A 72,089-nucleotide genomic window follows, 5' to 3' on the forward strand; every position below is an offset into this window, starting at 1 on the left:
TTGTGTATGTTGCATTTCACTCTACAGGTTGCATTAGTTTCAGATAGTTATAGAGATTATAGTTAAGATTGATATTTTACTCTCTGAGTCGAACGCTCACTCCTGTTCAAAAATTTTTACAGGCCACAGGAGGATATTTTTTTGAGGTTAACTCGCTTTTTACCTCGCAGTTGTTTATCAATATTGTGTAATTTTAATTACTCCTAGAATTTAACCATGTGTTAGAACAATTTATTTGATTTTGGTCTGTAATATTATATTCATATTGGACTGTAAACTTAATATTTTAAGTCTGCTTTGATGGATTGGATGAGGAGCCGAGCTCCCATTTATTATTATGTTGATGAGTATGTGGAGGGTGAGCCGAGCTCCCAATGGATTGTTTATTGTGTTTACAGTCGGGTGAGTCGAAACTCCCGTTGGAAAGTCCATTTTATGGCCGGACTCTGTCCGTTTGTTTTCTTGATATTGGGCCCAAATGGGCCTTAGAGTTGGGTTAATGAATAGTTAAGGCTTACTACGGGCCTCGGGGGCTTTAGGCTGGCCCAGGTCCTAGTGCCGGTCCGGCCCATAGGTTGGGTCGTGACAAATGTGGTATCAGAGCTTAGGATCCATATTCCTAGGAATATGTTGTATAAATTTTTGGGAAAAGTCTATTCGGATTGACATGCGGAAAAATAGGGTCCATATTCGTCTTGCATTGTCGTCTTTACTTCTAGTTTCTGCTTAATATTTTTTGTGTATATATGAGTATATAGAGATGTGCAATGTGCAATTTTGAATTTTGTGGGCTAATGCTTCTGAATTTCAGGAAAATTCGTAGAAGGGGAGAGCCGCCATCGCACGAGCCGGATGTGCTGACGAGGTGTCAAGACAGATGAGGCGCTGCCAGGAGGCGGGGTAGGAGGCCTAGAGTCGCTCAAGTAGAAGAGCGACTACCCACGCTTCAAGAATAGTCTTTCATGGCACAGGTCCCATGGACCCCATGGCACTACTCTAGCCGGTCTGCAGAGAACCATCGACATGGTGGCGCAAAGATATGGTCCACCCTCCACAAAGCAGATCCACCGCACCAAGAGGGGAACCTTACAAGCAGATCATAAATTTTAAGAAGTTGGTGCACGGTACCTATGATGTGTCGACGATGCATATCGGTTTTGGATTCTATGACGGCAGAAATGTAATTCTGATTGGTGATAGAAGATTGATAGAATGTATGCAGCACGTCATGGGGCCCATGCCTAGGCAATGGATGAATGACTACGTGTTACCCCGGATGGAGGGTTTGACATGGGCTCAGTTTGTGGAACTTTTTATCAATCGGTTTGTGCCAGAAAGCTTCAGAGATCAGAAGCAGTGGGCCTTTGAGGCCTTAAGACAGAATGGCAGGTCTGTAGATGAATATGCTACAGAAATTCTGGAATTGATCAGATATGCCTCTACAACAGTATCTACAGAGACTATGAAGGTGAAAAGATTCCTAAAGGGGCTTGACAGGAGGTATGCGAACCTGGCCATGATGTCGGATCAGTCTTTTGATGTGGTGGTTGATCGAGCCAGACAGATTGAGATTAGCTATGCTGTGGATGACAGCGGAAGAGCAAAGAAAAACAGAGCAGAGGGTTCCTCAGGTGTCCCTTCCATGGGTACTCCGGACAGTGGTGGCCAGGGTAATTACAGAGGAAAGGGTAGGAGCAAGAGAAGTGGTTTTGCACCACCACGAGGATTCGCACTGTGCACGGATCCAAGGTGGTAACAGTTCGGGTACATGAGTTCTGGTGCAGTTCAGATCCTCCTTGGCACCTGGTGCACAGTTTGGAAGAGGACATTCACGACCTTGTTTGATGGGATCAGGAGTATGCTTCAGGTGTGGCCAACCGGGTCACTTTGCTAGAGAATGCCACATGTTCAGAGAGCCACAGATGGGGTCACAGTGGTTACTGCGAATGTTCCTCACGCTTGTATCCGGTGCTTCCAACATGGCGATGGGCCAGTCGATTCAGTGGCCGAGGACAAGGGGGACGTGGATTTGGAGGCAGATCAGGAGGTAGAAGTCAGTATCAGGGTTCTGCCACTCAGGGTAGGGGTCAAGCTCGAGTTTTCACCCTGACCCACCAGGATGCTCAAGCTTCAAATGCAGTTGTGGCAGGTATTCTTCTGGTCTGTTCTTATGAGGCTCGTGTTTTGATAGATCCGGGTGCTACGCACTCATTTGTCTCCCCTGTGTTTGCCATGAGGTTGGGTAGAAACCCTACAACCTTAGAATGCCCTTTGTCGGTAGCTACCCCACTTAGTGACAACATAGATGTAGATATGGTTTTTCCGGGTAGCCCAGTAGTAGTGGATGGAAAGATCCTCCTAGCAGACTTGGTTCCTCTACCAGTAATGGATTTCGATGTAATCTTGGGGATGGATTGGTTGGCAACTCATTATGCCACCTTAGACTGCAGGAACAAAAAGGTGTATTTCCACATACCTGGTGTGGAAGAGTTTAGCCTTGATGGTGACAGGAGCGTGGCTCCGTATAATTTGGTGTCAGCAATTAGTGCTAGAAAAATGTTGAGGCGGGGATGCCAAGGGTATTTGGCATTGGTGAGAGATACATCTGTAGAAGGTGTCAGCATGGAAAATGTTCCTGTTGTCAGAGAATTCATGGATGTCTTCCCTGAGGAGCTTCCAGGGTTGCCACCAGGAAGGGAAATAGAGTTTTGCATTGATGTTGTGCCGGGTACAAACCCCATATCGATGCCACCTTACAGGATGGCACCAGCAGAATTGAAAGAGCTGAAGGAGCAACTACAGGAGCTTTTGGACAAGGGTTTTATACGTCCGAGCACTTCACCTTGGGGCGCTCCTGTTTTATTTGTGAGAAAGAAGGATGGGTCATTGAGGTTGTGTATCGACTACGCATACCGAACAAGGTGATCGTGAAGAACAAGTATCCACTTCCTCGGATCGATGATTTGTTTGATCACCCAAGGAGCTAGATTCTTTTCAAGATAAACTGCGGTCGCTACCATCAATTGAGAATCGGGAATGAGGACGTGTCCAAAACGGCTTCAGGACAAGATATGGTCATTATGAGTTCTTGGTGATGTCTTTTGGACTCACTAATGCACCAAAGACCTTCATGGACTTGATGAGCAGGGTGTTCAAGCCATTTTTGGACCGTTTGTCATCGTATTCATAGATGACATTCAGTATACTCTCGGACCGAGGAAGAACACGTGTGGCACTTGAGGATGGTGTTGCAGACTTTGAGGAGCACCACTATACGCCAAATTTTGAAATGTGAATTTTGGCTAGAAAGCATCTCATTCTTGGGACACGTGGTTTCAAGTGACGGTATTCAAGTGGATCCCAAGAAAATTGAAGTCAGAATCGATTGGCTTAGGCCTACATGATCCACCGAGGTGCGAAGTTTTACGGGTTTAGCCGCTACTACAGCGTTTTGTGCAAGATTTCTCCGGATAGCGGCTCCCTAACTAAGTTGACCAGAAGAATGTTCCATTCATTTGGACAGATGATCGTGAGGTGAGTTTCCGAAGCTCAAGGAGTGTCTAACCACCGCCTCGTGTTGACACTACCCGTGAGTGGTGAAGGATACGCCGTGTCTTGTGACGCCTCGAGTTGGCCTAGGGTGTGTTTTGATGCAGAATGGAAAGGTAGTGGCTTATGCTTCAAGGCGGTGAAGAGGCATGAGCGTAACTACCCCACCCATGATTTGGAAATGGCGGCTGTAGTCTTTGCACTAAAAATCTGGAGACACTACCTGTATGGTGAAGTGTGCGAGATATACACCGACCACAAGAGTTTAAAGTACATCTTCCAACAGAGGGACTTGAACTTGAGACAGAGGAGATGGATGGAGCTTCTGAAAGACTATGATTGCACCATCCAGTACCACCCAGGAAAGGCCAATGTTGTGGCAGATGCTCTGAGCGTAAAAATCTTACGCGATTTGGCGCACATTTCAGTAGAGAAGAGACCGTTGATTCGGGAGGTACATGAGTTGATGGATCAAGGTTTAATACTAGATCTTTCAGATGAGGGGGTATTGTTGGCTCACTTTTCAGTGAGGCCAGACTTGAGGGACAGAGTTAGAGTTTCCCAAAGACAGAGACCAACAATTGATGAAGATCATAGAAAGAGTACAAAGAAGGTGAAGGTGGTGAGTTTGGATTTGCCAATGATGGCGCCTAGTGCAAGGTTCTAGGATATGTGTGCCCGATGTGGACAACCTCAGAATGAAATCATGCAAGAGGCACACTATACATCTGACAAGATCCACCTGAGTTCCACCAAGATGTACCATGATGTGAAAGATAGCTATTGGTGGAATGGCATGAAGAGAGACATCGCACTTTGTGTCCAAGTGCTTGACTTGTCGAAGGTGAAGTTTGAACACGAGAGACCGTCGTGAAGGCGCAAGAGCTCCTATCCCGAATGGAAGTGGGAAATGATCACTATAGATTTTGTGGATAGGTTGCCTCGTACCACGCGAGGATATGATTCGATATGGGTAATTGTAGACCGCTTGACCAAATCAGCTCACTTCTACCAGAAGACTACATACTCGTGGGCACAGTATGCGGCTCTATATTCGAGAAATAGTCGATTGCATGGAGTTCCGGCTTCCATAATATCCGGCGAGGGCCCCAGATTCATTTCGGTTTTGGAGAAAGTTGCGGAGGCACTTGGCACACAATTGAACTTGATGACTTTTCACCCTCGCATGCACGGACAAATTGAAAGGACGATCCAAACATCGAAGACATGCTTCGCATGAGTGTCTTGGATTTTGGAGGTCGATGGGATGAGCGACTAGCTCGTGGAGTTTGCCTACAACAACGATTATCACTCCAAAGATAGGGTTGGCATCCTATGAGGCATTATATGGAAGAAAGTGTAGGTCTCTCTGTGTTGGACAGAAATGGGGAAGCGAAAGTGCATGATGTAGACCTAGTGCAAGACACTTGAGGTAGTTCCTTTAATCGTGGAACGATCGAGGACTTCAAAGAGGCGTAAGAGTTATGCACCCAGACGGAGGGATGTGGAGTTTGCGAAGGCGACTATGTATTCTGAAGGTTTCTCCAATGAAGGGAGTCATGAGATTTGGAAAGAAGGGCAAGTTGGCACCTCGGTATATCGGACCTTTTGAGGTTCTTGATAGAGTGGAGCAATTGCTCACCGGTTGGAGCTACCACCCAACCTTTCTCACGTTCATCCGTGTTTCACATCTCCATGCTCAGAAATACATTCTGATCCTTCTCATGTACCGCAAATGGATGTGATAGAGCTAAAAGAGAACTTGACATTTGAGGAGCAAACAGTAGCCATAGTGGACTACCAAGTGAGACAGCTGAGATCCAAACAGATCCCTATGGTTAAGGTTTTGGTGGAGGAGTCAGTCGGTGGAAGAGTGCACCTGGGAGTCAGAACGGGACATGCGTAGCAAGTACCCTTATTTGTTCAATGTATAATCATATGCTTTATTCTGCCTTGTGTAAAAATTCGAGGACGAATTTTCTGTAAGGGGGGACGAATGTAACACCCCGAAATTTTAATTGTTATGAGAATTTTGGTATTTTAATTTTATTTAAATTGTAGGAATTTTTGAGATTTTGATTTTAAAAATCGGGTTCGATTTTCAAAATATAAACTTTGATGATTTTTAAAAATTAATTTAAAGACCACGTGGCAAAACTAAAAATATATTTGGAGTCTACGTATTTTTCTGAGTTTTACGAATTTTTGAAATTTTGGACCTCGTTTCGGTCCCAAGGCGAGTAAAAATTTAAAATTTTATATTTCGAATCGAACCGGCCGAATCGAACCGGACCGGATCGGACCGGTCGAATCGAACCGACTCCCTTTCCTTTTTCTTCTCCCGCGCGCGTCGTCCCTCTCTTTTCTCTTTCTTTTCTCTCTCCTCCCTACCTGCGCGCTGCCGCTCCATTTCTCGGCCAAATCCGGCCGATCCGCCACCGATTGGACCGGTCTTGTGTCTAAAATCATCTACTCGTGAGAGCTTTCCATAGACACCAAGAACGCCAAATCCATCGAGCGGATTGTCCGATTTTTGCTCGGGAAGATTTTAGCCCATTTCGATTTTTGGGCTAGATTTCAAAACCGTGAATCCACGAGGAAACCGAGGCCACCAAAGACGCTCCATTCGTCGAGAGCTTAGCGACATAAATTTCAATTTTTCCGACACCATTTTTTGGTGGGTCCCACGAAATTCGCAGTGTATTTTCGAGCAATAAATGAGCTTAGAAAATTCGGAAAAATTTATGAAATAACACCAGTGTTATGTGCTTCGAGTAGGTATCCTCGATTCGCTGAAATTCGACAGTTGATCGGGTCTGCAAATTTCGGGCCGCATGCACTGCTACGGAAAAGTCCCCGAATTGGACTGAGGTTTTGGCTAGCCCCCCATTGTCAGACGTCCCGAGCGCGTTCCCAAAGTCGGAATCGGCAAAGGTAAACCCGAACCTTGCTTTTTCGTAATTTTCTAGTGCTTAAATAGGATTAAAAATCCATAAAATATTCGTGGTAGCTTAGAAAATTACGATTCTTTTTGCAATAGCTTAGTAATATTGCTAAGGACCGCAGGGCAAAGTTTTATAATTTTTAGAGCTTGTTTGGGCGCTTTTTGCAAAATGATCAATAATAAGGACTAAATTGAAATTTTGCGTATTGTGATGGATGATCGATTTGATGGGCCTGTGAGGGGTGTGTGATTTGATTGAACTGTTGATATATGGATTGTGAGTATAGAAGTGTGTTTTGAACCCTTTTGCAGGTTGGGTAGGTCCTAGGTATAGGGGAGACTCTGCCGGATTTTCGGCACGACTTAGGACGTACTTGATATTTTTCTTTGTTTGTATTGAGTCAAATTTATTAAATAAATGTAATGTAATTGTCAGGTGAGCCGGGACAGCCTTCTTCCTCCGCCACCCGCCACAAAGAATTTGTCGTCAAGTTTGTGAGTAAAATATTAATTTTAATTGTAATTTCGATATTATTATATGTTCAGCATGCCCATGCATCACTTATATGCATATATTTATGTAGTTAAACTCTAGGCACGATTTATGTTGCATTCATAACTGTTGATATGCCATGGATGTTGTTGTGGTAATTTGGAGCGGTGCAGCGCGTTGGCGTGCGTGTGATGTGGTGTGGACTATGGATAGGGCCAGGCGATCACGGCTTGAGTAATTCTGGGACCCGATCCTTCGAGGGTAGTCACGCTTGAGTAATTCACTGGGACCTCGATTTGGTTATTAAGTGGAAGTCCGAGCTTGAGTAATTGGCCGGCACCAGTTGGATTTAAGAGAGTCGATAGGGATCACTCCCATATGTTATGATTGATACTACAGGTGTGTGAGTGCTCCAAATCACCTTTTGATGTTATGATGTGAAAATGTTGTGTATGTTGCATTTCACTCTACGGGTTGCATTAGTTTCAGATAGTTATAGAGATTATAGTTAAGATTGATATTTTACTCTCTGAGTCGAACGCTCACTCCTGTTCAAAAATTTTTACAGGCCACAGGAGGATATTTTGTTGCAGGTTAACTCGCTTTTTACCTCGCAGGTTGTTAATCAATATTGTGAAATTTTAATTAATCCTAGAATTTCCGCATCTGTTAGCAGTAATTATTTGAAATTGGTCTGTAATATTATATTCATGTTAGACCTGTAAACTTAATATTTTAAGTCTGTTTGATGGATTGGATGAGGGAGCTGAGCTCCCATTTATTATTATGTTGATGAGTATGTGGAGGGTGAGCTGAGCTCCCCAATGGATTGTTTATTGTGTTTACAGGTCGGGTGAGTCGAAAACTCCCCGTTGGAAAGTCCATTTTATGGCCGAACTCTGTCCGTTTGTTTTCTTGATATTGGGCCCAAATGGGCCTTAGAGTTGGGTTAATGAATAGTTAAGGCTTACTACGGGCCTCGGGGGCTTTAGGCTGGCCCAGGTCCTAGTGCCGGTCCGGCCCATAGGTTGGGTCGTGACATTTTATTTTTATGACAGGAAATTTAGTCAAATTTTAAGAGGGAATGTTGTTGAATATTCATTAGAAATTTAATATAGAATTGAAATTTTATTGATTAACTTGATTATAATTATATCATGATATTTTAGTAAGAGCTTTTGAGATTGTGGTTTTAACTGGACTATAGAGAAGTTCAGTAACCAAGCTGGAGATTAGAGTTTTGGACATACTTAGGATGCTCGTAAGCCCCAAATGGACATTGTGTTGTATTGTGTTTTGTTATGGGCCTGAGGCCTTTAGATTGTTGAGATATAAATAAGATTTTTCTTACAGCGATGTTAGGTACTAGGTATAGAGGAAACTCTGTCGAATTTTCGACACAAATCTAAAAAGTCTTTTGTTTCTTTAATTAATTATTATTAGTCTATTATTAATAGTTATTTGGTATGTTTGCTTAGGTGATTCAAATTAATAATTTTTTTCTTCTCAGCAGAACTAATAAGTATTGGGTTGCAGTGTGAGTTTGATGTTGATTTTATTTTGTAATTTTAATATTATTAATTTATATTCAAGGCACACTCATCCATTCACTTATATGTATTTATATGATTATTTAAATGTTAGACACGCTCGTTTACTGTATATGTTATTAAATTTATTCACGGATGTCGCCTTAAAATAACTTGGAACTGTGTGAGTGTGTATTGAGATGAGTATAGTGCGGATATGGATATGGGTATGACGTGTAGTTACAACTGAAGTTTGACTCGTTGAGACCCGCTCCTTATATATGGATAAGTCAGGGTGAGCACGACTTTGAGTTGATCTTGCTGGCACCTATACTTGGATTATTAAGTGAAAATTCAGCTTGATTTAACTTCGCTGGCATGTATTGGATTAAGAAAGTTATATAGGATATCAGCTCCCATATATGTATTGATGTGACATATGGGTGCGTGCGTGCTCCAAGTTATTTTTTGTGCAAATATTGGTTGAATTTTTTGAACTATGTGATGCATTAGATCTAGATAGTTATAGAAATTATATTTAACATCAACATCTTACTCTTTGAGTAGAACGTTCACACCTGTTCAACTATTTTTTCTCAGGTGACAGGTAACTTTATTTCTGATTAACCTGCATTCTTTCCCCGTAACAAAAAATATTTTAATTTTCTTTTATTATCTTTATTTAAATCTAAAATTCAGCATGGACCAATAATTGTATTTTTATTTGGATTGTAATAACTTTGTTCTAGAGTTATAAAATTAATTATGTGAGATTGCAAAGATGTATAAGATGTTTATTATTAATGATGAAGGGAGTTGAGCTCCCAAATGTTAATATGTGTGATTTGAAGATTGTGAGGGTGAGGTGAGGTGAGCTTCTCATATTATTGATATAATTTGTTTACAGGTCGGGTGAAGTTAATGCTCCTCATTGGATAGTCCAATTTATAGCCAGATTTTGTTCGTTTGTTTTCTTCAAATTGAGCTACCAGATTTTAATCACCAGCACAATACTATCCATTTATAGATTACATGTCTATCTACCTATGCATCATATATAAAGAAAGGGCTAAGCCTACCCCTGATGCTCTCTCTTCAAGGAACTCTTCTAATCCTGCAACCCTGCACTTGAGGGTTAGAGTAATTGAGTAAGCTTATACGAGCTTATTGAGTAAACTAATCATCATTAATTGTATCATTCATTCATACATGTACAATACATCATTCACGTGGGACTTCACATTGCAAACATTTCACTTAAGATGGACATTATTACCAGTAACTCCCTAAACTTTCCTTTTGAACATGACTTGTGTCATGCATCCTGGGGCAACTTACAAATCGTCCTTGAAAGGCAACTTAAAGATATTCTCATGAGATTTACTTATGGATCCATAACATACGTAATGTTACATAATCATAACATGGGGGGAGTTAGTGGGTCATCAAATATCCATCAGTGCACTAATAAAAAGTTATATAATTACGCAACATCTTCGTGTTCTAGATACATTCATCCTAAATAAATATGACATGATGTATAGGGATGCTAATTAATTACTTGTAATTAATTTTCATTTTATTAATGTTAGAGTTACTAATCTCTTGTAGCCTATCAACCACCATACTCGAATAGGAGTTAACCACCTTACTCGAATGGGAGCTATCTTTAGATTCTTACCCTTCTGAGTTCCTCAAGCCCGATCCTATAAAATCAAACTCAATAGTGTTATACAGAGTTTTAGAAATCTGTACATATCATAAACATCATATTTTAGGCCCTTAGGAATTTTGGAACCATGTTTTGGAACCTTAGAAAAAAATGAAGAAAAAGTCAGGCAGAACCCTCTTTAGCTGTTGAAGTCTTGAAATTTGGCTATTGAAGTCTTAGGCTTCGAAAAACACTTTTGTCCAGTGCTAACTTCGATTGCCGAACCTATAAATTTTTTTTAAATTTTTCTGAAAAACTGCATGCTTCGGCTACCAAACCCCTGGATTTCGGCAGCCAAACCTGGGAATTTTTCGAATTCTTAAGTCGAAAACCTACATATTCCTTCTCCCATTAACACCCAAACTCATTTTAAAGTTCCAAAACACAACCCTATCTCATATACTCATCTTTGGGGCCTAAAACAACTTGAAATCATGCTAAATACCCACATACATTAATTAAAGACTCAAATCCTAGTTTTTCCCAAACTCAATATGTATAAACTTCCCAAAACTTAACTTGAAACAACTTTTCATGAAATTGAAGCTATAGAAATCTTATTCCTTATCAACTTTTCTTAAATCTACTCATTAAATCAATAAGAAAAGAAGGTTACCTTTTTTCTTGGAGCTTGGAGGCGGGAGAATTAAAACTTCAAAATTTGAATATACTCTTTCACACTTTTTAAATTGAAGAATCTCCCTTTAGATCTTAAAAAATTCAAGGAAATCTCTTAAAATAGCTCATTGAATGCTCCAGTAGTTGAGAGAGAGAGAAAATAAGGAAAACCCAATGGTTTTGGGTAGAAAACGAGCTATGGTCCCTTTTATACCTTTGATAGTCGGAGGAATTTTGGTTGTTAAAATCCATACTTTTGGCTACCCTAGTCTGTTTTATCCAAATGGGCATCCGAACCATAAAAAAGACTTGTGGCTACCGAAAGTCTGTCATTCGGCTTCTTTTTGTGCAAAGCAATCACTCTTAGAAAATAAAACTTTTAAAATATTTTTTGTTTTTAAATACATTTAAACACATCGCGCACACATAGACATATTTTCATGTCTTATTGCTACTTTATTGTCAGTGAAGTTTTACCTTTCACTAAAATATTCTGTCAATGACAGATATTCTGATATCGAAAAATGGCGGGTATTGCATAACTATTGTTATTTTAGTTTGATTTTACCTAGTTTAAGAGTTTATTTGCTTAATTAGTGATTTATTTTGCTTAGATCTATTGATTTCATTAAGTTCATTTTTATTTAAGTTTTATTTCCTTTATCATTAGTCCAGATAATCTCCTCATTCATAATTTAGTATTCAAAGACAAATCCTTGTGGATGATATATTTACTTTACTATTTGATTTCATTAGTATACTTGCTGAATCCACATTTAGATTTCGTCTTTATAAAATAAAATTTTTATTTTCATTTAAAAATAAGTTTAATATTGTATTTTTTAAAATAAAATATCAAATAATTAATTTCATGAAAATAAAAAATTAAATAATAACATTTTTTAAAATGTAATAATCAATAAATATATGAGAATTCATTCACGAATAAAAAATTAAATAGAAGAATTAAAGAATTTATCAAAAGTAAAATAAAAGAACTATAAAATATATTTTTTAAACTATAAAAATTAAATAATTATCTTTCAAAATGGAGAATTTTTTTTTTTTTGAGAATAAAATGGAGAAAGTTGGTTGGGAGTTGACTGGGTATGATTAATGAGAAAGAGACTCGACAAAGGCAAGGTTTCGATTGAGATAACCCACCGGCCGGCGAAAAAGTAAATATGAGAAAGAGAAATTTTTTTTTATATATATATATATCTTATTTATTTTTAATTTAATTTATAAATTAAAAAAATATATTTAAAATAAAAATTTAAAATAAGAAAAACAAATACTTTTTTAATATTTTAGTTTAGGTCCATTGAATAAAAAAATTTAAAATTTTTGTTTTAAAAAAAAATTAAAATTTTAAAATTTTTACAATTATAACTAAAACTTTTTTATATGTCTTATAATAAATACTTAATTACTTTTCACAATTGTAACTAAATAGACAAAATTAAATTTTAAAAAATAATTTTTAATTAAAATTTTATATTAAAAAATTATTTTATTTATTAAAATATATTTTAATACAACAAATAATATAATAATTATATTATAATAAAATAATTATTAAATAATCACATTATAAAATTTTTATTCATTGTTAATTACATAAAGTAATAACATTATGATAAAACAATCATTAAAATTGCAAACTGAAAATAGGTCATACAATCAATCATAAAAAATATCTATAATTTTATAAAAAAAATAGTTAATTTTTCTAAAATTATATTAATTACTCTCAATTTAGAAAAATTAATATACCTAATAATAAATTGATGATTGGAAAAAACTTTATTTAATTGACAACTTAAAAAAGAATCTTACAGTTTAAATCAATGAACTTTTTTATTATGTAAAAAATTATTATTTTATTATAATGGGATTATTTTGTGTAATTAATAACTTAAAAAAGAATTTTATAATGTAAGTATTTTATAATTATTTTATTATTATGTAATTTTTGAATTATTTATTATATTAAAATATATTTTAATAAATAAAAATAACTTCTTATTATCAAATTTTAATTAAAAATGAACGTAAAATATATTTAATAGTAGAAAATTTCTAGTACTAATGCATTTAGTTATTAAAAATTTTAGTGCATAAATAATATTAATTTTCATATTTTTTAATTTTAATATATGAAAATTAAATAATATCTTAATTTTTTATTAATTATTTTATATTTTATTAATTAAATATTATTTTATATTTTTTATTAATTTTTTTAATAAATATTTCATAATAAAAATATAATAATTTAATAAAAATATTACTTAAAGATATAATTATTTTTTATTAATTAATTATTGTTTTATATTTTTTATTAATTTTTCATTTCGTAATTTTTTAATGAAAATTTCATAATAAGAATAATAAAAATATAGCTCATAAGATTATTTTTATTATTTTAAATTAAAAATTTTTTATATAGTTAAAAAGAGAGTAAAAAAAATTAAATAAAAAAATACTATGAGATAATGTCACGTAACAATATGAGAATATTTTTTTTAATTTATATAGATATATAAATTATAAATATATTTTGTATAATAAATAAAAATATTTAAATATAAAATTTAAATGAATAAATTATTAAGTTAATGAATTAAAATTTTAAAGAATATATTATAATTTATTATTATTTTTCAAATTTAATATTATGAAAATTAATTAAATTTTAATTATAAAATATATAAAATAAAAAATTTTAATTGTAATTATGTAAAAAGTTTTAATTTTTTTTTGTTTCATAAGTCTTTAATTTATATATTTTTTTATTTTTTTTTAAATAAACATCGACAGTAACATTTATTGCGTTTATTTTTTTTATCATCGCATTTAGTGCTAAATTATTGAAGGAAAGTTCGTGCTTTAAAAAAAAAAGAAAAAGAAAATACGTTAAATTATAAATATCTTTTATCGTAGGGGATTTATGTGCACAGTCGCCGGCGCAGAGTAAAAAAAAAAAAATCTTTCATTTGAAGAGGCATGTGGCCATATCCGATGCTACAGTTTATCCACATTCAGCCGAACAATGGAGGACTTTTGTCTGTAACTCTTCCATTTGCCCACTTGCTACTCTTTCCCTTTTTATTTTTTTGTTCGTTCACAAGTTAATTAAAAGATTAATGAAGATAGTATTTATTTTAATTTATAAATTGATTAATTAATTTTAAAAATATATAAAATAATTATTTATAATAATTTTTAAAATTTTAAATTAAATATATAAGTTAAAAAAATAACTTAAGATTTAATTTTTTATTTTAGTATTTATAAATTAATTTAATTAAATTTTTTATTAAATTTTTTTATTTAATTTTTAAAATTTTATTATAAATTTTATATAATTTTTTAATAATTTTAATAATAAATATATTTATAAATTATTTTTTATAAAATATATTAATTATTTATTAATCACTTATAAATATTTTATAAATGAAAATTTACTTATAAGTATTAGGTGATTAGAAATTAATTTTCATAATTTAAAATATTTTTAAATTAAATTAATCCCCACTTGTTGGGCTAAGTCCATTGGGTTTTCTTTAATTAAAAAATATATATATACCATATGAGAATTTTTTTTTTCTTAAGTCAATTCTACTATGAAGGAGCAACTACTATTGTGCGCACGGTGGGAGGGGACACAAGAGATTTTCCGATCTCAATTGGATTATACCAAGAATCAGCCATAAGCCCTTACCTTTTTACATTAGTTTTAGATGAATTGACGAAACATATACAAGAGAGTATTCTTTAGTGCATGATGTTTGCGAATGATATTGTTTTGATAGATGAGACATGAGAATGAGTCAATAGAAAGTTAGAGCTTTGGAGAAGTGTTTTAGAGTCAAAGGGTTTTAAGTTAAGTAGAACGAAGACAGAATACATGCATTGCAAGTTCAGTGAAGGCCAAACTAGTGATAGGGAATGAGTTAGTTTGAATGGAGTGGTACTGTCTCAAAGTAATCACTTTAAATATTTAGGCTCAATCCTACAAGTAGATGGGGGATGTGAGGAAGATGTTAGTCATAGGATTAAAGCTGGATGGTTGAAGTGGAGACGTGCCACGGGAGTTTTATGTGATCGTAAGATTCCCAATAAGTTGAAAGGAAAATTTTACCGTACAGCCATACGACCGGCTATGTTATATGGTAGTGAGTGTTGGGCACTGAAAGAGTCATGTGCGTCTAAGATAAGAGTTGCAGAGATGAGAATGTTAAGGTGGATGAGTGGCCATACTAGACTAGATAAAGTCCGTAATGAGAGTATTAGAGAAAAGGTAGGAGTGGTGCCAATTGAAGATAAGTTAGAGAAGGGAGATTGAGGTGATTTGATCATGTGAAGCGTAGAAATACGGAGCACATAGGTTAGAGGATAGAAAGAAAAAAAGGGGTAGACCTAAATTGACTTTGAGGAGAGTAGTATAACATGACCTAGAAGCATTACACATTTTTGAGGATTTAACCCAAAATCGTTTAGAATGGCGAAAGCGAATCCATATAGTCGACCCCAAATTTTTGGGATAAAGATTTAGTTGAGTTGAGTTGAGTTGTAAGTCAATTCTACTATATATTTTAAATATAAGATATATAATAAATTTTTTTATAAATTTTATATATTTATATGTTAAATTTATAATAGGTTAAATTTAAGTAATAATTTTTTATTAGATAATAAGAATTTTCCATTATATAATTCCCCGATACAAAGGATAGCTTGTTAGGAAATTTTCGCACAAAATTAAGCCCCTGTACTTTATCCATATTTGCGTGAGAGAGATGACTTTCTCGAGTTCTGCACTTTGTCTGCTACTGCTAACATGGACTTTGATTTGGTTCCGGAACTCAATTGCAAGAGCAAGAAAATCAAAGTCCTGCAAAATCCCTCCTGGACCTGTCCCTCTGCCTGTCGTCGGTAACATCTTTGCCCTCGGTGACAAACCCCACAAGTCACTGGCTAAGCTAGCCAAGACTTAATGGCCCCATAATGACTCTAAAGCTCGGTCACATAACCACCGTAGTCATTTCTTCTGCAGCCATGGCCAAAGAAATCATCCGAAACAATGACCTTTCTTTCTCGAACCGAACCATTCCAGATGCTGTCCGTGCTGTTGAGCATAGCAAATTTTCAATGGCTTGGCTTCCAGTCTCATCAAAATGGAGAAACCTCGGAAAAATATGCAACTCTCACATCTTTAATTAATAGCCAAACACTTGAAGCCAAGCAAGACCTGCGGCGTCTCAAAGTGCAAGAACTCCTTGCTTATATTCAAGAATGTTATCAGCATGGTGTTGCAGTTGACATTGGCAAAGCAGCCTTCAGTACTTCCCTTAACTTGTTGTCTAGTACCATGTTTTTTGTGGATTTGGCCAACCCTAGGTCCAATGAGACACAAGATTTCAAAGACATGGTTTGGGAGATGATGCCATAGAGGCTGGCAGAGCCAATTGTGGAGATTACTTTCCTCTGCTTCGAAGGATTGACCTACAAGGTATAAGGAAACGCATGTCAACTCATTTTACAACGATGTTTAGGCTCTTTGATGACACAATAAATGCAAGATTGGAAGAGAGGAAACGGTCTGATTATCAAAGAGGGAGTAGGGATGTGCTTGATGCGCTTCTCAACATTACTGAAGGAAACAGAGGGGTGATTGATCAAAATGACATTCCCCATTTGTTACTGGTTAGTAACTTTTCACTTCCACTTCTTAAATACTAAACATGATTAATTATTACACATATATAATTAATCATTATTCTTTCTCAAAAGTCTCATCCATGAAGTGATATATACCACATGGTCATGCAGGATCTATTTGCCGCAGGGACAGACACAACCTCAAACACGTTAGAATGGGCTATGGCAGTGTTGCTCCACAACCCAATAATAATGTCAAAAGCCAAAGAGGAAATCAGGCAAAATATTGAAATAGGGAAGCTCATACAAGAAGATGACATTGCAAGGCTGTGAAAGAAACATTTAGACTGCACCCTCCAGTCCCATTTTTAATACCCCGCAAAGTTGAGGCAGATGTTGAAATTTGTGGCCACACAGTCCCAAAAGGTGCACAAGTTCTGATAAATACTTGGGCCATTAGGAGAGAACTCGATGTAAGGGAGAGCCCTAATCTGTTTAAGCCTGACAGATTTTTGGATTCGGATATTGATGTGAAGGGCAGGAATTTTGAACTGATCCCGTTTGGTGCTGGTAGGCCGATTTGTCCTGGGATGCCCCTGGCACTTGGAATGGTTCACCTGATGTTGGCTTCACTGATTCATTCCTTTGACTGGAAACTTGAGGGAGGAGTCCTGCCGCCGGAAATGGACATGGAAGACAAATTTGGAATTACCTTAGGCAAGGATCAGCCCTTGGGTGTCATTCCAATACCCGTCCAATTTCTCTAAATCCTGATTATGCAAATGGGTATATCTATAGTTGAATAATACTGATAACTAATAATTAGTTGTTATTGATGATAATGGATAATTGATAATTAATTGTAATGATATATCTATACGTTTAATTAAATTATATTTAATTATTATAATTATATATAAAATGATTAATAAGTAAATATATTATATAATTATTAATTTATTATATAAAATATATAAAAATTAAAATATAATTTTTAAATATATATATCATGTAAGAATGACTATTATAACTAATTTAATTATTATTTATAATATTTTTATTATTTATAATTTCAAATAATATATGGATATAAAAATTAATTTAAAGATATAAAAATTTTATAATTAATAAATTTTTAAAAAGATAATATAATTTAAATAAAAAATAAAATAAAATAAAATATTAATTAATAAGAAACAACTTTAAAAATAAAATGATATTAAGCTGCAGATGATAGATAGCTAGTTTCTCAGTTATAAATTATAATTTTAATAGATTTACTAAATAATTTTTTTTTAATTAATAAGTAGAAAATATTCATAAAGAAGGGTTCCAAAACCCAGACCACATGAAGCCCTAGGACTACAAACGGGTGCATGACGCGAATCCGAATCTGCAGCAGCCAAAGCAAAGAATGAAACTACCATCTCCAACAAATGAATCATGGGAGGCTCAACTAAAACAGCAGAAAAACACAACACCTCACTCGTATCAAAGAGCTTGTAAGCAAATTCTTCAAATTCAGAAGAAAAACAGGCGAGTAATGTAGCAAACAGTCGCACAGGAGGATTAAGAACCAAGGCTGGAAAACAGCGGGAGAGGCATGGCAGAAACTCAGGCTTGTCACAAAGCCCAGCCGGAAAAGGTGACCAAGATTAGATCCTTCGTCACTTCCATAAAGACACCATCCAGTAAGGGGAAATCCCTGGAATTAAATCTTGACCATCAACGAGCAGCTCGGTATAAAGTCCCTAAACCTACCACACAGATCTGCAAATTTAACCAAACAAATTAAAATCAAGTTATATACGATCAATCGAAGAGAAGATATCAAATAGATTGGTTTATCTATTTGGATATCTTTTAACCATCAAGTGCATCCAAAATTTATACCAAGCATCCTTTTAGATTTATTGGCTTGATCGCCTAAATTACGGAGTGGAATGTGAATCTAAGTGTTTATTAGACGGGATTATGTATTTTGAGTAATAAATTTTTTTTAATTATTAATTAAATTAATTATTTTTTTTTTTTTCGTTTTTGCTATACAGTAAAGACTGCTCCAAGATACGCCAATGCAAAGAAAAAACAAACGAGATGACATGAAAATTATTTTGTCAACAATAGAGCAACATCATGCATGGAAGCAAGAGCAATAAACTGTGACCGATCACATCATCGATAATATGACAGATTATCGCTCAACCACGCAAAAAGTTGCCAGATACTTAGGCAACCCAGTAGCATTAAATACATGGAAATTATTTTATAATAGCTGTCAACATTTATCATCAACCAACTATTCAACCACCAGGGGAATGGCGATGAGAGGAGTGGCCTTCTGCAGAGTCGTACCAAATCTGTCAGTCATGTCCATTGCCTTCGGCTCCAAACCATTGGGCAGCTGCCAGTCAAAATGGTGAAAGAGGGAAGCCAGCAATGAACTCATCATTCTAACACCTAGAGCCAGTCCAGGGCAAATTCTTCTTCCAGAACTAAATGGAAGAAATTGGAAATTTGTCCCTCTGAAGTCAACTTCAGATTTCATGAACCTCTCTGGGAGAAACTCCGTTGGGTCGTCCCAGTATTGGGGATCTCTGGCCAATGCCCATGCGTTCACAAACACTTGGGTGTGCTTAGGGATGGTGTAACCACAAATTTCTGTGTCGATTTCTGCACGGTGAGGCAAGAGCAGAGGAGCTGTCATGTGCAGCCTCATTGTTTCTTTAAGAACTGATTGTAAATATGGAAGCCTTATAACATCTTTCTCTTCCATGGTTTTTCCTATTCCAATTTTTTCGACAAGCTCTTGCTTTGCCTTGGCCATTATATGTGGATTGTGGAGCAACTCAGCCATTGCCCATTCCAAAGTAGTTGTAGTCGTGTCTGTTCCCCCAATGAACAAGTCCTGGAAATATTACATCATAGATTTTTATAGCGATAATATTATTTTCTTATAAAATAAAAAAAAATATATAGGAGAAAGTTAGTATTAATTATATATATATATTAGCGAAGTAATGAATAAAATTTTATAATGAAATTTATATATATATTTTTTATTCACTAAATATTTTTTTTATATTTATTTTAAAATAAGATTAGTTTCTTCAAATTCGTGACTATCCTTCATAATAATATTTTATTTAAAAAATAAATTTAAATTATCTTTTTAAGAGTGTAACAAGCCTTATCATTGTATTAAAAAATTTATGTATTTATTATTTAAATTATGTGTATTTTTTAATTAATTTTATGCAAATTTCAATATAAAGATTTGATTTAAGCACTGCTGAACCCTTAAAATCGAATTTATGTTAATTATGCTTTAAATAATTTATATATAGAGAGTATATTAATTGCAGATTTCCCTCACTTTCTTAACCCACACTATAACATGAACATTGGACTTTTATTAGTCAAATGTACCTTATTTAAGGTGAACTCAGAAGGCGTCTTAATTAATTCTTTTGTTGTTAATTAGTTAGTTCTTGTTGTTACATGAAAGAACTATAAACATAATCTGTCATCTTCAATACATGCTGAGAGAGAGATGGAAAATTACCGAAAGTAAAATTATGACATCTTCGTGGCTGAAGTCCTCTGAGCCACAGTACTCTTGGCTTTGGTCAAGAAGGACATCCAAGAAATCACCGTATCTTTCTAAACTGGACTTTCTTCTCTTCAGACGCTGACCAACAATCTCATCAAGCAAACTATGCATATGATCATAAGAAATCTTGATTTCTAGCTTGATACCTTGTGGATCGAATGGTTTCAAGAAAGGAAAAAAATCTGACAGATTTGGCTTTCCTGACAGCTCCATTATTTTTCCAATAAGTTGTTTCAATTCTTGAATAGCATTGGATTTGGTGTCCAATATATCAACAGAAAACATGGAGTTAGATAGCAAATTTAACGTTGTTCCAAACACTAACCTTCCAATATTGATGTGTTCTTTGGCTTCACTAGCTTCGGTGATGGACTTGATCATACCATCCATCATTTGATTTCGTAAACCTTGCAGCGCATCAAGTCTTTGAGGGGTGAAGACCTGGCTGTTGCATATTTTTCTTAGGCTTCTCCATTTCGGACCACCGGATAACCATGCCATGGATAGTTCATAATTGTGTTCTGCAGTAACCGCGTGTGGAATAGGCCTACCCAAGAATGCTTGATCGTTTTTCTGGAGGATTTCTCTGGCCATTTCTGCGGAGGTAGCAACTACGGTGGTGTTGAAGCCTAGTTGAATAGTCATGAGGGGGCCATGGATTTTGGCTAGCTTGGTTAGGGACTCGTGGGGCCTGGCACCTATTGCTAAGAGGTTTCCAACGATGGGAAGGCCTCTTGGTCCTGGTGGGAGTCTTTTCCTTTTTTTGAGGCTAAAAAGGCCATGGATGCATATTAAGAGAATCAAAGTGAAGATTGCAAGTGTATAGGAATCCATTACCTAGTGATTTCAAGCGAAGATATGTCCTGCCCTCTGCGTGGTGAATGTACATTTATATAGAGCGCATTGCAATACCCAGTTTTGATTGAAGGTTAAATTTGTAACTACACTAATATATAATTCGAATGTCAACGTGTCATTCTCAACCGTTGGTGTTATCAGCAAGCTATTTTAAAATTTAGGAACAGGGATCACAAGTAAGGGAGTTTTGTCCTCTTCGTCAATTCTCACAATAATGTTATCCTTCTCCGTTTGTGAGTGACTTTCATATATAAAATCTTATAATTTAGTTCATAAAACATTAGGTAAAATGTGACACCCCTTACCCGACGTCAACTCTCACAATAATGTTATCCTCCTCCGTTTGTGAGTGACTTTCACATATAAAATCTTGTAATTTAGTTCATAAAACATTAGGTGAAATGTGACACCCCTTACCCGACTACAGTATAATCAAGCAAGACATGTCACACTAGGTGCCGGAACACCCTATTTTATCTTAATTTATTCTTTTAAAAATTTTATTCTCGTTATATTTTAATATCAATTATCTTTCTATGGAGAAACCAGCGGAGTTTCACTTGTTTCTATTACCATTTGACGTATTTCACTATTCACCTGTTTGAAATTCAACAATATTTTCAAAATAAGATCTCATAATCATCTCATATTTCAATATCATCCATTTATTTCAATTCTCATATTTATTTCCATCCACTTTTCTTCATACTCTATTCACATATCAAAATTCTCATTTTTCATTAATTTACATAATTTGCAAACTAATTGAATAAATTTATAATTTACATGATATACAAATTAATTACATATGAACTAATTAATTTATTAATCTACATCACATATCTATTAATTACATTTTCATAATCTACATTACAATACAATAACTAAGCATTTTATACAAAATACAAAAGATGATCTATATGGACCCTATCTACATGCATTGCTGAGGAGGTGACAACCTTGAATACTTCAGATACTTCTGCAGATCAGAACCCCAAAATCTTTGTTTAATATTTTTTCTGGGCTTTACCTTCAGTACATGCGCGAGGAAACAAATCAATCGCGCTAAACATTGCTGCTTAGTGTTGCAATAATATAACAAAGAAAATAATATATATAAATAAAGACATAAATGGATTATACTTTGGATACTCTAGAATTTAATCTAATTTAATATGATACTTCTAGTATTAACTATTTTTTGTTCTAATTTATTCCTCTTCAGAAGCGCTCAATTCTTTCATAATAATTAAATTTTAATATCGTTCTAATTCATTTCAATTCTTTCTGCTAAATAACTAATCTAAATTATTTTAAATATTCTCACTCATTTATTTAATTGCTAATATTTTCAGTTGCTATTATTCTTAACTTATTTCAATAAATTTCACTGCCCAAGTAACCTATGACAGGCTAACTAAACTGGATAACGGGTCGTTGGCACTGGACACTGCAGTGCCTCGGGCCGTCATACCATGGGACGCAGAACGTCAACCACGTATACAGTCATAATGGCTAAAAAGCCATGATAACACATAATCAGGCATAAAAGCCATGAGTGCAGGCATAAAGCCATGAGTACGAGCATAAAGCAATGAATACGGGCACAAAGCCATGAATACGAGCATAAAGCCTTTCGCAGTAACTGCTAAAATAATACCCTATTGGCATGCTAATCTATCCAATCTGACACACGTGTCTAAGCAATACATTGGCACATAGTACCATTAAATGTTAATATATTGTGTTTTATGACTTCATTATTTCATGACAAATTCTAATTATAATTTATACATTCATTTTGATCATTCATATGATTGCAATTCATATCAATTATCCTTCTATACCATTGTACTCAAAGTACTTTTCCTTTCTACAATAATGAGAACTAATGTCTCATTCATACATTAACATGATTCATTTATTCATTATACTATTTATATAACTTATCATTTGCAATTTAAGTTTTGGTCCTTTGCTTTAATATTATTGAGGTTACTATTCACTTGACTATTTCCATTCAAAGGTTGACTTTTTGATTCATAATAGATTTATTAAGTCTAAGTTCACCAATATACCACGTTTTACATTTTATTTTTTTTGGCATTGATTTCCAATACCATTTCAAAACTTATTTTATGTTATTCAAAATTTTCAGATTTCATACCTTAAGTTTACTGTTCCATTGGTCATTGTTACAGTGGAAATTTGCCAAAATTTTCTTCATCAAAGTTATTCCTTATGTGTCTTCTTTAATTTCCTTTTTGAATCACTCCATTTGGAGTTTTGTAGCTCAAGTTATGGTCAATTTACCATAACTGGCCGGATAGGGCGATACCTGAATTTCAGGCGTAATCCATTCTGGCAGTTTTGGTGTCCTGAGTTTGGTGAGCAATTTCATTAAGTTCTGGTCAAAATTTGAAGTTGTGTCCTTCATGAAAGTTGTCCTAAATTGTCTAAGCTTTCTATTGATATAAATTTCAGGTCAATTGGACATTTCTACTTTGAGTTATGGTTAAATGAACAAACACTGTTCATTTGGTCAATTTCCAGAACCAGCAGGTTGGTTACCTGGATTTGGTCAATTTTTAGGGTATTCTAAGTTTGTTTTATGGACAGGTTTCTTTTATTAAAGTTGTGTCATTATGTGTGTAATTTCATGTCCAATTGGCCTTGTACCAATTAAACCTACACAACTCAAGTTATAGCTGCCCAAACATGCTGGACTCACATCCAGACATGCAGGGCATATTGGACAACACACCTAACCTCAATTCCCTTGGCACCATTCACTCAATTTCCTACTCAAACATGACCAAATTGTCACTAATTGACCATTACAACTTCTTTTCATCAATACATAAAAACAAAATCCAAATTTTGGTGCCCAAACCCTAACTCAACATATCCCAAATCATGTAACTCACATCTAAACATTATGACTATCAAGTATACCTATCAATCGCCATCCATAGGCATATTTATCATCAATTAAACTCATTATGTCCTCATGTCTCAAGACTGGTGAAATTTTGATCACCTCACACATCCATTTTTTTTCTTAATTTTTCATGCAAAAACTACTCATTTTAACTTCAATTCAATGTTTAATGAATGGAGAAAGGAAGAATAAGCACTAACCTTTAAGTAGCACTTCTTGGACTTGTGAAAAACCTTCTTTTTTCCTCTTTTCTTCGTTGTCAATAGCTTAGTCTAGGTGTGGAATTAATTTTTGATGGAAGAAGTTATGGATTTTGGTGGAAGAATGAAGGAGAAATCAAGCTCAAGCTTGACAAAAATGGTGAAAGCTCACCATGAAAGAGATTCGGCAATCTTGAAAAAAAATAATGAAGATGGCTTTTAATTTTTATTTGTCTTCTTCAACTCTCTCTTATCTTCTTATATGTAGTTGCTTAATTTTTATTGGTCAAAATATTTTAATTATGTCATTGCATGTTGTCATGCTTACATCATAAATTCCTTTAATTTTTTTTCTTCCTTTTTCTTTTCTTTTCTTTTCTTTTCTCATTTTTTTTCTATTAAATTTTTAGCAATATTTATTTATATTTTATGTCATAATAATTGTTTACTTAAATAGACAAGTTGGTCAAAAATCATCTTTGAAGGCGAAATGACCAAAATGCCATTCGTTTTGCTTAAAACACTAAAATTATCTATACCAATCAAAAAAAATTTCTAAGCATTTTCTTGGCATTCTAATGCTATAGAAACCTCAATGACTCTTCTCTGAAGTCCCAAAAATTATTTTATGAATTTTCTCCAGGGTTTAGGGCTTCTAGCTGTGAGAATCGCAACTTCCCACTGGATTACCTATCGCTAGGGCACCAGCTCATTTAACTTTGTTGTATTTTATTTCTAAAATTTTTTCCTAAATTTTTTTTATTATTATTTGAGTTATTTATGACTCCTCACTCTAGTGTAAATATTTTTCCAGACGTTCTAGCTGTCCGGACCGACATCAGTCACCGGAACAATAGAATATACGGAATTGCTACAATGAGGGTGTTACATGAAATACATTCTAAATTATTATATTTTATATTAAAAATTAATGTCATGAAATTGTACTTGACGTCTTTTATTGAAGTTCTTTCTACCCATTATCATTAATAATTTGTTGGTTGCTTTTTATTCAATGTTTTGATTAATCCTTCTCCCACATACTAAAATTATTTTTCTCTATTAAATGACTTCACCTTAAATTGTGTGTTTATAAACATTGGCATTTCAAATTTAACTCTAAAATCACTTGTTATGAATATATATATATATATATATATATATATATATATATATATATATATATATATATATATATATATATATATATATATATATATAAAGCAGAGTGGTGTTCCTTAGGTGCTGCTATATAGAATTCTAAAACTATTATATTTATGTCATGTGACAATATTTAAAGTAGTCAATTTTTCTTCTGTGCTAAGTGGCAACGCCAAGTGGCAATATTAAATTGAATTTATTGCTAGCAATATTTTCTTCTTCCCACATATGTCAATTATATTAAATTAAATTTATTGCTTGCAATTTCTTCCCTTACCTTATTTGTCAATTTTATTGATAGCAATTTTTTTTCTCTTATTTAATTTTTAAGTTATAATACAAATTTAACTTTTTACTGCCTAAATACATATAAAAAAGATCTTCAATATGCCTAAATACACATATTTTCTTTTTTATCAATATCAAAGTTCAATTTCTTGAGTACAAGAAATTAAATGAATAATATTCTATTCATTGTGATTCAAATTCTATCATTTATGAATTGTAATGATTCTTCAGACTTGAAGTGAGGCAAAGAAGTCACTGCGAGCCTTGTGTCTTCATTTGGAGGTTGTACCACAAACATATTATTAGATCAGCACTACAATCTCAAATTTACAAATCAAACACTAGGAAGATCCATCATAAGATTCACTTCAACAAATAAAACATGCCTCCCATGGTATTAAAAATAAATAAAGACAGTTTTATTTAACTGGAATTAGAATAAAATGATCGTGTTCTTGCAAAAGAACAAGCAAAAAAAAAAAAAAAACAATCTTCTTAGTAAGGAAGGTTTCCCATATTCTTTCAAAATAAAGTTAAAATATTTTTCTTTGTAGAGAAATTAAGTAGAAAATCAATAATCCAAACAAGAAACAGAGCACAGAGCACAGAACCGAGTGTAATCAAGTCAAATAAAAAAAAAAAACATAGCAAAATTACCATAAAGAGTGACAGAATAAGTGAGAATCCAGAAAGAATCACAAGAGGGATTGTCATTTTAAAGCAAAACACTAATAAAATGAAGGAGAAGAAGAAAAGAATGGTAACTATAAAAAAGACTCTGCCTTTAAGGCTTAATCTTTTCAGTATTTTTCTAAAGAGTTAAAATATATAATTATTATATAACTTCTAAATTTAAATATCTTTAAATTAAAAAAAAAAAGAAAAGTCAACATTAAATTTTATTTGTATTTCCTAAATAATTTTAATTAAATTTATTTTTTTTAAATATTTGTTCTAAATTAGAACAAAAAATCAAGGATATTTGAATATTTGTGAGAAATTAATAATTAAATTTTTTTTAAAAGATGTCTAATTATTAAAGGTTATTTAAAAAAAGATCAAAATTAAATTTTATCTATCTTCCAAATTTAAATAATGAAAAATTATTAATTACTATAATTAGGTTTAATTTCCTTTAAAATATCTGTTTAAAATTACAACTGAGAATCATGAGATATTTGAATTTTTTTTATAAATTAATGATAAAAATTTTCACTAGGTGTAATTTTCTTTAAAATATATGCTTTAAATTAAAATAAGGAATCAATGGATATTTGAATTCTTATGAGAAATTAATGCTTAAAATTTTAAAGGTAATTAATATTGAATTTAAAAAAAAAATGAAAGGTCACCACTAAATTTTATTTATATTTCCTAAAGAGTTTTAATTAAATTTAATTTCCTTTAAAATATCTAATCTAAATTATGACCAAGATTCTTGGTGATTAAGATATATATATATACACCCCATAATTAGGTTTAATTTCCTTAAAAATATATATTTAAAATTAGAATTGAGAATCAGGAGATATTTGAATTTCTTTTAGAAATTAATGATAAAAATTTTCTTTAAGTTTAATTTTCTTTAAAATATATGCTCTAAATTAAAATAAGAAATTAGAGATATATTTTTAATTATATATTAAATGATATATATATATATATATATATATATATATATATATATAATGAATTATGGAAAAATGAAATGAAATAAAAATTTATTTTCATAGTTATGGTAAATAGGAAATTTATATCAATATTCAATTTTTATTTTTTTTATATTTTTTATAGTATATTAATAAATAATTAATATTATTACTTTGGTTAATATTAATTATGTTATATTGTTTTATTATCATTTAAAAAAATTAATTAATGATACAATTTTTTTAAATTATGATTAAGTTATTAATTCCCTAATTATGTGTACATAAGTTACAAACTATTTACTTAGTTATTACTTTAATATTGTAATAAGTAGCTATTATTATTATTATTATTATTATTATTATTATTATTATTATTATTATTATTATGTAGAAATCTCAATTTAATTAGATATAGAAAAAACTCTTTATTTTATATATATATAGAGGTTATATTAATGTAATTAATTATTACCATTACTATTACCATTAATTATTTTTACTATTACCATTATTATCACAATTTTTATGGTTAACTAATTAAAAATATTAGATATATTTTAATAATTTTATAAAATTCTTATTTAATGATTCTTGAATTTTTAATTATTTCATTTAATTATAAAAATTTAATAATTATATATATTTTAAAATTAATAAAATAATTTAAAATTATACTATGAAAGTAGTCACATGGAGTTAAATATTTTGCTTTCTTTCTCTCTCTCTTTTATATATTTAATAATTTTTAATTTACTTTAATGCTATTTTATTTTTATTCATCTTATTTTAGTATTCATTTAATAAATACATATTTTTAATTATATATTGAATGCTATATAAAATGAATTATGAAAAAATAAAATGAAATAAAAATTTATTTTCATAGTTATGGTAAATAATAAATTTATATTAATATTCAATTTTCATTATTTTTTTAATATTTTTTATAGTATATTAATAAATAATTAATATCATTAATTTAATTAATATTAATCATGTTATGTTATATTATTTTATTATTATTTAGAAAAATTAATTAATGATATAATTTCTATAAATTATGATTAAGTTATTAATTTCCTAATTATGTATATGTAAGTTACAAATTATATAATTATTATATTTTAATATTATAATAAGTAGCTATTATTATTATAAATGTTTAGAAAAATTTAATTTAATTAGAGTTAGGAAAAACTAAGAGTTAATCATATTAATTTATTAATTATACTTAATGAACACATATATATTAATTTATGTATATTTCACGTTCGCTTTCTGATAAAGAGGTTGTTCAAATTTTATAAAACAAATTCAATAAGATATAGGATTTTAAATTTGTCACATTTATAGCAAGTAGCAATTTTTAATTAAATTTATTGATAACAATTTTTCTATATTTCTTAAACAGTTGTGATATATAATTATTATATAATTTTATTTTTAAATACGATTTTTAATTATTTTGATCTTCCAATAATAGAAAAAATATTGATTACTAAATATAATTATCATTCATTAAAAGTTTCTTACTTTTTAATTTAAAAAGTCAATGGCAGTTATTTTAAAAGAAAGTTAAATACTTTTGAACACATTTACTATAATTAAATTTAGTATTTAATTGCTAATAATTTGACAACTCAAGACATTTAATTTTAAAATTCAACTAATATTATAATAATTATCCAATTATTACTACAACTAAAAATTTAATTTCCTTTAAAATATCTACTCTAAATTAGAATCAAGCATATTTAAATTTTTGTGAGAAATTAATGATTAAGTTTTTTTTAAACATGTCGAATTATTAAAGGTAATGCCTATTCATTAAATTTTAATTTTTTAAAAGAGAAAAATCAACATTAAATATTTTTTGTATTTTTTAAATATATGTAATATAATTATCACATGTTATTATGTTCATAATTTTTAATTTAAAAAGTCAATTACGCTAAAATCAATACTCATATTTACTTTGAAGAGAAATTAATATTTAAAAGTTTTTTCTCTTTCTTTTATCCATTTAATAAATTTTAATTTACTTTAATTTAATTTAATTTTTATTATTTTAAAATAATTTTATTATTATTATATATGAAAAATAATTTATAGCCATTAAAAAAAAACTTATGGCTATTAAGTTCATTGATTTGAGAGTAATTATTAATTTATTTGATTAAAATTTATTGATAACATTTAAAATTTTTAATATATTAAATAGTAATATTAAAATATTTTTAATTATATATATATATATATATATATATTACCGTGTATAGCACGGGTCTTCCGCTAGTTACCTTATAAAATCAAAGAATAAAAAAAAATGTTCAATAAAAACTCACTCTGCAAATAATCTTGAATTTAAAAAAAATAATTATAATCACTAATTTTTTTTAGACACCATTCTCTAATATTATATTTGGATAGAGGGAAAATAATAGAGGAAAAAAATTTTGAGAGTAAAATAATTTTATTTTTTATTATTTTGTATTTGAATAGAGAGAAAATAAGAGATGAAAGAAAATTTGAGAGGAAAATAAATATATTTTGTTTATTTTTACTTTCTCTCAAGAGTAGAGAAAAAGTGAAATAAAAATATATAAAATTATAAAAATTTTTATTTTTTAATTTAAAAATAAAATTATAATTTTATTATTTATAAAATATTTTTTTTATATATTTTTTTTATTATTTAAATATAATAAAAATATTTTTTTATTATTATTAACATTTTTTTTTCATTCCATTATTTTTCTTCTTTTGATCCAAACACAATGCAAAATTGCTGGCACTCACACGGCATAAGAAGTAATCATTTTGTCTTTATGACTTCCATGGTCATTGAGACTATTGGATTTCAAGTCCACTCCACTTCTTATTGGACACACCAAGACCAAATTCACGCCCAATTCTTATTGGACACACCAGGACCAAATTCACGCCCAATTCTTATTGGACACACTACGCCCAACTCTTATTGGACACGCCAACACCATTTTTTTTTTATTTTAGCATTTTTTATAAAAAAATAAACTTTTTAATTAAATTCAATCTTACTTCATAATCAATATTTAATTTTGTTTTTCAAAAAATAATATTTAATTCTAATTCGTAATAATTTTTTAATTCTAATTAATTATCCTATTTACACTTTAACACAATAAATGATATACAGACTACACGGCGGCAGAACTTCCTTTCCCGGAAGGCGCTGAATAGTATTGAAGGTGACTTTCTATCAGTCATCCAAGCCTTGTATGGAGCAGGAGCTTTGGTCCACATTCAAGGGATTATCGATGATGTCCTAGTTTTAGCTATTAATTTTGAGAATTGCTTGTTTCATTTAGTCAGAAATGGATGTCGGCCATGTGGCCCCGCCCTCTTTGCTGACTGGTTGAAGGCTTAATATAAGCACCACCATCTTTGACAAAAAAAAAAAAAAAAAAAAAACAGTAATTAATTCTTCCATCATGAGGCTGTTTGTGATAAAGATAATAACTTAAATTATTAAAAGTAAATTATATTATTACTCTTAATTTAATTATTATTTAATTCTGAAAACTTAATGAAATTAATAAGTAATATTTTTTTACTCTTTTTAAAAATTATTTTTCAAAAATTTTAAAATATATAGTTTTTAATTTGTTGAATATTTAAAAATTATAATTTTATTTTTAATTTTAAAATGAGATTGAGCAAGGTAAAATAAATTTATGATATTTTAATTTTTAGTTAAATTATATTTTCTATTATTTTAGTGGTTTTATTAAGGAAAACGAGAGATAAGAGAGAAAGAGAGTAAAAATAGAAAAAAGAAATCAACTTGTAGTTTTTAATAAATTTTGAGAGATAAATTATAAAATATTTAATATATATGAAATTTTTAATGACAAATGTTTTATATAAAAATAAATTATATTAAATAATTTAATTAGTTAACTTAAGAATATATTAGTTTTAATTTATAAATTTGATATTAATTAATTTTTGCTATTGACAAATTAGTTCTTATATCGACTTTCTCTAAAAATAGGTTTAATTGGATTAAAAAAAATAAAAATAAAAATAAAAATTATTAATGACAGTAAGAAAGGCAGCAATAAAATTTGTTAATTGTAAATTGATGGATAAATTATTATTTAATATCTTGATTTTATTAAAATTAATGATTTAATTTTAATTTTAAAAGATATATAATTTATTTTTTTATATTTAATTTTGTTTATTATTTGGTATTTTCATTTTTTTTAATTTAACAAAGAATTAATATTGAAAATGTTTACAATAATAAAAATTGAATGATTAATTGTTTTGTTAATAGTAAAAGTTAAAAAAAAGACGAAATTATATGGTAAAATAAAATTTTAAAGAATAATTTAAAATATAAAATTAAATAATGAATTCTGTTATAATATAAAATTAAATAATATTTTTTTCTAAATTGATTTGCGTTCTGATAACGCATAGCACAAGGAAGTAGCACGTGTCGCAGAACTAAGCCTTGAATGTAGAGACTTTCGAGCTCCTCCTTTTTTCTTCTTCAAGCTTCCAGTCCCGCTCCATCCATCAATGCCTCTATTGCACTCCCAAAACGCACCGTTTCTTTTATTACACTGGCAAAAGTCGAAGCGTGTTCTGTCTCCAAATGTCGGCGGTATCCCCGCAGCCCCTCGCTCGCTCCCTCGTCTTGCCGTGTCAACCCGGCCAATCCGTCGAGATCGTTGCTGCCACTGGCGTCTCCGATTCCGATTCAGGCGAGTATATGTAAAAGAAAATTTCATTTCTAATTCGATTTCTCTATGCTACTGTTTATTTATTGAAAACGCGAACTAAGAATTAAGCTCCCCCCCAACCTCCTTTTTTTTTTTTTTTTAATTCTTCTTTGTTTTTCTGTGGTGGTTGCAGGAATGCTATTGATTCCTCCCTGCTTAAGCTGTGGCTAAAGAATTTGCAATCTGAAACTGGGATTTTAGCTAATGGCTGTTTTTCATTAAAACGAGTACTTGTTCAGGTGTCTCTCTGTCAGTTTACAGATTTGTTAATTTCTCCACTAATCGATGATCAAGTAGAGATAGCTCATTTGATTTATGGATTATGCTTAGTTACACCGTCACGTCTTGAAGTGCTATTTCCTGGGACTGAAATGAACTCTTGTTGAGTAACATGACTAGAATTCCTTGATATGCACGGGGGATACATGAACAACATTTCCAATTTCTCTGTTTCCAGTTTAATCTCGTTGAATGTAGGCAGGAATAGATGAATGTTTCCATGACTTCACATAATTGCTGCTATAAAACAAAAGTGTAGCTTACTTGTGCCGCACCATAACTATCTGGCCTCCTTTCTTTTTCTCGTTGATTTGCACATGTTGTCATTGATGGCCCATTTGTATAGGGGGAGTGGATATGTTCGGACAGGTATTGGCTTTTTAGAATTCAAGGCAGATATTTTTGATCTGGAAACAGGGAAAAAGGTATACCTTTCTTCCTCCTAACTTTGGTGTGTGAATTTCTACTCAAATGTTCTGCCAAAAATCTTCACTTTTAACATTACAAATAGCAAAAATTACAGTACAAAAAAATATAATGGAAAAGAGTTTGTGTAGACAAAACTGTGTGTGTTTTTTTGCTAGAAAAGACATTTAACTAAGAAAAGTGTATGAATCATATACTAGGAGCATTTCTTATTTATTCGTTTTAAATAATGAAAAATAACGACCAACGTAAATTTTTTTTTTATTAATTTAGTTTCTAAACATAGCAATCAATTGTATAAGTATATTTGCACTTCACTTATTTTTGTGTTATTGCAAATATTAATGTAGAATAAGAATATAAATAAACAGAGTGCAAATAGTGTCACCTTAATGCAAATCACAATACTTACACCTAAATACCAAAATTGAGGAGCCAGCTTTAGAAAATCCTCACATTAATTGAATAAGAAGTTTAATTTATGAGAGACATTTAGCAATTTTGGAGGGTAGAGGGTGGACCGTGGCTGCTGCTGGCACCTCACCCCCACCTCCAATTTGTCCATGCTGCTGGCATTCCACATGCAAAGCTATCAATGCTATAAGCCCCTTATCTTTCTGTAAGGACTAAAACATGCTTAGGTTCCAGGTGTAGTATTTGCACGAGGACCAGCTGTAGCTGTGCTAATTCTTTTGGACTCTGAGGGTGAGACTTATTGCTGTTCTTACTGAACAGGTAGTTTTAGCTTCTTTATTTCCTGAATTTCTTGAAGATCTAGTGCAAATGAAAATACATTCAAGTTAAAAAGATAGCTAGTTGTCTGCTGCTGCCTCGCCTAAACCCTGAAGAATTTTCATGCATGTCTAAGGTTAGGGTCCCCACTGGAAGGCTTGTTTTGCAATTACCTGCTGGGATGTTGGATGATGACAAAGGTGATTTGGTTGGCACTGCAGTTCGTGAGGTCTCTTTTACTCTGCATAAGTAGTTCTTATTGCTGAACAAGTGGTTTTGTTCTTTTTGGAAAACTGAAAAGAAAAAAGAAAAAAAAGATAGATTCTGCTGCACAAGGAGCCTAACTCAACTTAGAAGAGGAGACTCAGAAAATTAAGCGGATCAAAAGTTTAATATAGTTCCTAGTGTATGATAATCAGATGGCTTTGACAGGTTGAAGAGGAGACTGGTATTCACTTAAATCTAGAAGACATGGTTGATCTGACAGCCTTCCTGGATCCAGCCACTGGATGCAGAGTTATTCCTTCTCCTGTATGTTGGCATCATTTTCATCCTTGTTTAGATTAAATTTGTGGAAGTTTGATTTGAGTAAGTTTTTCTTTTTCTTTGAGATATAACGATGCTCAGCTTGTCTATCTTATTGTTGGAATAAAATAGCAAGTGCTTGCAATCTATGATTATTTAGAGTGAATTTCAAGTATCAGTTATATATATAAATATCTGGTATGTTGTCATAATATGGTGTTGTGACATGTTTCACAATTTTCTTACGAGCAGTAACAAATTTTGAGAAAGAAACTCTCTGTAACTTACATAAGTTGTTTACCTTCCATGTTTAGGGAGGATGGGATGAAGAAATTGGCATTTTCCTTTATAGAGGATGTGTTAATAAAGATGTCATCACACAACTAAAAGGCAAAGAGACCGGCCTTCATGATCGTGGTGAGCTGATTAAGGTTCGTGTGGTTCCCTATGCAACACTTTGGCACATGACAGGCTATGCTAAGGTTTTAATGGCCTTTGCAATTTATGAGATGGCAAAGAAGGAAGGACTGTTGCCCTCGAAAGCCTAATCTCCTTGCTACTCTTGCTGCTACTAGGCACTATGCAGGTTTCATTTTCTGGTTTTTCAGGTTTTGTCTAAGTTTTCCTAGTTTCTAAGCGACTAGTTTTTCTGCATAGTGTTACAATGACCGGTAAACTTTATCAACTTATTAACCATTATTTTAATCATGGAAGTGGCTAAATGCTCATTTTATCCTATGCTTATTGAAAATGTTTAATTTATTACATTTTTAATTTTTTGTTTACATTAATTCAAAAGTTTTAATTTAGTTTCAATTAAGCCTAAAAAATAAAATTTATATTTTTCTTTTAATTTTTGAGTTAAATTTCTTGATTTTTTTATTTAATTCAAAAATTAATAAGTTTAATTTTGTAATTTTTTTAATATTTAAATTAATTGAGATAAAAAAAAAAAAGAATAGACAAAATTGAATATCTCGATGAGCAGCATTAAGTATATGAAAATTCTGTTGAAGTATGTACCAAGTTGTCTTTACGTTGAGCTAAAGTTTACAAGGAAATTGGGATACTTAAATAGATTAGATAATCGGCTTGCGAAGCTTCAACATTTACTTACAAATAATAAATATATTTTGTTGTAATTAACTAATACTTAATTAGATGTCCTGCATGAATAAACTTTAAATGATAAATGCTAATAACACTTTCTTATACATTTTCTTTATAATTAGTCCAAATTACCATGTAACTTGCAATCTACTTTGCCAGCTGAGTAAAGTTTTCATTTTTTATTTATATATGATTTGGAATTCTTTTATTTTTCAATATTATTCTTTAACTATATTAAATAAAATTTCTATTCACAATTAATTTTATTTTATTAATTTTCACATGATTTAATTATATAAAATAAAATAAAATTTAAACCGATAATAAATAAAATATTCAAAAGAGAGTACAAGAATATATGTATCACGTGACACAATAATATTCATCAAAAAATTAAATTGCCATAGTCTTACAGAGCTGTTATAGTGCTCAGCTCTTGCCAGTGTCCAGGCTACCTAAATGAATCTATTGGAGCGGGTCGTAAAATGACGTGAAGATTGGATTTACTCCAGGACTATTATTTTATGAGATGCCATCCTTAAATAAAGAAGAATAATGTGACATATTTCGGTTGTGTAGGATATGTGTTTATAAGGGTTATTACGCTATGATAAAGTTGTCACGATTTTATTAAAAAAAATTTTATTTTATTTTATTTTTTATTTAATCTGTATGTGTATTTATTTATTTTTGGTAAAAAAGACTATTAAAAAAAGAATTTGTGTGTGCTTATAGCTAAAAACCTAACTAGTTATTAGTGGGTTGATCTTTTAGAATGAAAGTGTGTATAAGCTTTTAAATGTTAGTACATCTTACTAAAAGTACGTGTACTTGTATATGTATGTGTGTTTATATTTATATCATGATAATTTATCAATCTATGAAACGTGTAACACATCAACTCCAAGTTTCTGTAAAATTCAAAATTTTCTTCATGAGACTACTAGTTAATAAGGTTAGGCACAAGTCTCACAGGTACGGGGGAAAGACAGGTGCTATGCAAGTGGCTAGAAGACAGGTGCTATGCAAGTGGCTAGAAAGACAGGTGCTATGCAAGTGGCTAGCATGGTTGGTGGTATAAGAGCATCTATGGGCCAACTGGATGAGCATCTACGGGCCAATTGGATGAGTAGTTGCAACAAAATCAACTAGAACTCTTCGAAGTGACTTAGAATATGCCAGCATCTAGGAGACTCGTGTGAAATGTCCAAGAATTATCTAGCCTACTCTCCACATCTCCAAAGAAATTTCCAGGAAAATGACTTTGAATAGCCATCAAGTTATTAAAACTTCTAGGAAGGTGCCTTTAAGTAGCCCCCTTAGGAATTGAAACTTTTAGGAAGATAACTTTAAGTGGCCTCTAAGAAACTCTAGAATTCTTCGTGCAAGTTATTATGAAAATATCTAGCTAAAGAAGTGCACACTTTCTAAAAAGACTTCATTCTAGCCCTCCAAACTATAAAGGTAGAAGAGATCAAATCCTTGCCGTCCATTTAAAAGGGCATTTTCCACCACATATTAAGGAGATTGAGAAGCCTATAAATAAAAACTTAAAGCAAGTCATTTGCATTCATATTCCATATTTTCAAGTGTATCACAACTTACTCGTAAACAAAAGCCTTCAAAAGCAACACAATTTTTCCTTTGCCAAATTCTCTTCCTTTGTTTCCTTTGTGTGCTTGGCTTCCTTAAGTGACTTTTGCCGCTCTTGTTAGTCTATTTATCGGGCTACATAGTTCAAGCTAACTTAGTCTACCCAATTGGCTAAGTGCTGCACGGCTTTGATGTTGAGATCACTAGGTCCGTGACGAAAGCCATGGTGTCTCATTACAATCTGTCAACCATGCAAAGCTACAAACCAGGCGAGATTGCCGACCCTATCACAAAACTAGGGAGGAAATTCTAAACCATTTACTCGAGTAATTCATCCATGCGCAACCAATTCTGTATAAAATATCAGGACTGCTCTTATTATTATTTTTTTATTAGATAAAAGTCTACAGTTCATAAACATAATCAATGCCATTCAAATAAGAGGCCGAGCTTATTAGTATTATTTTTACTAGATAACAAAACCATTCAAGCAGATGATACACGTAAAAAACAACAAACCCCTCGTTAGGAAAACAAAATGTGTAAATGCTCAACTATGTGTTGGTTTACTAGAATTATCAAACCTTGCTGGTGACAAAATCTTTATTACTTGATTCCCATATGATGGTCCCATCACATGTGCATACCTTCTTGTAGTTCTCGCCAACCCCAGCACTTCTAGCAATTACTGCTGCCGTGAGACAACCATTTGATTTATCTTCTGTTCCATATACCACCGCTGATCTCCCAATAAGATCAACAACTCTTAGCTTCTGTTTCACACCTGAGAAGAATGCATCTCCTTTCTCATCCACCTCTAATGTTCCCAGGTCGCCAAGTGGCTGATCAATTAAGGAATATGGTTAGGGAAGCTAATGTGACTGTACTATGCATATATAAAGCAAAAATTTGTGACATAAATATTGAGGACCAAGAGATCCAAAGGGCTGACAAATTTTGAAGGTCATGGCTAATGATTTCAACAAAATAAATTATTTAACTAGTATCAATAACAGTTGGATTAAGACTTATTAGTTATTTGTGAAAGGTCAATCAACTGACAGAACCCCAGACGAAAAAGCCCAAATCAACATCATAAAGCAAAATTTGTAGTACATGCTAATGTTCATATAATCTTTTATAGTATCACTCATTAGTCTTGATCTGTTGCAAAATAATAAAAAGCACAAAACATGCTGATGCAAACCTCTTTTCCAGATTCTTGATCAGCAGGATTATACACTTGCCCTGTGCTTGCTGCACCTCTTGTCAGATCACCGAACTCATTGATAGTCCAGCCGTGTTTCCCAGGTGACAACCCACTAAAGTTGGCTTCAATCCTAGCCAACTCCATATTTACCTGAGCAAAGCGAACCACACCAAAAATATCTGGACCTTTGAATTCAGCAACAGCAGCAGACACTAGAAAGTCTAAGAAACAAAAGCAAGGGTAAATTACTTCAGAATTTTAATGACATTTTGACTATAAATACAAAGTTTGGCCTCCTGTGATTCCCTATTTAAAGAAGGCACAGAGAACTTAAATATTTTGGGATTAAGGTTTAGTTGTTGTTGTTGTACAGAGAACTAAAATGCAGACTAAATCAGAAACATGTGACAACCAAAAACTATTAGACACGAACAATCAGAATAATAATAGTCAAGTGTTTATGAATCTAGCAGATAATTATTTTGCACTTATTTCCTTTTCGGAAGGCTTTAAGCATGCTAAGACTTTCTTTTAATTAAGCTTGAACTCAAAATGCACATTGTTTGCAAAAAGAAATCTGTATTATATATCCCCCACAGCCTCACTTTCAGCACGAGATTGGTATCTTTGAAAACTGTAAGGTTCAAAAACTATGAAGTGCAATTAAAAACTAAACAAAATTCAGACACTTCAAACAATCTAAAGTTCATAGTGTAACCAAAGCAGACTTCATTTCAAAAAAAAAAAAAAAAAAATCAAAAGTGTTAAGAGATATTAAAAACCTACTCTTGAGGCCTTAATTATATAAAATCTAAAAGTTCAATGGCTTCTTGTCATGGTATTAGAACCTCTAACAGAAAAGTCTAGAATTTTAATCCTTAGCCCCTCTCTCAAATGCAGGCCTATGTTTGTCCACAGCATGAGATCTAACAATAGCTTTAAAAAAAAGAGAATGACAGAGAAATGTAAGACATTTATGTCCTAATCACTATTTCTTTTGCAAGAATTGAATCAATGATGTGTGCAAGGATAAAAGTTGTAATGCTTCAAATTGAAGGCTTTTTCTGTATACTTCACTAAATATGGTATGAAAGGTCAATTTCAGAAAAAGGAATGAAGGAATGTGTTGGCAAATGAGTTTTCCAAAGTATGAGTTAAGAGCACATGGGGTCTCAATAAGTGAATTTTTATCCAACATCTTTTGAAGAGAAGCATGAAGTATGGTAGAACTAGTAAAGAAGGTTGTTTAATAGTAAGTTCCAAAATGATAGAAACTATATCAGAACCACTTCTAATTTTGGTTCCATCATGTTTGAAAGGAGGATCCCAGGGATTGGAATCATTCGGCAATGCCTCTGCAAACTATAAAGAAATTACACATCTATCACAGTATTCAACTTTAATGATGCTCCACGCACTAATTAACGAAGCAGAACAAGTGTAGAAAACTACATGTCTAGCTAACTCATTCGCAAATGGAATAACCTTCGGAAGATAAGTAAGCATTCAGAATTGAGGACTATCAAAATAGCATAAAAGAACCCACAGGTATTCAATTGACCAACCTTCAGGGACTCCTTGGCCAATCAACCTGGCTTTCCGACCTGTCTGCTCCAGAGCTTCAGTCAGGGTTTTTACTGGTGAAGAACCAAGAACTCTCACCACTTGATTGCCCAAGTCCACCTCCACATTTTTCACTCCTGGAATTCCCCCCCAAACGGAAAAACGTAACTTATCATAATTAAGAAATTTAAAATGGAAAATATTGACCTAGAAAATATTAACCTAAGTTTGTACAATCAATGATTGTTTATCCAAAAAATAGCATACCATTAACAGTCTGCAACTTATTCTTGACAGAATTAACACAACCTTCACACTTCATATTCACCATGAATTCTGTCTGTTATCAAATCAAGACCGAAAATTTCACACTTATAAATAGAATCCACAAAACAATTATCAATAAGGTAACTAATATCAGCTTAAATAGGATAATTAAAGATGAAACAGGGAGTGAAACGAAGAATTTAACTTACAAGTAGCTCGGGCAAGACTGCATCTTCCTGCAAAACAAAGTGAACAAGATTCATAATTTAGAGCGGAATAGGAAAGATTTTGACATAAAAAGAAACGGGTTGATATAAAATCTGGAACCTGAGGGGTGTGTTTGCGATCTGATGTGGGTGCTTCCATTTTAACAGCGGAGGGAGGAGAAGCCAAGTTTTTTGCCAGGCCAAAGCGAGTTGGAGGGCGAAGGGAAGAAGAGGAGATTGAGAGAAAAGAGAGGTTATGGGGTTTGGGATTAGGAGTTGAAGATTGAGAGGAATAGAGAGTAAAGGCCACAGGCAAGGCAGAGGCTGCAATGGCAGTCTTTGTTGTTGTCGTCACTGACCTTAGAAATCCCATTTTATTATGTGTTTTAGGCAGAGCGAAATAGTTACTTTATGTTCTGTTGCCTTCCTTTCTAGTTCTGGTTTCTGCTTTCTAGATGCATCTAAACAATTTTTTTTTTTTTTTTTTTAAGTGCAGTCAACAATTGCATTCTTTTCTTTGTATCCTTAGAAAAAAAAAAAGCCTCCGTTGAAGAATGAGAAGATGGAATTGGAGAAATACTCCTCCTAGAACAATATTTGAAAGTTGACATATGATATTAAATGGCAACATACACAAAAAGCCAATGCATTAGTGAAAGATTATTTAATAAAATGGTAAAAAAAACTATTATATTTTTTAATATTTATTTTTAGAAAAAAAAATGGAATAACTTATATAATTAAATGGAAAAATCATTATAAAGTTAGACCTCATTATGCTCTTCTGGGCTAAGCTCCTAAGCGTTGCATTGAGGGTGTGGATCAGTGCTCTTGGGTCAGAAACCCACCTCCATTTCGAGCCTGTTAAATTAATAGGGCATTGGGGGCTTGGGACATTTCCTAAATTCTTTTGGGCCATCAACAGATTCAGGCCCACATAGCATATTCTGAAGCCTGACTGCGGGTAAGAATTTTTTTTTTCTTTTTAATAAAAATCGCTTCTTTAATGTTTTAATAAGACCACTTTTTCCATAAAAAGAAGAGGTCACCGTTCACCATTGACATATTCTTCCATTTGGCTGGATTTATTAAATTTTTCTTGGGGAAAATAGATATAATTAAGAATCCAAGCGATCCTCTGTTAAATCAGAAGTTACCATACTGATTAAAGGCAAAGGACAATTGGCTAGATTTTTAAAATGTCAATCAAGTAAGAGAATTTATATATGGCATATGTTTAATTGTAAAGGGTAAATATTTAGGAGAGCATTTTGCCATTTGAGAAAGAAGGAACATGATTACCAGATTAGATGTCTGATCATATTCTTACATTTGGCTAGATTTTTAAAATGAAAATCAAAGTACAAGATCTACATTAGGAGAGTTTGAGAAAAGGAACATAAGATTTGATATCTGATACCATAAGAAGCCTGGAGTGAGAGTGTTCATTTTTTATTGCTTTTCATTCAATAAAATTCAAGTATCTATACATAAGAATATAACATGAAAATTTCAATTTTGAATTCTGTAGCATAGTTACCCATCCAAGCTGTTTCTCTTCTAGTTCTCTTGCCAGCATGGAGAACATGAGGTACAAGTTGTTTCCAGAAATGGTGCTTCTGTTTCTGCTTAGCGTCACTTCGAAAATTAGTTCCTCCTTGGCAACCACTGAGGAGAAGAACTTAGAAACTTACATCGTCTTTTTAGAGAAACCAGAAAGTGCAGTATCCATGAAACCTAGAGATTTAGACCGCTGGTATCAGTCATTTTTGCCTGCTTCCAACTCAAGCTCAAACCAACCGAATTCTATATTCCTACCACAATGTGGTTACTGGGTTCGATGCAAAAATAACAGCACAAGAAGCAAAACCCATGGAAAGGGAAAATGGATTTGTATCAGCCCGTCCGGAGAAGGTGTCGTCTCTTCACACAACTCGTACTCCCAGCACTCGTACTCCCAGCTTCTTGTGTCTGCAACCGAATGAAGGATTTTGGAACCATTCCAATTATGGGAAGGGAGTGATTATAGGACTTCTGGACACTGGAATGACACCTGATCTTCCTTCATTTAGCAATAAAGGAATGCCTCCTCCACCAAGTAAATGGAAAGGGAAATGCGAATTCCATGGGACGACATGCAATAACAAGATCATTGGTGCAAGAAGTTTCATATATGATGGTACGCGTCCATTTGACATGATTGGGCATGGAACTCATATGGCTAGCACAGTAGCCGGAAGTCCAGTGCGAGGTGCCAATTTTTATAGGCAAGCCAATGGCACTGCGGATGGCATTGCACCATTAGCCCACTTGGCAATGTACAAGGTTTGCGAGACATCAGGTTGCAGCGAGGCTGGCATATTGGCTGCAGTGTATTCTGCGGTAGAGGATGGTGTTGATGTGCTTTCACTTTCCCTTGGAGGTGAACCGCTTCATTTCTTCAATGATCCCATTGCAATAGGTGCATTTGGGGCTATTAAAAAGGGGATTTTTGTGAGTTGCGCAGCAGGGAATTCGGGTCCACATTCAAGTTCTTTATCAAATGAGGTTCCGTGGATTGCAACAGTAGGAGCAAGCACTGTAGATAGAGAAATAAGAGTAACTGTGTTGCTTGGAAATAACTCAAAGTTTAATGATCAATCCCTTTTTTGGCCCAAACATTTCCGTTCAAAATTCTTGCCACTTATTTATCCAGGTGCAAATGGTGATAAATCAACTGCGCTGTGTACGCCGAGATCATTGAGAAATGCTGATGTCAAAGGGAAAATAGTATTGTGTGACAGAGTAGGGGATGGAAAAACAATTTATAAAGGCCAAGAAGTTAAGAATAGTGGTGGTGCTGCCATGATTCTAATAAATGATACGGACAACGGCTATGTTACCTCCGTCGAAGCTCACGTTCTACCTGCATCACATGCGGGTTACATGGATGGATTAGGTATCAAATCCTGTTTAAACTCCACAGCATCACCAGTTGCTACAATCAAGTTTGAAGGAACCGTAACCGGTCTGCCAGATTCTCCTCAGGTTGCTTCCTTTTCCTCAAGGGGTCCTACCAGGGTAAGTCCTGGGATCTTGAAACCAGATGTTATAGGCCCTAGTGTCAGGATTTTAGCTGCTTGGCCATTTTCAGTTGATGATAGGTCCAAAACAAAATCAACATTCAATATGATCTCCGGCACCTCAATGTCTTGCCCTCATCTTAGCGGTGTTGCAGCTTTGCTCAAAAGTTCCCACCCAGATTGGTCACCTGCTGCCATAAAATCTGTCATCGTGACCACTGCTCTTTTGACCAACCTTGGGGGCAAGCCTATTTCCTATAGTTTGGTGCTGCTAATGCATTTGCTATCGGTGCAGGTCATGTGAACCCATTAGAAGCAAATAATCCAGGGTTAGTTTATGATATCCAACCTGATGATGACATTCCTTACTTGTGTGGCCTGGGCTATTCAGGCAAAGAAATAGGACTTATCGTGCGGCGCTCAGTGAAATGCTCCAATTATTCAAGTATACCCGAAGCTCAGCTGAATTACCCTTCATTTTCTATCAAATTGGGATCCAATCCACAGAAATACACAAGAACAGAAACAAATGTTGGCCTGCCAAGCTCATCTTTCATCCATGAGATTACTGCCCCACAAGATGTAAATGTTAAAGTAACGCCTAATACGTTAGTTTTCAAAGCAGTGAATCAGAAAGCAACATACTCAGTGACATTTAGCAGAAACGGAAATGCCAAGGGATCTTTTGCTCAAGGGTATCTTACTTGGAAGACAGACTTGTACAGTGTTAGACGCCCAATTGCTGTTAGTTCGAATGAATTAAAGAATTAGTCTAGGCGCTCGCAACCAAAACTGACGTGCATGGGTGTAAACCGCTTGGGGAAATTAATAATTGCAATGAATGCTCAGAAGTAATGACCAAACTATTTTTATAATAATGCATTCTTTTATGGATGATTAAAGGCACCTCACACTTCAAATTAAAACAGAGAAATGGATACTCATTATTGAAAACGTCACGAAAAAAATTATTACTGGAGACATAGAAAAGCGTCCCTAAAACTAAGCGCGAATTTGAAATATGTTGCGTAGATAGGATTAAAAACCGTCACAAATTGTCTATGAGCCTTACCTTGAAGCTGTGGCGGCCTCAGCGTTCTTGGGTTGGAAACCGTTCTCCAGTTTGAGCCTGCTTAATGGGAAATTATATAATTTAGAATGAATTTTTTTTACCAAGACTGGGTTTACATGGATATAAAACACAAGATATATGGTGATATTCATCTATTAAATAGGTGAATCCTACATGTTTGTATTTTAGGTTTATAATATACCCAATTTAAGTAAGAATTTTCTAATTTAGAATACCCATATGAAATATTCAATCAATAATATTTTGCCATGTAATTAACAGTAGATTTATAAAATTAAGTTTTATCTATTTTTATGATTTAATAATTATTTTTTATCAGCAAATAAGATAATTTACTAATTTAAGATAATTTATTTATTGAAATATATTAACGATTTATTGATGGTTAATTAATTTGAGATATTTAAAACGTGAGAATTTAATTAATAATTATGTAAATTTTAAGTTTTTTTTATAAGCTGAAAAATATATTAAATTTGAAGGAAATAGGTTAAAAATCACCGGCACAAGGTAATTAAAAATAGCAACTCCAAACCCAGACACACAAACCCCAACCCCAGCGACGGCAAAACCCATTAAGAGAGCCAATAGAGAAACAAGCAAACCAAGATTCCATCAGAATTGACTTCTTCTCCAAAAGAGAGACCGTTCTCTTCAAACTTTAACCATGATCTTAGCTTTATACAGCAGACTCAGCGCGAAATAGATTGTTTAAAAGCCAGAATTTGAAAAGATCTTTGATAAAATATTCTGAAGCCATTGAGGAGGAGAAATCTAGCTCAGCAACAAACTCGCAGGGCTGAAATGCACTGGAGATTCTAGATTTTAAGGCAATAGAAATATATTCGAAGGAAAGTGACCTACGCAACTGCACAAAACTCTGTGAAGACTGAAAACTCTGCAAATTTTGATAAATTTTATGATTTTTTTTTTACAATTAATCCTAATTTAGGATTTTGATGTGGCTATTATATTGATGATATGGTAGCTAACATAAAACTACCATTAAGTATACTAATGATTTTTGATGGTCGGGTCAATTTAAAACGTCAATCAAACATGAAGACTTAATTGATAATTATATAAATTTTAAAATTTAATTATAAAAATTACCAAATTTTAGAGTTTTTATTTTAGCAATTAACTCAATTTTATATTCTTAACAAATGATAACGAAGTTCAAATATTTAATGAAGAGAGATTAATGTAATTTTATTTTTTCATATGCAATGAACAGAAAGAACATTTTTTAATAAAATAATACATGTTATAAGGAGAAATTGATGGATTCAAAATACTTCAAAACTAGTCGTTTTCTCAAGCATTGCATGAAATATTTATTTTATTTCAATTTAATAATATAATTTAATATTTATTTTTATGTTTTATATTTTAAAATATATTAAAATTTTTAATTGTTAAAATTTTTAATTAATTATGTTAAATGCAATTTAAATTTATATTAATATTTTAAATAATTATGTGACTATCAAAATTAAATTAAAATTTTATTTCTTAAATAATTTTATTTTTTATTTGATAAAGGCTATAAAAATTTTATCATTTAATTTTGAATTTTAAAATAAACTAATTAGTTGATTAATGATGTAAAGAAAAAAAAAGTGTAATTGAAAAGTAAAACATGCAAAAGACTACTTTTAAAAAAAAATAACATATGGCTAAAAAAATTCAATTAATTTACTAATATATTAATATAGGGTTAAAAAATTCAATTAATTTATTAATATAGGGTTAATTTAAGAAGTTTATGGTTAAGGAAAGCATCGTATTTCTAATAATTTCTTAAATGTATTAATTAAAAGAAATTTAAAATTAGATTTTGACAGGGGTAGAACCATATTGGTGTTTGGAGGGGCATCCTTGTATTTTTATAAATTCTTTTAGGAACATATCTTTGCCCCCAATTTTGCAAAACTTCTATTTCTACCTTTATATATATATATATATATATATATATATATATATATATATATATATATATATATATTTTTTTTTTTTTTTTTTTTGTTAGAAATGTATACTTGACTCCTTAAATTTTGGAAATGACAGTGTAACTATTGAAACCTTCTAAATTTTTTTTATCATCATCTTTATTTATAATCATTTTAAATTTGATTTTAATTGACTCTTGAAATTTTAAATAATAAAATAATTTTTTAAAATATTTTTTAATTAATATCCAAAATTATATTTTTTTTAACAAACCTTTTTTTCTCTAAACTTTAATACTAAATGGGTACTAATAAGAGAGTGAAGGAGTATGTGCTTTTCAGGTATTGTATTTTATTTTTTGGTCAAAATTTATTTTGAGGTGATGAAATATTTCAAGTTATATGGATTGAGTTGCTATTATTCATTTGGATATTATTAGTTCATTATATTTTTGCCTATTACTTTATAACTAAAATAAAATTCATAAAATATTATAAATAAAAATTTTAAAGATTTTAAAAAATATGATATTTTAATTAAAAAAATTTATTATGTACTTTTTTTTCCAAAAAATGCAATGTAACTTTTTTATGAGCCTGTTATTGCATTAAAGTAATTATGAAATCTATTATTTTAAAATCAGTGGTAGTTCTAGCATATGGCTTTTCCGCAAAGGGTATAAGTCACTCTTTTTATATCCCTTACCAATAGTATTACAAATAGATTAGTTGACTGAAAATGAAATTTCAAACTAAGTTAGATCTTATCTAGCTAATTTAACAAAACTAATTTCAATTTTAAAATGAGATTTTGAGTAGTTTATACTAATAAATAAAAGAATAAGATAAGTTAAAATGAAATTTTAATTATTTAATATTTCAATTTTTAATAATTTTTTATTATTTAAATAAAATTATTATTTCTTAATTATTCCAAGTGTCAAATAATGATAAATACAAGTGTCACTTTTTAAAAAAAAATTTTTGAGTCTAAAACTTAATTTCTCATATATATATATATATTATTTTAAAAAAATAAAAATCACTATTTTTAATCTAATCGAAAATTTAATTAAAAAATAATTGATTTTTAAGTATATATAATATGATAAACAAAGTTTTTTAATGCTTAAAATTATAGACCTAGGAATTTTAAAATTTTTAAAAGATGCAGTAAAAAATAATTTTAGATTAATATTATAACCCAATTTTGTATTCCAAACAAAGGATAATGAAATTCAACTATTTAATGGAGAGAGATTAATGTGATTTTTTTTTTCATATGCAACGAACAGGAAGAACATTTTTTTTTTAAATAAAATAATATAGATTATAAGGAGAGATTGACGGGATTCAGAATACTACAAAATTTTCAGTTTTAAATTCTGTCATCAGAAGGGTAAAAAAAAAAAAAAGAAAGAAAGAAAATCTGATGCTGGTGATATTATTGGAAAAAAAAAATCTAAGTAATTAGGGTGAAATTTGGCCCAAGATTCCGCCAGATATTCGAATATATCGGTGGTAAATCTGGCTTCATCATATATTGATTATATCGTCTGCCTAGTTTGTTGCTAAAACAGAGATAAGTACCAAGTTCTATTCAAACCTTTCAGCAACACAGATTATGTGTACAAGCTAATTCTTTTCAAAATTTAAAGAACTCATCTCTACAAGAACCGGCCAATCATTTCCGGTATATGTCACACTATAGAGTGAACCTTAGTGCCATCATCTTCTAGTTCTCATCGTGCTAACATGGAGATGGAGAATAAGAGGTGCAATTTATTACTAGAAATGGTGGTCCTATTTCAACTTTGCTTTGCTTTCAGAATTAGTTCCTCCTTGACAACCACGGGGGAGGGAAACTTAGAAACTTACATTGTATTTGTAGAGAAACCAGAAGGTGCAGTATCCATGCAACCTAAACATTTAGACCGATGGTATCAGTCATTTTTGCCAGCTTCCACCTCAAACTCAAACCAATCCCAAATTCTATATTCCTACCGCAATGTGTTTATTGGGTTCGCTGCAAAAATAACAGCACAAGAAGCAAAATCCATGGAAAGGAAAAAAGGATTTGTCTCAGCCCGTCCAGAGAAGGTGTTGTCTCTTCACACAACTCGTACTCCCAGCTTCTTAGGTCTGCAACCGAATGTAGGATTTTGGAACTATTCCAATTATGGGAAGGGATTGATTATTGGAGTTCTGGACACTGGAATAACACCTGATCACCCTTCATTTAGTGACGATGGAATGCCTCCTCCACCAGTAAAATGGAAAGGGAAATGCGAATTCAATGGGACGATATGCAATAAAAAGCTCATTGGTGCAAGAAGTTTCAGTTCTGCTGGTCAGCCTCCATTTGATGTGGTAGGGCATGGGACTCATACTGCTAGCACAGCAGCGGGAAGTCCTGTGCAAGGGGCCAATTTTTATGGGCAAGCCAATGGCACTGCGAATGGCATTGCACCATTAGCCCACTTGGCAGTGTACAAGGTTTGCGAGAAATCAGGTTGCAGGGAGGCTGACATATTGGCTGCAATGGATTCTGCAGTTGAGGATGGTGTTGATGTGATTTCACTTTCTGTTGGAGGTCCTTCGCTTCCTTTCTACGATGATGGTATTGCAATAGGTGCATTTGGGGCGTTTCGAAAGGGGATTTTTGTGAGTTGCTCAGCTGGGAATTGGGGTCCACAAGAAAGGTCTTTATCAAATGAGGCTCCGTGGATTGCAACAGTAGGAGCAAGCACTGTAGATAGAGAGATAAGAGCAATAGTGTTGCTTGGAAATAACTCAACGTTTAATGGTCAATCCCTTTTCCAGCCCAAAGATTTCCCTTCAAAATTCTTGCCACTTGTTTATGCAGGTGCCAATGGCAATGAATCATCTGCGTTATGTGCACCAGGATCATTGAGCAATGTTGATGTCAAAGGGAAGATAGTATTGTGTGAGATAGGAGGGGGGATAGCTGCAATTGACAAAAGCCAAGAAGTGAAGGATAGCGGTGGTGCTGCCATGATTCTAATGAATGATGAGCGCAATGGCTATGTTACTATAGCCGATGCTCATGTTCTACCTGCATCACATGTGGGTTACGTGGATGGATTAGCCATCAAATCTTATTTAAACTCCACAGCATTACCAGTTGCTACTATCAAGTTTAAAGGAACCGTAACTGGTCTGCCCGATGCTCCTCAGGTTGTTTCCTTTTCCTCAAGGGGTCCTAGCAGGGTAAGTCCTGGGATCTTGAAACCAGACGTTATAGGCCCTGGTTTCAGAATTTTAGCTGCTTGGCCAGTTTCAGTCGATGATAGGTCCAAAACAAAATCAACATTCAATATGATCTCAGGCACCTCAATGTCTTGCCCTCATGTTAGTGGTGTTGCTGCTTTGCTCAAAAGTGCCCACCCTGATTGGTCACCTGCTGCCATAAAATCTGCCATCATGACCACTGCTCGTTCATCAAACCTTGGGGGCAAGCCCATTTTCGATCAGCAATTTGTTCCTGCTAATGTATTTGATATTGGTGCAGGTCATGTGAACCCATCGGAAGCAAATAATCCAGGGTTAGTTTATGATATCCAATCTGATGATTACATTCCTTACCTTTGTGGCCTGGGTTATTCAGACAAAGAAATAGGACTTATCGTGCAGCGCACAGTAAAGTGCTCAAATGATTCAAGTATACCTGAAGCTCAGCTGAATTACCCTTCATTTTCTATCAAATTGGGATCTGATCCAAAGAAATACACACGAACAGTAACAAATGTCGGACAGCCAGGCTCATCTTTCATCCATGAGATTACTGCCCCACAAGGTTTAAATGTTGAAGTAACGCCTAATACACTACATTTCAATGCAGTGAACCAGAAAGCAACATACTCGGTGACATTTAGCAGAAATGGAAATGCCACTGGATCTTTTGCTCAAGGGTATCTTACTTGGAAGACAGACTTATATAGTGTTAAAAGCCCAATTGCTGTCATCTTTGAATGAAGATTAAAGAATTAGCCTATAGTTCTAGAGCTCAATAGTGCCTGTACAACGCTAAGGGTATGTTTGTGAAATGTGAAATGCTTGATTTAATAATTGTATTGAATGCTTGGAAGTAGTGATCAAAGCTAAACTATAACATTAGTTTTTGCAAAAAATAAAATTAATGTCTTGTGTAATTTTCTTTTCTATCATCATCTGCCAAAATTTATACATCTATTAAAATTTTTGAAAGGAATAAAAATTAAAAACTAAAAATTCAACCCACCAGAGCCTAAACTATTTGCTAAGGATGAGAGGCACAGAGGTCAATGATAAAATCTGATGTGCTTCTAGGACTACAACAGAGGAAATAGATCGACAATGGCATTTTGCTGCAGGGAAAAATTTCATTTTGAGCAACAACATCACAGCGTTTCTGAAGTTTTATATTTATACTGACGGCATTACTAAGTACTATTGCAAAATCTTTATGCATAGGCCTGGCCCCGGGGAGCTTGTCTGTCACGACCCAACCTATGGGCCGGACCGGCACTAGGACCTGGGCCAGCCTAAAGCCCCCGAGGCCCGTAGTAAGCCTTAACTATTCATTTACCCAATTCTAAGGCCCATTGGGCCCAAATTCAAGAAAACAAACGGACAGAGTCCGGCCATAAAATGGACTTTCCAACGGGAAGTTTTCGACTCACCCGACCTGTAAACACAATATATAGTCAATTGGGGAGCTCAGCTCACCCTCCACATACTCATCAACATAAAATAAATGGGAGCTCAGCTCCCTCATCCAATCCATCAAACATGCATAGCACATTTAAGTTTACAGGTCCAAAAATAATAATTTAGTTTACAGACCCAAATCAAATAAACATTTCTAACACATGCGGAAATTCTAGGATTTAACAAGTTTATACAAACAGAGTAATCGACTGCGAGGGAGAAAGCAGTTAACCTCAAAAATATCCTCCCGTGGCTCAGAAAATTTTTGAACAGAGTGAGCGTCAATTCGCAGAGTAAAATATCAATTTTAATCATAATCTCTATAACTATCTAAAACTAATGCACTCGTAGAGAGTGAAATGCAACATCGCAATAAATTCACATCATAGCATCAAAAGGTAATTTGGAGCACTCACGCACTCGTAGCATCAATCATAATATATGGGAGCCGATCCCCATACACTCTCTTAAATCCAACTCGTGCCAAGAACTCAAATTTCTGGACTTCCACTTAATAACCAAATCGAGGGTCCCAAAATAAGAACTCAAGCCGTGACTACCCCTCGAAGGATCGGGTCCCAAATAAGAACTCAAGCCGTGACTACCCGTCCTATCCATAGTCCACACCACATCACACGCACACCAACGCACGCACACCGCCTCCAAATTACCGCAACAACATTCATGGCACTTTAACGCTTATCAATGCAACATAAATCGTGCCTAGAGTTTAACTACATAATTATATGCATATAAGTGATGCATGGGCATGTCGAATATATAATAATATCGAAATTACAATTAAAATTAATATTTTACTCACAACCGGACAACGGTCACCGTGGCGGCAGAGGAAGAAGGTCGTCCGCTCACCCGACAATTACAAGACAATCATTTAATAAATTTGACTCTATACAAACAAGGAAAAGACCAAATACGCCCTAAGTCGTGAAAATCCCAGAGTCTCCCCTATACCTAGGACCTACCCAACTCGCAAAAGAGCTCAAAACACACTTCTATATCCACAATCCATATATCCACAACTCAATCATATCACACAGCCCCTCTCCCGCCCATCCAAACAAATCCTCAATCACAATATGTAAATTTACAATTTAGTCCTTATAATTGATCATTTTTGTAAAATCGCCCAAATAAGCTCTAAAAATTCTAAAATTTTGCCTCATGTCCTTAGCAATATTACTAGGCTATTGCAAAAAGAATCGTAATTTTATAAGCTACCACGAATATTTTATGGATTTTTAATCCTATTTAAGCACTAGAAAATTACGAAAAAGCAAGGTTCAGGTTTACCTTTGCCGATTCGACTTCGAACGTGCTCGGATGCCCGACAATGGTGGGGTAGCCAAGACCTCGATCCAATTCGAGACTTTTCCGTTACCGATGTTCGCCGGAAATTCACAGATCCGGACAACTGTCGAATTTCCGCGAATTGAGGATACCTACACGAAGCCCAATAATAATATATAAAAAATCAGGGGTGTTACATTGTCAATTAAACAGGGCACATTAGCAAGGCATTGCAATTCCTTAGTAGCAACTAGTAAATGTCCTCCGAAAAGAAACACTGATATGTTAATTAGCCCTTTATTTTCTTTTTTACCCCCTGATAAGATAATATTTGGAGGAAAAACCATGGAGCGACCTTCCTCAGAATTGCACAATCAAAGTCAAAACACTGGTAATTTTTTTGTTAACCTGATTTTAATCAAAATGGGAATTAATAATTGGCAAGGTATACTTCCGGTTTTAGATAAAAATTATTCTTAGCCAAGGACAGAACCACATTTATATGAGTGGACATTTAAAAAAAAATTATATATGTATTAAAGAGCCCAAGTTTTACTATTTTAATGATAAAGGGTCGATAATTAACCCCATTCACCAAATTCATCAACATTGATGGAGCTTGCTTTTTTTTTTTTTTTTTTTTTTTTAATATTTATATATAAAAAATAAAATATATTTATTAATTTGCGCATCCTTTTAGTTTATAAATTTGTCCTATAAAAGAACTCCTCAACAAATAAAGTCGAAAGAAAATTTATTGTATGATTCTTTAATTGTATATATTAAAAAAGATTTATTTAATAAAATTAATAATGAAACGATCATGCAAAGCTTTTAAAAAATGAAAACTCACAGAAAATAATTATAAATTTAATGTCATAATAAAATTTATTATTTTATAATATTATTTTTTTTATAACTAATATTAAATATTAAAAATTTACATGTATTAATTAAATCAAGTAAAATAATTTTTTTTACCACTAAATTAATTTTCTGTCTCCGCTCCTGCTTACAGCACCAAGAATTTTCTAAGAATCACACAATCCAATTGAAGTCAATAAAAGAGACCCACCAAATAAAAAAGAATTCAAAGGGTAAATCATTTGCATTATGGATATAGAGACTACTTTCAAGTAAATTTTGGTAGTTGCTTTGTCCGGACATGGACTAGCAGCATTACCCAAGTCCCAATCACGATCGAAAGATGAATGAGAAATCTAACCAACTCATTCCAACTTCTGTAGAACTGTAAGTGCTTTCCTCGGTGTCCAACTCATTTTCCACTTCTTCCAACAATATGGAAAACAGAAGATGCAAAATATTGCCAATGCCAAGCATGTTGTTTATGTCCTTCCTTATTCTTTCTTCCATATCTCCTTTCAAGCCATCGCTGAGACACCCTTCAACTCTTCTACCAGTGATGTATATGTGTACGAGGAAAGTGACTTGGAGTCTTATATTGTTTTCTTACAGAAACCAGAAGGATTATTATTCACAGATTCGAAAGATTCAGAAATCTGTTGTCAATCATTTTTTCCAAAAGACGCCTTCAACTCAGCCCAACCACACGTTTGCTTCACTACTACCGCCACGTGGTTACTGGGATTGCTGCAAAACTTACAGCAGATGAAGTATGGGCAATGAAAATGAGGGAAGAGTTGCTGTTAGCCCGGCCTCAAAGGATGGTGCCCCTGCACGCTAACCATACACCTAGAATTTTGGGTCTCCAGCAAAATTTAGGATTTTGTAAATGTTGGAATTATGGCAAGGGAGTGATTATTGGAGTTGTAGACAGTGGAATAACGCCTGGTCAACCTTCGTTTAGCGGTGAAGGAATGCCGCCTTCACCATCAAAATGAAAAGGGAAATGCGAGTTCAATGCAACACTGTGCAACAAGCTTATTGGTTTGAAAATTTTCGATACTACCAGTAATGACATGTTGGACAAGTTAAAGGCACGGGACACGAGGATTGACATTACTCGTAGTTGGACAATCAAATAATGGTAATTTTGCTCACCTGATAATTACAAGGTATTTGATTCAACAGGTAACTTTACTGTACATCTTGCAGGAAATAAGAACAAAACCAAAAAAAAAAAATAATAATAATTGATGTGTTGAAAGAAACTGCAATATTTTTTTGTTGGACATTATTGGAAACCAAAAAGAACTAACACAGAGAAGAAAATTCCAAATCCTGAACCTGGAAGAGAGAGAAAATGAAAAAGATATTAGTAATGCACTATGCACAAAGGGAAAATTGGAAATTGCTTGGAATAATATCCGCGTCAACTATAGTTCTTGTGGAGCAAAGTTCAAAGAATATGCAATTAAAAATAACGATAAACCACTTGGCATTGGACAAATGTCCAACCTTAACATTCAAAGAAACCATGACCTTCATATGGATTATCACAGCTTTGTTCTGACACGGACTGGCGGCATTACCAAGTCCTAAAGAAGAACTTCTATACATGAACAATTTGCGATCTTTCTAATTAGCCAATTCCCAAGAGCTTAAATGGGTAAGACAAATAAAAAAATTCAAACACAAACTTCAACTTCTGTAATGCCAGCCATCGTTATATTTTCTTATTTCTTTGTCTCTTTGTATGGTAGGATGCTATATATACATACATAATTAAGGTTTAAGTAACTCAATATCACAAGAACTTTCCAGTTCTCCTGTTAACATGGAAAACAAAAGGTGCAAAATTTTGCCAACCATTTTGCTTGTGATCCTCCATATTCTCCCTTCAATGTTTAGCTCTTCCCAAGCAACCACCAAATCAGCAATCCATTCATCAAATAGTGATGCAATTGAGAAAGAGGAAAGCAACTTAGAGACTTATCTTGTCCTCCTACAGAAACCTGAGGGCAATGATTTCTCAAAGTCCAAAGATTTATATAGCTGGTATCAATCATTTTTACCAGAGAATGCATTTAGCTCAAACCAGCCGCGTTTGATACATTCCTACCGCCATGTCGCCACAGGATTTGCTGCAAAACTTACGGCAGGTGAAGTAAAGGCAATGGCAGCTAAGAAAGGGTTCGTGTCAGCCTGTCCTCGAAGGTTGGTGCCTCTGCACACAACCCATTCTCCTAGCTTCTTAGGACTGCAACAAAACATAGGGCTTTGGAATTCTTCAAATTATGGCAAGGGAGTGATTGTTGGACTCATCGATAGTGGAATAACGCCTGATCACCCTTCATTTAGTGGTAAAGGAATGCCTCCTCCACCAGCAAAATGGAAAGGGAAATGCGAGCTGAATGGAACATCATGCAATAATAAGCTCATTGGTGCAAGAAATTTTGCCACTGACAGTAATAACACATTGGATGAATACCAGCACGGGACTCACACAGCTGGCACAGCAGCTGGAAGCCCTGTGCAAGGTGCCAATTACTTTGGGCAGGCCAATGGCACTGCAATTGGTATGGCCCCACTAGCCCACTTGGCAATGTATAAAGTTTCCGGCAGAGCTGGTAACGCCGGTGACAGTGAGATATTGGCTGCAATGGATGCTGCAGTTGAGGATGGTGTTGATGTACTTTCTCTTTCTCTTGGAATTGGTTCTCATCCTTTTTATGATGATGTGATTGCACTAGGTGCATATGCAGCTATTCAAAAGGGGATCTTTGTGAGTTGCTCAGCAGGAAATTCTGGACCAGATAATAGCTCTTTATCAAATGAGGCGCCATGGATTTTAACTGTAGGGGCAAGCACTATAGACAGAGCAATAAGAGCAACAGTATTACTTGGAAATAACACAGAGCTGAACGGCGAATCCCTTTACCAACCTGAAGATTTCCCTTCAACGCTGCTGCCACTTGTTTATACAGGTGCAAATGGTAATCCGTCATCTGCTTACTGCGGTACAGGATCATTGGCAAATGTTGATGTCAAAGGCAAGATAGTGCTGTGTGAGGGAGGGTATGGAGCATTGGAGAAAGGCCAAGAAGTGAAAAGAAACGGAGGCATTGCCATGATTTTAATGAATGAAGAGTCTGATGGCTTTGTGACCACCGCGGATCTTCAAGTGCTCCCTGCATCACATGTAAGTTACATGGCAGGATTAGCAATCAAAGCCTACATAGAGTCCACATCATCGCCAATGGCTACAATCTTGTTCAAAGGAACTGTAACCGGCTTGCCAGAAGCTCCTCAAGTTGCTGAATTTTCCTCAAGAGGTCCTAGCTTTGCAAGTCCTGGAATCTTGAAACCAGACATTATAGGCCCTGGAGTAAGAATTTTAGCTGCCTGGCCAGTTTCAGAAGACAATACTACCAACAAGTTTGCTATGATCTCCGGCACTTCAATGTCCTGTCCTCATCTTAGTGGTATTGCTGCTCTGCTAAAAAATGCCCACCCTGACTGGTCACCTGCTGCCATAAAATCTGCAATTATGACCACTGCTAATTTAGTTGATCATGGGGGCAATCCCATATCTGATGAACAGTTTGTTACCGCCACTATCTTTGACATTGGTGCAGGCCATGTAAACCCATCACGAGCAAATGATCCAGGGCTCATTTACGATATTCAACCTGATGATTACATTCCTTACTTATGTGGATTAGGTTATTCTGACAAACAGGTAGGACTCATCGTGCAGCACGGGGTGAACTGTTCAAATGATTCAAGCATACCTGAAGCTCAGTTGAATTATCCGTCATTTTCCATCAGACTGGGGTCTACTCCACAGACATACACAAGAACAGTAACAAATGTTGGCCAACCTAACTCAGCGTACACTCCTCAAGTCTTTGCACCAGAAGGTGTAAATGTTAAGGTAACCCCTGACAAGATCAATTTCAGTGGGATGAACCAGAAAGCAACATACTCGGTGACATTTAGCAAAAATGGATACAACTATGGTGCACCATTTGCTCAGGGATACTTGAATTGGGTAGCTGACGGATACATTGTTAGAATCCCAATTGCTGTCATATTTGAGTAAGGAACGCGCCAAGATGTTTTGTGGCAAGATTTACTCTTGATATTGAATAAAATCAGACGCTGAAATTTCTGTTTTTATGGTGTGACCTAATTGATTCTATGCATTGTATAACTAAACATAATTTCAGTTATTTCTTGTTCAATAACCAATTATGTTCTATATGTTTTTTTCTCTTAAAGATCGAGTATTTCCAATATAGTTATTTGAACTTGAGCAATATAATTGAGACATTTAGCTACTGGGGATATATATATATATATAGGTGCTCAGCTATATATTACTTGAATTTCTGTTGCTATATGAATAAAAAATATGACAGGGTCACACAGCTCAGAGCAAGAGGATACATGTATAATTGGAAATGGTAATTACAAAATTAATCGCAACCTATATACCCCAAGTTTCAAAATTAACCTTGTGCCAGAAATTGTTAATATCTTACGAACGCTTTCAATTCAATAATTCTCTCAATTATACAAGCCTTAATTATCCATAAAACTGGGGTCTAGTTCACAGGCTTATGAAAGGACAATAACCGATGTGGGTAGGAATTCACAATGATTTTTTATATTTGAAAAAGGATACACACACAACCCTGAAACTCATTGTTTTGCGATGTTAACTATCTAGACTGTTGTACCTCTCCTCCACAAGTTCTAATTCAGATACTTTTTTTCTAGTGGAGTATAAGAAATATAAAATCTGGATTTGGACTTTAATTTTCTAAGAAACCTTTGATATTATATCAAAGTCCATTGATTAAACATTATATTTAAAAATAAGTTTTGTTTTTTTATTTATTTTTAATTGAAACTTTATGTTAGAAAGTATTTTTATTAATTTCAATTAACGTAATTATCTTTTAAATAAATCAAATAAGTTTATGTATCCGAATAGAAAATGTAAAAATAAATTTATATATTTTTATAAAGTAATTTTGAAAAGAATATATAATTGAAAAGAATATATATTCCACATGCATTTTAGTATTCATTAAATAAAATATATATTTTATATATGATTTACTTTAGTTAACATGTATACTTTATATGGTGGATGCTACAATTTATAATAAATGTCACGACCCAACCTATGGGCAGGACCGGCACTAGGACCTGGGCCAGCCTAAAGCCCCCGAGGCCCGTAGTAAGCCTAACTGTTCATTAACCCAACTCTAAGGCCCATTTGAGCCCAATATCAAGAAAACAAACGGACAGAGTCCGCCTAAAATGGACTTTCCAACGGGAGTTTTCACTCACCGACTGTAAACATAATAAATACTCAATTGGGGAGCTCACCACCCTCCACATACTCATATCCTCATAAAATAAATGGGAGCTCACTCCTCATCCAATCCATCAAACATGCATATCATTATACGCTTATGTGTCCAACATGATAATAATATTACAGACCATAATCAAATAAATACTTCTAACACATGCGGAAATTCTAGGAGTAAATAAAATTACACAAATATTGATAAACAACTCGCGAAGGAGAAAAGCAGTTAACCAAAAATAAAATCCTCCCGTAGTCTAAAAAAATATTGAACAGGAGTGAGCGTTCGACTCAGAGAGTAAAATATCAATTTTAACCATAATCTCTATAACTATCTAAAACTAATGCACCCTGTAAAGTGAAATGCAACATCAACATCATTTTCACATCATAACATCAAAAAGGTAATTTGGAGCTCTCACTCAACCTGTAGCTTCAATCATAACATATGGTAGCTGATCCCCTATACAGCTCTCTTTAATCCAACCTGGTGCCTGATAAGAACTCAACCCTGACTTTCGCTTAATAAACCAAATCGAGGGTCCCAAATAAGAACTCAAGCCGTGACTACCCTCAAGGATCTGGTCCCAAGAACCTGCCGTGACTACCCGCCCCATCCATAGTCCACACCACATCACACGCACGCCAACGCACGCACACTGCTCCAAATTACCACCACAACATCCATGGCACTTTAACAGTTATCAATACAACATAAATCGTGCCTAGAGTTTAACTACATAAATATATGTATATAAGTGATGCGTGGGCATGCTTGAACATATAATAATAGTGAAATTACAATTAAAATTAATATTTTACTCACAGACTTGACGATGGTCACTGAGGCGGCTGGGCGGAGGAAGAAGGTCGTCCGCTCACGACAATTTTATTACAATCATTTAATAAATTTGACTCAATACAAATAAAGAAAAAGACCAATACGCCCTAAGTCGTAGAAAATCCAGAGAGTCTCCCTATACCTACGAACTACCCAACCTGCAAAAGGGCACAAAACACACTTCTATATTCACAATCCATATGTCCACAACTCAATCATCCATCACAACATGTAAAATTTCAATTTAGTCCTTATAATTGATCATTTTTGCAAAACGCCAAATAAGCTCTAAAAATTATAAAACTCGCCCAGTCCTTAGAAATATTACTAAGCTATTGCAAAAGAATCGTAATTTTCTAAGCTACCACGAATATTTTATGGATTTTTAATCCTATTTAAGCACTAGAAAATTACGAAAAAGCAAGGTTCGGTTTACCTTTGCCGATTCCGACTTCAAGAACGCCGAGATGCCCGACAATGGTGGGGTAGCCAAAACCTCGATCCAATTCGAGACATTTCCTGAGTCGGTCTGTTCGCCGAAAATTCACGCATTCGACAACCGCTGAATTTCCGAATTGAGGATACCTACACCAAGCCCAATAATAATATATAAAAATCGGGTGTTACATTCTTCCTCTTACGTAAAAATTCGCCCTCGAATTTTACACAAGGCGTAATAAAGTACATGATTACACATTGAACAGATATGGTACTTGCTACGCATGTCCCGCTCGACTCCCAGTGCACTCTTCCACCGATCGACTCTCCACAAAACCTTAACCATAGGAATCTGCTTTGGATCTCACTGCCTCACTTGGTAGTCCACTATGGCTACAGTCGCCTCAAATGTCAAGTTCTCTTTAGCTCTATCACATCCTATCATAGACATGAGAAGGATCGGGAATGTATTTCCGAGCATGGAGATGTGAAACACGGATGAACGTGAGAGAGGTTGGGTGGTAGCTCCAACCAAAGAGGCAACCGCTCCAACTCTATCAAGAACCTCAAAAGGTCCAATATACCGAGGTGCCAACTTGCCCTTCTTTCCAAATCTCATGACTCTTCATTGGAGAAACCTTCAGAATACATAGTCGCCATCGCAAACTCCACATCCTCCGTCTCGGGTCCGCATAACTCTTCTCGCTTCATCGAAAGCCGCCCCAGTCGCTCCATGATTAAAGGAACTACCTCAAGTGTACCGCACTAGGTCTACATCATGCACCTTCGCTTCCCATTTCTCGCCCAACACAGAGGAGACCTACACTTTCTTCCATATAATGCCTCATAGGGTGCCATCCCTATGCCGGAGTGGTAATCGTTGTTGTAGGCAACTCCACCAAAGCTAGCGCTCATCCCATTGACCTCCAAAATCCAAGACACTCATGCAAGCATGTCTTCCGTTGTTTGGATTGTCCTTTCTGATCGTCCGTCTGTCTGAGGGTGGAAAGCCGCACTAAAGTTCAATCAGGTGCCAAGTGCCTCCCGTAACTTTCTCCAAAACCGAGAAGTGAATGGGGCCCTCTGTCGATATTATGGAAGTTTAACTCCATGCAATCCGACTATATCTCAATGTAGAGCGCGCATCGTGCTACGTAATATGTAGTCTTCACAGGTAAGAAGTGAGTCGATTTGGTTAGGCGGTCTACAATTACCCATATCGAATCATATCCTCGCGTGGTACGAGGCAACCCAGTCACAAAATCCATAGAAATCATTTCCCACTTCCATTCTGGGATAGGGAGCTCTTGCAACTTTCCTGACGGTCTCTAGTGTTCAAACTTCACCTTCTGACAAGTCAAGCACTTGGACACAAAGTCTGCTATGCCTCTCTTCATGCCATTCCACCAATAGCTATCTCTCACATCATGGTACATCTTGGTGGAACTCGGGTGGACATCAGACATGCTGTATTGTGTGCCTCTCGCATGATTTCATTCCTGAGGTTGTCCACATTGGGCACACATATCCTAGAACCTTGCACTAGGGCGCCATCATTGGCAAATCCAAACTCACCACCTTCACCGTTGTACTCTTTCTATGATCTTCATTAATTGTTGGTCTCGTGTTGGGAAACTCTAACTCTATCTCGCAAGTCCGGCCTCACCAAAAATGAGCCAACAAGACCCTCATCCGAAAGATCTAGGATTAAACCTAGATCCATCAACTCATGTACTTTCCGAATCAACGGTCTCTTCTCTCACTGAAATGTGCACCAAACCGCTGTAAGATTTTCTCGCTAAAGCATCCGCTACTACATTGGCCTTCCTGTGGTGGTACCGATGGTGCAATCATAGTCTTCCGTAAGCTCCATCCATCTCCTCTGCCTCAAATTTAAATCCTCCGTTGGAAGATGTACTTCAACCTCTTATAGTCGGTGTATATCTCGCACACTTCACCATACAGTAGTGTCTCCGCATTTTTAGTGCAAAGACTACACGCCATTTTCAAATCATGGGTGGATAGTTCGCTCATGCCTCTTCACCGCCTTGAAGCATAAGCCACTACTTTTCCATTCCGCATCAAAACACACCCTAGGCCAACTCAAGGCGCCACAAGACACCTGTATCCTTCACCGCTCATAGGTAGTGTTAACACAGGAGCAGTGGTTAGACACTCCTTATCCTCATCATTATAACTGACTCTATCGAGCTCTCTTCCTGTCCTTTGGATCTTATCCACTTCCCTTTTCCTATTTTTGGTATTGTTGGTATCTTTTCAACCTGCTGTACTTATTCCTTAATTTTAGTCCTATCTCATCCTTACACCTTTTCCTTCAAAGATGTCTATCCCATCATCAACTTTAACTTTCTTTTTATTTCTTAGTCTTATCTTGATTACTAGTTTCATTACTTCGAGAATTCTAACCCTATGATTTACTCCTACCAGCACATTCTTCACCTTATGTAATACTTGTAATTACCCATAGAGAATTTTTTTGTACCCTTTTTCCAACTTAACTATCGAACATTATCATTCCCTACCAAATTTAGTAGGAAATTGCTTATCCCGGATGAATATGAGCCCCATAAACTATAAGTTCCATCCAACTAACACTACTGTAGGAAATATGTGTCATGCCTTAATTCCAAACAAGATACTTCATGTGTTCATTCTCCTTAATATAATCATATATACCGCCCATAGCTTTCTAAACTTCAACCTCAAATTACCCATCAAGAACAATTTCATCTATTGAAACTCATCCATAAATAGTACTTCATCTAGCTCATAGTTTAAAACAATGCAAGCCTTAGTAGCTAACTCAATTTAACTCCTCACATTACTCGATCGCCCTTTCATACTTAACGCTAGGTATGCACTTACCGTCATTCTCATATCGTGAAATTTATATGAATTGGTGCCTATCAAAATCTCAAATAACTAGGTCTCCTTGGCTCGCCGCTCCTTATATAACGCCTGAATCAAAAACACGAGCTAAACTTGAAAAGAAAGAAAAATATCCTCTTATATTCAACTATGCCCGATTGTCCATATAATAACGTTTAACCTATGTTTCTTAGTCTTTCTCTTCAAATTTCATCATCTCCTAGCACAATTGTGCTCTACCCATAATGGATCATCTGCATGAACCCTTTACTGTACCATTATCCTTCTGATATAATATTTTATAATTTATTAACTTTACTTATACTTGACCTATGATTCATATCTATCATCGTTTATATTGTGCCCTTAACCCTTGTTGATTCCTGAAAGATTTCTCTCACTAATAAATTCTTCCAACACTAATTCCACCCTTATCTATGGTCATTAATTTGATCCTTGAACTTTCTAGTGATTTATAACCATCCGTACTTGTCACTTTTCGTTCTACCCCTACTATTTTCCTCGTCATATTAAGCCATCGCAAAGTGATTCTATTGATCACACTAAAAATGTTTGCGACATTCATAACTAACGTCTAACTACCTTCTCACTATCTCAAAAGTCTAACCTAAAACCTATGTGTCATTATCTATCATTCTTTTCCTCTCATCATACCTATTTGATCCCTTAGACTGACTTTTATTCAACTTACTGCTTACTAACTTCTCTTTCTCTACCTATTTAGGTAGTCCGCAATACCATCGCACACCTTCTAACATTTACTCATTATTATTGTATTCCATACCTCCATCACTTTTCTCACTAATGTGGTCCCATTTTGGGTTTTCCATCCTTGTCATTCTCCTTGCCAAGAATAACACTTAGCCTATCCTATATCTTAATTTTGTTCCTTTTATTATGCGCTCTTAGGTTGTCCTTTCATTTATTTCCTTTGTCTTACCCAAAATAGAACTTGACTATTCTATCCCTAGTTCCATTCTTCTTCCTAACATAATAGCTGTATTTGCTAACTATATCTTTCAGAGTCTCTATCGTTATCATATGTCCGTGCTACTGATTTGGTCCTTTGACTACTCTAGCTAGTACTTCCACTAGCATTTAGATTATATTGCATCCGCAATCAATTGTCCAAACTTTCATTCCGCACTTTCTTTATCCATTGGCCTTCTCAGAATTTATCTTCGCTAATTTATTACTCTTAACACTATTATAATTAGATTATACTATTGTTTTGAATAATTTGAAATTAGAAAGGAACTCAAAGAAATTACTCATACTTTTATTGTATGATCTCTATTCTTATCCTTTAGCTTACATAATACCCTTACCACCTCGAGAACCGATTCGTAGTAATTTTATTTATTTATTATTATTATTATCCATGTTTACTCAATTAGCCAAAACTTAAGGTTCCGGGCACCCAAACCCGTCATCCAATTCAAAGGATTTACATCCATCGTGATCTGATTATATATGATTCATATAATAGAACTTGCATCCTCCGCAGGATACCTGAGCCAACTTCTCTCTACCACACTCTACAGTCCCATCTGGGGCACTATTTTGTTGGTCACCATTATTAGTAATAACTTTCGATCCCTTCTGAAAAGATAGGACTATACCCTAACTTGCTACAACAAAGATACTACATTTACCACCTTGCCCAAAACCATGTCAAATTAATGACTCTCCTATCATATTATAGCTCTGTGAATCATCAATTCATAGTTCCGACTTTCCCTAGGTAGTAGGGTTGTACTTTATTTCATACTGATACACACAAGGTATACTATTCTCACTAAGTTCTAACCAAATGTTTGTCATACTGCAAAAACCATCCAAAATTCCATACTGAATACTAGATAATCTCACTCTATAGGTGTTACCTTTACTTTGTAACTAATCCAAAACCTCTGGTCTGATGGCAATTCTTATTGTAACTCTAGCTCATGCTAGGGTAACTGAGTCACTGATTCTAGTTATCACCCCATTGTGACCTCTCAATATTCTAACTCTAGACCACTAACTAGGAGTTCCCAACTCCTCTGCAGATATAGAACTCTGTTATGGTATTACTGTACCAAAACAGACCGCCGCAAACATCCTCATCATAAGCACTACAGGAAGTACGCAGCTCTACACAATAATCTCATGCCTGCACTATAATCTGCACTTACAGAGCGGACATCGAGAACATTGTATAGTTACTACGATACGCCCGATGCACTAGGTCTCCTAATTTCTTATCTCTCCGAATCTTCTATTATCACAAACTTATTATGACTGGTCATCTACGATGACCGCAAGAGTGGTATCCTCATCCTTATCTAGGCAAATGCATTTTTAAGACTCACTTTTATGTACTCGTGCCTTACACTAAATGGGCACACCATTTAAACCCATACCGACAAAAATATAACATTTCTTGGAGTACGATCCTCATGATAGACCTCACATGTCTACTAACTCTATTTCACATTTCGTGTACTCCACTAAAATCAAGACAAAAACTGAGTTAATCTAATATTTCCTGAGGTATAACGGAGAATCTAGAAACAAAGAATAACAGTAAAAGACGAAATGTAATCCTATACTCCGCATGTGACTCCTAGTAGACTCTTCCCAACACTTAGATAATTTTTCCTATGAATGGAGCCTAAGCTCGATACCACATTTTTCACGACCCAACCTATGGGCCGGACCGGTACTAGGACCTGGGCCAGCCTAAAGCCCCCGAGGCCCGTAGTAAGCCTAACTGTTCATTAACCCAACTCTAAGGCCCATTTGGGCCCAATATCAAGAAAACAAACGGACAGAGTCCGACCATAAAATGGACTTTCCAACGGGGAGTTTTCGACTCACCCGACCTGTAAACATAATAAATACTCAATTGGGGAGCTCAACTCACCCTCCACATACTCATATCCTCATAAAAATAAATGGGAGCTCAGCTCCCTCATCCAATCCATCAAACATGCATATCATTATACGTTTACAAGTCCAACATGATAATAATATTACCGACCATAATCAAATAAATACTTCTAACACATGCGAAATTCTAGGAGTAAATAAAATTACACAAATATTGATAAACAACTCAAGGAGAAAAGCAGTTAACCCAAAATAAAATCCTCCTGTAGCTCAAAAAATATTGAACAGAGTGAGCTGTCGACTCTGAGAGTAAAATATCAATTTTAACCATAATCTCTATAACTATCTAAAACTAATGCACTCGTAAAGTGAAATGCAACATCAACTTCATTTTCACATCATAACATCAAAAAGGTAATTAGGAGCACTCACGCACCCTGTAGCATCAATCATAACATTTGGGAGATGTTCCCCTATACAGCTCTCTTAAATCCAACCTGGTGCCAAGAACTCAAGCCGACTTTCGCTTAATAAACCAAATCGAGGGTCCCAAAGAACTCAAGCCGTGACTACCTCAAGGATCGTCCCAATAAGAACTCAAGTCGTGACTACCCGCCCTATCCATAGTCCACACCACATCACACGCACGCCAACGCACGCACACCGCTCCAAATTACCACAACAACATCCATGGCACTTTACAGCTTATCAATGCAACATAAATCGTGCCTAGAGTTTAACTACATAAATATATGCATATAAGTGATGCATGAGCATATTTGAACATATAATAATAGTGAAATTACAATTAAAATTAATATTTTACTCACAGACTTGACGATGGTCACCGAGGCGGTGGCGGAGGAAGAAGGTCGTCTCGGCTCACGACAATTTTATTACAATCATTTAATAAATTTGACTCAATACAAACAAAGAAAAAGACCAATACGTCCTAAGTCGTGTCAAAAATCCTGAGAGTCTCCCTATACCTAGGACCTACCTAACCTGCAAAGGGCTCAAAACACACTTCTATATTCACAATCCATATGTTCACAACTCAATCATCCATCACAACATGTAAAATTTCAATTTAGTCCTTATAATTGATCATTTTTGCAAAATCGCTCAAATAAGCTCTAAAATTATAAAACTCGCTCATGTCCTTAGAAATATTACTAAGCTATTGCAAAAAGAATCGTAATTTTCTAAGCTACCACGAATATTTTATGGATTTTTAATCCTATTTAAGCACTAGAAAATTACGAAAAAGCAAGGTTCGGATTTACCTTTGCCGATTCCGACTTCGGGAACGCGCTCGGGATGCCTGACAATGGTGGGGTAGCCAAAACCTCGATCCAATTCGGAGACTTTTCCAAGGTCGTCTATCCGCGGAAATTCATAGATCCCACAACTGTCGAATTTCCGCGAATTGAGGATACCTACACGAAGCCCAATAATAATATATAAAAAATCAGGGGTGTTACAATAAATAAGCTTTAAGCATAAATTTTTTGCATTGATTTTTTTCTTTATCCTCGTTAAGAGAAGTGTAAAACCATGAAAATTATTGCAATGAGTTTTTTTTTTTCAATTGAATTAAAATTCAAATTCATTTGTACATTTTTCAAAGAATTAATGAATAATAATTGAAAAAAAGTTATATGTAAGCCTGATTTATTATGTGGATCAAAATATATAATATATAATATTAAGACATATAAATCATTTAATTTGTATAAGTTCTTCACATTATAAATTTTGTGAAAATGAAAAAATAAAATGTATGAGTTCTTCACAAATTTTTATAGAATTGTTTTTTTTTATTATTTTTTTCCTTTTTCTTTTTGTTAAGAGAATATTAGAATTATAGAACTATGAATATTTTTACATTGAGTTTTTTTTTTTCAATTAAAATGTGAACTCATTAACAAGTTTTTCACAATTTTTAAATTTAGTAAAAAGCAACGAAAAATTTGTGTTTAAATTATTATAAAATGTAGTATGCATTAAATAAAATATACATATTAATTAGAGTAAACTATATATAAACTATATATTTTATTTAATGGATACTACAATTTATGTAGCATATATTATTTTTACTTATATATATTTTTTTAAATTACTTTGTAAAAATATATAAGTTTATTTTTATTTTTTATATTTGGATATATAAATTTGTCTCTATTCATTCAAAAGATAATGATGTAAATTAAAAATAATTAAAATATTTTTTTTAATATAAAATTTTAATTAAAAATAAATATAGAATAAAATTTATTTTTAAATATAAAATTTAATCAATTGACAAAAATATCAAATGATTATATTAAATCACGATTATATTCAAAATTTATATTTTTTAATCAAATAAAACTTAAAATACTACGTTATAATGTATCCCTAGTTTTTCAAATTCATCTACACTCCATTATTTGAAATTCATCTACACTCCATTAGATATAAAAATGTGCGTCTATTTCACACACTATGATCTCAAAGCTAAACAGAAAATCAGACGTACATCTGAACTCTGTCAAATTGCAGAAATGCATGGATTGAAAACAAAAATGCTGATGTTAATTGAAGTGAGAATATATTCTGCCACACAGTGGGCTACATGTACCATGCTACACAGAGACCATAGGAGCCATGGAGGCAAAATTGTATTCTTCTGCACCGAAATTTAGGGTACCAGTTGATGAGATTGAGGAAACTAGATAAAATGTAGATTATCACGTCACATCAATGCTGAACTAGAGATGTAATTTTATTGATGTTTTTTTCTACCTGAGATTTTTTGCCAGCTTTGTTAATTTTCCTTCGCTGATATTCTTTGCTGTCTTTGTATCATATGCAATAAAACGAGTATTACTTTACAAGAATGAACAAAGAATTATAATCAACCGCACATTCTAAAAATTGCTGTCATACATTAGAGCAGCCTCTAAAGAGTCAAAAAAGAGGGAAGGGGGCGGCGGCGGCGGGGCATAGCATTAGATTTACGACCACTTTGTTTTTAACTACACAGGGTAGCAAGCTTTGCGAAGTTGAAATGCAAAATTCCATATTTCAAGCTCTTGTATACATCACCAAATAGCACTATCAATTAAGCCGTAACATGGTTCCATTGCCAGCTATTGATACTAGAAACAGCAATTAGCTTTTGTTTTCACACCCACACAATCTCCTCTCTTTCTCCGTCTACATTCTATCATAAATACCTCAATGGCGTTGGTGTGTTGACTCAAGTATTAACATTCTTAAGTTTCTCTATTATCCTGGAGAACAAGAAGCTTACACTGCCGCCAGTTGTTAGTCTCACTTCCTTGTTGAGTTTCTCTCAAGCAATCATTAACAAGGGAGTAGTGAGCAAGAAAATTATCCATGACAATGAGGAAACAACTTAGAAACTTACATTGTATTTGTGACAAAGCCAGAGGATGGAGTTTCAGAAAAATCACACGATTTACATGGCTGGTGCCAGTCATTTTTGCCGGCTAGTATCTCAAACACTAACCAGCAACGACGCATCATATATTCCTATCGGAATGTGGTGAGTGCGTTTGCTGCTAAGCTGACAGCTGACGAAGTCAAAGCCATGGAAGAGAAAGGAGGTATAGTGTCAGCCCGACCCCAAAAAATATTGCCTCTGCATACAACTCATAGTCCCAGCTTCTTGGGGTTGTACCAAAATTTGGGACTATGGAGAAACTCAACTTATGGTAAGGGAGTGATAGTTGGATTTTGGACACGGAATATCCCCAGATCATCCTTCGTTTAGTGATGAAGGAATGCCTCCCCCACCAGCTAAGTGGAAAGGAAAATGTGAATTCAATGGAACTGCGTGCAACAAGAAGCTCGTTGGTGCAAGAACTTTCCAAAGTTTTGAGCAACACTCAGAATCAGTTGGACCATTTGATGATGTAGGGAATGGCACCCACATAGCCAGCACAGCAGCAGGTAGTTTCATAAGTGACGCCAGCGTGTTTGGCAATGCCAAAGGCACAGCTGTTGGAATGGCACCTTTGGCTCACTTGGCCATTTACAAAGTTTGTTCTGACTTAGGTTGTGCTGAAAGTGACATATTGGCTGCAATGGATACTGCCGTTGAGGAGGGTGTGGATGTGCTTTCTCTTTCTCTAGGTGGCGGTTCAGAACCTTTGGTGCAGATGGCATTGCAGTGGGTGCATTTGGAGCTATTCAAAATGCAATTTTTGTTAGTTGTTCAGCTGGGAATTCTGGTCCACATAATTTTCTTTATCAAATGAGGACCCATGATTCTCACTGTTGGAGCAAGCACCATCGATAGAAGCATAAGAGCAACTGCGAAGCTTGGAAATAATCAAGAATTTTTTGGGGAATCACTCTTCCAGCCACAGCTCTCTCCTCAAACCTTTTGGCCTCTTGTTTATCCAAGCAAAGATGGCAACCAATCATCAGCAGTATGTGCACCAGAATCGTTGGAAAATGTCGATGTCAAAGGCAAGATAGTTCTGTCTTCTGTGTGATAGAGGTGGGCTGGTAGGAAGGGTTGAGGAAGGACAAGTAGTGAAGGATGCTGGTGGCATTGGCATGATTCTTGCAAATGAGGAGCTTGATGGTTATGGCACCATAGCTGATGCTCATGTCCTTCCTGCATCACATGTGAGCTATTCAGATGGGGTGAGAATCAAAACCTAAAAAAACACAACATCATCACCAACAAAAAGGTTGTAATTTGAAGGCACTATAATTGGTGTAAAACTGCTCCAGTGGTCTCTTCCTTCTCCTCAAGAGGCCCAAGCCTGGCAAGCCCTGCCATCTTAAAACCAGACATCATAGGTCCTGGTGTATGCATTCTAGCAGCATGGCCAGTTTCTGTGGAGAATGAGACGAATACCAAAGCAACATTTAATGTCATCTCAGGCACTTCAATGTCCTGTCCTCATCTTAGTGGGATTGCTGCTTTGCTGAAAAGTGCTCACCCTGACTGGTCACCTGCTGCTATCAAATCTGCTATTATGACTACTGCTGATTTAGTAAACCTTGATGGCAAGCCCATTGTTGATGAAAGGCTTCTTCCTGCTGATATCTTGGCCGCTGGAGCAGGCCATGTAAACCCATCAAGAGCCAGTGATCCAGGGCTTGTCTATGATATCCAACCTGATGATTACATTCCTTGTGTGGTTTGGGTTATACTGACAGAGACATTACATATATCGTGCAGCGCAAGGTCAAGTGCTCAGAAGTGCAAAGCATACCTGAAGCACAGCTGAATTATCCTTCTTTCTCAATCATATTTGGTCCTCAAACTCAGACGTATACCACAACAATCACGAATTTTGGCCCCGCTACCTCATCTTATACTGTTTCAGTTACACCACCACCAGGAGTAGACATTACAGTTTCGCCTTCTACGATTATTTTCACTAAGGCAAAACAGACAGCAACATACAAAGTGAGCTTTACCAAAACAAGCAAAGGTAAGAATGAGAAGACATCTGTTCAGGGACATCTGAAATGGGATTCTGATCAACATCAGTTAGAAGCCCAATATTATTCATATTCTCAAACAAGGACTAGGCGCCAGAGCTGGTGGTAACCATGAAAGATGTCAACAATCTATTTGCACTTTGGCATATATATTCTTCAATAATTGAAAGTGACTCACATGTTTCAGCCTCTCTAGATACCCCTTGAATCAAATAAGAAAAAGTACAAATTTTCTTGAGCAAAGTTGTATTTTCCAACATAATGTTGGGATCTAATTCAATCATACGCTTACCTAGTCTTCACATAATTATGCTATCAGATTTTTAGAGCTTTTTTTTCAGATTTTTTGCATTTCAATTTTATAGTAGCATTCATGATTTTGATTAGTTATTGAAAATTATATGAGATTTTATTTCAACTAGATCGTAGTAACACTATTTAAATGCAAGTCATGTACAAAAAATGTCTCTCCCTTCAATAAAAGTTCTTTGTCAACAGTATTTTTTTCCTGCAGTCCCAAAAAAAAAGTTTTAGTCTTCATTTGTAAGTGTTGATTGATTAAATCTTTAGCATTCGTAACTAGTTTCATGCTTTTAATAACCAGAATAAAGTAAGCATGATCATATCTGCTAAATGCTTGAGATCGCCGAATACAATACTATCAGCAATGGTGACTTTTTATGCCAAAAATATTGCTTAAGTAGCTGAAAGTAAGGAGACCATGGTGGCATGGCCCCTCTAGTACATCCTAACATTACTTCTACTAGCAAATCACAACCAGGCAGCCATATCTATAAAAATTTTCTCCCCCTCAAGCATTTTATGAAAGCAAATGCATAGCAAACTGCCTTAACACATGATAAAAACAGAGGGCAAATGTGTTAAATAGCAAACTCGGCCAAACATTCAAGGTGGCCTGTTGAAGATTTGAGCTTTTCAAGGCAATGGAAGAGCTTATTAGGGACCACCCTAGATTTTCTAAATGGAGTAAAATTGCGACCTACCATGAAGAATATCCCTTTAATCTCTACATGAGTACGAAGCATTATTGACCACAAAAACTCCAACAAACCGACAAAAAGGGTTTACGATTAAAAAAAAACACTGACATAAAAAGGATCAGAGTATGTTCTGGTGGTATTTTGATGAGCATCTTAACCCAAGAAGGTTCTGTTCTAAGCATCTCGTGCAAAACTACCCATTCGTCCGTGAGATACAAAAGCTCATTTCTGGTTTCATTGAGGACTTAATGATCCAATGGAA

At 34.0% G+C, this 72,089-nt stretch overlaps 5 protein-coding genes and 4 pseudogenes across 5 annotated transcripts; 7 read left to right on the plus strand and 2 right to left on the minus strand.

Annotated features, from left to right (window-relative positions):
- Positions 1–15,633: 15,633 nt before the first annotated feature.
- Positions 15,634–17,281, plus strand: LOC110651329 (geraniol 8-hydroxylase-like; annotated as a pseudogene).
- A 1,318-nt stretch (positions 17,282–18,599) lies between these two features.
- On the minus strand, positions 18,600–21,001 carry LOC110651327 (geraniol 8-hydroxylase). Its single transcript, XM_021806629.2, has 2 exons — positions 20,080–21,001; positions 18,600–19,422 (listed from the first exon to the last, which is right to left on the minus strand). The coding sequence occupies exons 1-2, from the start codon at positions 20,959–20,961 to the stop codon at positions 18,814–18,816; spliced, it is 1,491 nt and encodes a 496-aa protein (XP_021662321.2). The 5' UTR covers positions 20,962–21,001; the 3' UTR covers positions 18,600–18,813.
- A 10,738-nt stretch (positions 21,002–31,739) lies between these two features.
- LOC131174506 (uncharacterized) lies at positions 31,740–32,561 on the plus strand. Its single transcript, XM_058138055.1, has 2 exons — positions 31,740–31,984; positions 32,136–32,561. The coding sequence occupies exons 1-2, from the start codon at positions 31,800–31,802 to the stop codon at positions 32,386–32,388; spliced, it is 438 nt and encodes a 145-aa protein (XP_057994038.1). The 5' UTR covers positions 31,740–31,799; the 3' UTR covers positions 32,389–32,561.
- A 12-nt stretch (positions 32,562–32,573) lies between these two features.
- LOC131174505 (nudix hydrolase 14, chloroplastic-like) lies at positions 32,574–34,702 on the plus strand (annotated as a pseudogene).
- Positions 34,703–37,016: 2,314 nt separating this feature from the next.
- LOC131174750 (copper chaperone for superoxide dismutase, chloroplastic/cytosolic-like) lies at positions 37,017–40,432 on the minus strand. The gene is made up of 6 exons (XM_058138648.1): positions 40,035–40,432; positions 39,917–39,943; positions 39,708–39,780; positions 39,443–39,577; positions 37,875–38,098; positions 37,017–37,509 (listed from the first exon to the last, which is right to left on the minus strand). The coding sequence occupies exons 1-6, from the start codon at positions 40,284–40,286 to the stop codon at positions 37,246–37,248; spliced, it is 975 nt and encodes a 324-aa protein (XP_057994631.1). The 5' UTR covers positions 40,287–40,432; the 3' UTR covers positions 37,017–37,245.
- A 1,058-nt stretch (positions 40,433–41,490) lies between these two features.
- LOC110640005 (subtilisin-like protease) lies at positions 41,491–43,746 on the plus strand (annotated as a pseudogene).
- Positions 43,747–47,765: 4,019 nt separating this feature from the next.
- Positions 47,766–50,127, plus strand: LOC131174527 (subtilisin-like protease). The gene has a single exon (XM_058138144.1). The coding sequence runs from the start codon at positions 47,776–47,778 to the stop codon at positions 50,014–50,016; it is 2,241 nt and encodes a 746-aa protein (XP_057994127.1). The 5' UTR covers positions 47,766–47,775; the 3' UTR covers positions 50,017–50,127.
- Positions 50,128–54,208: 4,081 nt separating this feature from the next.
- Positions 54,209–57,082, plus strand: LOC131174813 (subtilisin-like protease 3). The gene has a single exon (XM_058138811.1). It carries the CDS (start codon positions 54,740–54,742, stop codon positions 57,005–57,007), a length of 2,268 nt encoding a protein of 755 aa, XP_057994794.1. The 5' UTR covers positions 54,209–54,739; the 3' UTR covers positions 57,008–57,082.
- Positions 57,083–68,579: 11,497 nt separating this feature from the next.
- On the plus strand, positions 68,580–71,083 carry LOC131174703 (subtilisin-like protease; annotated as a pseudogene).
- The last annotated feature ends 1,006 nt before the right edge of the window (positions 71,084–72,089 follow it).

The sequence above is a fragment of the Hevea brasiliensis genome, chromosome 16 (assembly GCF_030052815.1).
Source record: "Hevea brasiliensis isolate MT/VB/25A 57/8 chromosome 16, ASM3005281v1, whole genome shotgun sequence".
In the NCBI taxonomy this organism is placed as follows: domain Eukaryota; kingdom Viridiplantae; phylum Streptophyta; class Magnoliopsida; order Malpighiales; family Euphorbiaceae; genus Hevea; species Hevea brasiliensis.

Bases quoted from the DNA above. Each gene is read 5' to 3' on its own strand.
- LOC110651327 (XM_021806629.2), bottom strand. From the start codon at position 20,961: ATGGATTCCTATACACTTGCAATCTTCACTTTGATTCTCTTAATATGC. The intron at 19,423-20,079 runs GTAATTTTCCAT...TAATATTTCCAG, and splicing joins ATGTCATAATTTTACTTTCG to GACTTGTTCATTGGGGGAAC.
- LOC131174506 (XM_058138055.1), top strand. From the start codon at position 31,800: ATGCCTCTATTGCACTCCCAAAACGCACCGTTTCTTTTATTACACTGG. The intron at 31,985-32,135 runs GCGAGTATATGT...TGGTGGTTGCAG, and splicing joins CGTCTCCGATTCCGATTCAG to GAATGCTATTGATTCCTCCC.
- LOC131174750 (XM_058138648.1), bottom strand. From the start codon at position 40,286: ATGGGATTTCTAAGGTCAGTGACGACAACAACAAAGACTGCCATTGCA. The intron at 39,944-40,034 runs GTTCCAGATTTT...TTTGTTTTGCAG, and splicing joins ATCGCAAACACACCCCTCAG to GAAGATGCAGTCTTGCCCGA. The intron at 38,099-39,442 runs GTTGGTCAATTG...TTTGTTTCTTAG, and splicing joins TGGCCAAGGAGTCCCTGAAG to ACTTTCTAGTGTCTGCTGCT.
- LOC131174527 (XM_058138144.1), top strand. From the start codon at position 47,776: ATGGAGATGGAGAATAAGAGGTGCAATTTATTACTAGAAATGGTGGTC.
- LOC131174813 (XM_058138811.1), top strand. From the start codon at position 54,740: ATGGAAAACAAAAGGTGCAAAATTTTGCCAACCATTTTGCTTGTGATC.